This window comes from Megalobrama amblycephala, linkage group LG23, assembly GCF_018812025.1.
Source record: "Megalobrama amblycephala isolate DHTTF-2021 linkage group LG23, ASM1881202v1, whole genome shotgun sequence".
NCBI lineage: Eukaryota > Metazoa > Chordata > Actinopteri > Cypriniformes > Xenocyprididae > Megalobrama > Megalobrama amblycephala.
Genome location: NC_063066.1, coordinates 2,871,269 through 2,943,357, shown reverse-complemented (window position 1 = coordinate 2,943,357; position 72,089 = coordinate 2,871,269). Strand labels below are relative to the sequence as shown.

Sequence of the window (72,089 nt, the reverse complement as noted above, 5' to 3'; positions counted from 1 at the left end):
TTGATATTTTTTCTTTTGTCAAATCAACTTAGATAATGTTGTTCAGATAACTTAATCATTTGAGTTTCTGCTGATTAAATCAATCGCCTTAATTGTATTAACTCAAATTTGTAATTTTAATGAACGCAAAATTAAGGTTACTTACTTTTTAAGTTCAATTAAGCTCTACAATTCTATTTTTACAGTGCATTTTTAATCTTTATTGATCACATGATGTAATTTTGTATCAAAATATGTGTATTTGCAGACATGAGATAATGCAATATATGATATTCTTTCCATCTGTCTTTGACATTTGACCAGTCACGCAGACCTATAGCCCTTACACATTGATAAATCTGTTTGACCTTTTCTTAATAGACCAAAATATAAGTTTAAGAGGATATAAGTTTCCTGCTTATATATTTGCATCAACAGCATACAAAATAATGCGCATTAAACAAACAGATTCAGGTATATTCATAAATTAATTGATCAAAAATAGCATAAGGTGTGAGTTAAACGACAGTGAATGGCACCAGCTCAGTGATTAGATATCTCGCTCGAGTCTGATCCGTGTTAGTGCGCGCTCACGTGCACGTGCAGCGGTCTTAGAGCAGTGACGCGCGCTTTATTATGGGGACAGAGAAACACACACAGTCACAGGTTGTGCATTTGCAATTGGTTAAACTTCACAGCAGAGCAAAGCAGTGTGTTTTGGGATGGTATGCTTTATGTTGGCGAAGAAACTTGCACTACGTTGGATTGAACATAGCAGTTTGTTGCATGTCAATATAAGGCTTGGGGCTGTAACTATACAAGGTAGGCTAAATACTTAGAAAACATTGATTTGTGACTAATATGCCATACTTACTGTTTTTTAATATAGTGGTTGTTTAGTTACAGTATGCCTCTAGTAGGCTAAATGTACACACTCTTAAAAAACTGGGTTAAAAACAACCCAAGTTGGGTTGAAAATGGACAAACCCAGTGGTTGGGTTAAATGTTTGGGTTAGGTTTTATTTAACCCAATTTTGTTATGTCTGGCTTAAAATGAACCCAAAATATGTTGGAAATTAAAAATCAGACACATAATTACTAGAGGCAACAATAATAATCAAAAGGTGAACATTTATTAATAAGCAATTTAATAAATGTTTATTGTTTAATTATTATTCATTAAACATATTAATGTTAATTTCCAACATACTTTGGGATCATTTTAAGCAAGCAATACAGTCATTTTTAAACAATATTTAAAACTATCCATCCAGCAGGTTAGGCAAACATTTAACCCAATCGCTGGGTTTGTCCATTTTCAACCCAACATTATAAATGTCTTTACTCTCACTTTTGATCGATTTAATGTGTCCTTGCTGAATAAAAGTATTAATATCTTTAAAAAAAAAAAAACATTAAAAAGTTGGAGGACATGTCAAAGAGGTTTTTTTTTTGTTGTTATTTAATGCATACTATATGAATATTATTGCATTAAATGTCCAAATGCATTTTGGCGCCACTGACTGTAGTTTTGTCTCTAAATCCTGGGATTTTTCCATTAAATAGGATGAAAAGGGGACGATCAAAGTGTGAGAGCTTCACCCCCTCAGAGGACAGAAACAAGAGGCACAGGAATGTCATGCCGACGTTCGTCCAAACCTCACAGACACCCACTGAGGAGATGTGGGGCAATCTTCCGCACCACGTGGTCCTGCACATATTCCAGTACCTGTCTCTGGTGGACCGGGCTCGAGCGTCTTCTGTGTGCCGCCGGTGGAACGACGTCTTTCACATCCCAGATCTTTGGAGGAAATTTGAATTTGAGCTGAACCAGCCAGCTACGTCTTACCTGAGGTCCACACACCCAGATCTCATCCAGCAGATCATCAAAAGACATGCTCAGCACCTGCAGTACGTCAGCTTCAAGGTAGGTCATCGTTCATGGAAATGTGTTGAACAGAATGACCATGTGCATTTACTAGCGTTCAAAAGTATAAATATTATTACAATTTAAAACAGTTGTTTTCTATGTGAATAGGTAGTAAAATGTAATTTATTCCTGTGATCAAAGCTGAATTTTGAGTATCATTATTATCATGTGAAATAAAGAAAAATACACTCTAAAAAAACACTGGGTTAAAAACAACCCAATTTGGGTTGTTTTCAACCCAAGGGCTGGTAAATATAGGACAGAACACATGTTGGGTTAATTTTATCCAGCAAATTGTTTATTTAACCTAGCATAATGTTTTGATTCATTTTTTCAATACTAGCTTCTTTTTTTACTTCAAACATGAATTAATGTTTACGGATTAACTTAAATCCTCTAAACTTTTTTTTTAAATACTCCACACAATCACTGGTTTGCATTATATTTCCTTTATTTCCGATTGTATTTAACAGTATAGCATATTTATATCGATTTTTTTAATACACATTGTCTACATTTAAGCTTGTGTAACAAATATTAGAAGTAAAAATTAAACATTTAGAAGTAATTTAAGTGTAATCGACCAGCTCTCATTCAGTTGGTCACATCTGAGGTACATCGGACAGACCGACGAATAGGAATCTCACTAGAGAGGCCAAACTGCTTAGAGTGTAACTAAAACAAGCCAATGCACATTGGCATGCAATCATATGCAGCAGCTGCTCTGCCACGCAGCGCGGGTATTTAACGAGCAGCAGGTGCGTTGCATCTTCAGGTTTTTGCTGTGGAGCCGAGTAGGTGAGACGGCAGCATCAGCGGGGTACACCGACTGTGGCGACGGGATGTACGTCTCCGCTCCCTCCTTCAGGGAACGAGGGTTACCTAACACAAGTTTACCTTACAAAAAAACTACCCAAACACTGGGTTGTTACGTCTGACCCAGGATCTGGTAAAACAAAAAACACTGGGTTGTTACGTCCGACCCAGGATCTGGTAACACAAAAAACACTGGGTTGTTACGTCCGACCCAGGATCTGGTAACACAAAAACTACCCAAACGCTGGGCTGTTACGTCTGACCCAGGATCTGGTAACACACAAACTACCCAAACACTGGGCTGTTACGTCTGACCCAGGATCTGGTAAAACAAAAAACACTGGGTTGTTACGTCCGACCCAGGATCTGGTAACACAAAAAACACTGGGTTGTTACGTCCGACCCAGGATCTGGTAACACAAAAAACACTGGGTTGTTACGTCCGACCCAGGATCTGGTAACACAAAAACTACCCAAATGCTGGGTTGTTACGTCTGACCCAGGATCTGGTAACACACAAACTACCCAAACACTGGGCTGTTACGTCTGACCCAGGATCTGGTAAAACAAAAAACACTGGGTTGTTACGTCCGACCCAGGATCTGGTAACACAAAAAACACTGGGTTGTTACGTCCGACCCAGGATCTGGTAACACAAAAAACACTGGGTTGTTACGTCCGACCCAGGATCTGGTAACACAAAAACACTGGGTTGTTACGTCCGACCCAGGATCTGGTAACACAAAAAACACTGGGTTGTTACGTCTGACCCAGGATCTGGTAACACAAAAACTACCCAAATGCTGGGTTGTTACGTCTGACCCAGGATCTGGTAACACACAAACTACCCAAACACTGGGCTGTTACGTCTGACCCAGGATCTGGTAAAACAAAAAACACTGGGTTGTTACGTCCGACCCAGGATCTGGTAACACAAAAAACACTGGGTTGTTACGTCCGACCCAGGATCTGGTAACACAAAAAACACTGGGTTGTTACGTCCGACCCAGGATCTGCTAACACAAAAAACACTGGGTTGTTACGTCCGACCCAGGATCTGGTAACACAAAAACTACCCAAACGCTGGGTTGTTACGTCCGACCCAGGATCTGGTAACACAAAAACTACCCAAACGCTGGGCTGTTACGTCTGACCCAGGATCTGGTAACACAAAAACTACCCAAATGCTGGGTTGTTACGTCTGACCCAGGATCTGGTAACACACAAACTACCCAAACACTGGGCTGTTACGTCTGACCCAGGATCTGGTAACACAAAAACTACCCAAATGCTGGGTTGTTACGTCTGACCCAGGATCTGGTAACACAAAAACTACCCAAACGCTGGGCTGTTACGTCTGACCCAGGAGCTGGGTAACACAAAAACCACCCAAACACTGGGTTGTTACGTCTGACCCAGGATCTGGTAACACAAAAACCACCCAAACACCGGGTTGTTACGTCTGACCCAGGATCTGGTAACACAAAAACTACCCAAACACTGGGTTGTTACGTCCGACCCAGGAGCTGGGTAACACAAAAACCACCCAAACACTGGGTTGTTACGTCCGACCCAGGAGCTGGGTAACACAAAAACTACCCAAACGCTGGGTTGTTACGTCTGACCCAGGATCTGGTAACACAAAAACTACCCAAACGCTGGGTTGTTACGTCCGACCCAGGAGCTGGGTAACACAAAAACTACCCAAACGCTGGGTTGTTACGTCTGACCCAGGATCTGGTAACACAAAAACTACCCAAACGCTGGGTTGTTACGTCCGACCCAGGAGCTGGGTAACACAAAAACTACCCAAACGCCGGGTTGTTACGTCTGACCCAGGATCTGGTAACACAAAAACTACCCAAACGCCGGGTTGTTACGTCTGACCCAGGATCTGGGTAACACAAAAACCACCCAAACACTGGGTTGTTACGTCCGACCCAGGAGCTGGGTAACACAAAAACCACCCAAACACCGGGTTGTTACGTCCGACCCAGGAGCTGGGTAACACAAAAACTACCCAAACGCCGGGTTGTTACGTCTGACCCATGATCTGGTAACACAAAAACGACCCAAACGCTGGGTTGTTACGTCTGACCCAGGATCTGGTAACACAAAAACGACCCAAACGCCGGGTTGTTACGTCTAACCCAGAATCTGCGTAACACAAAAACTACCCAAACGCTGGGCTGTTATGTCTGACCCAGGATCTGGTAACACAAAAACTACCCAAACGCTGTGTTGTTACGTCCGACCCAGGAGCTGGGTAACACAAAAACCACCCAAACACTGGGTTGTTACGTCCGACCCAGGAGCTGGGTAACACAAAAACTACCCAAACGCCGGGTTGTTACGTCCGACCCAGGATCTGGTAACACAAAAACTACCCAAACGCCGGGCTGTTACGTCTGACCCAGGATCTGGTAACACAAAAACTACCCAAACGCTGGGTTGTTACGTCCGACCCAGGAGCTGGGTAACACAAAAACCACCCAAACACTGGGTTGTTACGTCCGACCCAGGAGCTGGGTAACACAAAAACTACCCAAACGCCGGGTTGTTTCGTCCGACCCAAGATCTGGTAACACAAAAACTACCCAAACGCTGGGTTGTTACGTCCGACCCAGGAGCTGGGTAACACAAAAACTACCCAAACGCTGGGTTGTTACGTCTGACCCAGGATCTGGGTAACACAAAAACTACCCAAACGCTGGGTTGTTACGTCCGACCCAGGAGCTGGGTAACACAAAAACTACCCAAACGCCGGGTTGTTACGTCTGACCCAGGATCTGGTAACACAAAAACTACCCAAACACTGGGCTGTTACGTCTGACCCAGGATCTGGGTAACACAAAAACCACCCAAACACTGGGTTGTTACGTCCGACCCAGGAGCTGGGTAACACAAAAACCACCCAAACACCGGGTTGTTACGTCCGACCCAGGAGCTGGGTAACACAAAAACCACCCAAACACCGGGTTGTTACGTCTGACCCATGATCTGGTAACACAAAAACGACCCAAACGCCGGGTTGTTACGTCTGACCCAGGATCTGGTAACACAAAAACGACCCAAACGCTGGGCTGTTATGTCTGACCCAGGATCTGGTAACACAAAAACTACCCAAACGCTGGGTTGTTACGTCCGACCCAGGAGCTGGGTAACACAAAAACCACCCAAACACCGGGTTGTTACGTCCGACCCAGGAGCTGGGTAACACAAAAACCACCCAAACACCGGGTTGTTACGTCCGACCCAGGAGCTGGGTAACACAAAAACTACCCAAACGCCGGGTTGTTACGTCTGACCCATGATCTGGTAACACAAAAACGACCCAAACGCCGGGTTGTTACGTCTGACCCAGGATCTGGTAACACAGAAACGACCCAAACACTGGGCTGTTATGTCTGACCCAGGATCTGGTAACACAAAAACCACCCAAACACTGGGTTGTTACGTCCGACCCAGGAGCTGGGTAACACAAAAACTACCCAAACGCCGGGTTGTTACGTCCGACCCAGGATCTGGTAACACAAAAACTACCCAAACGCTGGGTTGTTACGTCCGACCCAGGAGCTGGGTAACACAAAAACTACCCAAACGCCGGGTTGTTACGTCCGACCCAGGATCTGGTAACACAAAAACTACCCAAACGCTGGGTTGTTACGTCTGACCCAGGATCTGGTAACACAAAAACTACCTAAACGCTGGGTTGTTACGTCCGACCCAGGAGCTGGGTAACACAAAAACTACCCAAACGCCGGGTTGTTACGTCTGACCCAGGATCTGGGTAACACAAAAACCACCCAAACACTGGGTTGTTACGTCCGACCCAGGAGCTGGGTAACACAAAAACTACCCAAACGCCGGGTTGTTACGTCTGACCCAGGATCTGGGTAACACAAAAACCACCCAAACACTGGGTTGTTACGTCCGACCCAGGAGCTGGGTAACACAAAAACCACCCAAACACTGGGTTGTTACGTCCGACCCAGGAGCTGGGTAACACAAAAACTACCCAAACGCCGGGTTGTTACGTCTGACCCATGATCTGGTAACACAAAAACGACCCAAACGCCGGGTTGTTACGTCTGACCCATGATCTGGGAACACAAAAACGACCCAAACGCCAGGTTGTTACGTCTAACCCAGAATCTGCGTAACACAAAAACTACCCAAACACTGGAAAAATAACCCCAAAAAATGACCCAAAAGCCTCAACCCAGGACTTAAAAAAAAAAAATAACCCAAGATTTTTCAGAGTGTATCAAAATAGTAATTTTAAAAATGACAAAAAATAAACAAAAAAATATAATAAACATGTTTTTGCAGGTTGACAGCTGCACAGAGTCTGCGGAAGCGGCCTGCGACATCCTCTCACAGCTGGTGAACTGCACCATTAAGACATTGGGTCTGATTTCCACAGCTCGACCCAGCTTCATGAATGTGTCTCAGGTATAACAGAATCCCGTTCACCCTTGCCATACGACATCAGCTGAACATGACATCAAACATCTGCTCTAAAACATGTCGCTAGTTTAAACTACTAGAATGTCACAGCTGTCAAATGTGTAATTTCACCCTCCACAAAATCCTGACAGTTTGAAACACTGCAGTGTAACCAGTATTGAAAGTGACAAGTTGAGGCTCGTTGTGGCTTTACTTAGTCACAAAAGATTTAAAAACAAAGGAGGCTGTACTTCTTTATTTAACAGTACCAGATTGACAGGATTAATCACACATCAATGTGACGGCTTCCAGATGGCTCTGTTGTTTGCGTCCGTATTTGTATTTGCTGCCGTCACAGTATACAACCTCCAGAAAGATCTGGATGAGTCAGTGCCCTCACCTGGAGGCTGGATTATCCTTCAGTCGTCATTTCACTCTGTCTGGTGTCCTCTGTTAAGGTCAGGGCCATTTTCTCTAAGGAGGTGCTTCTGATGAGGAAATATTCAACAACACAAAAACAGAGCGCAACATTTAGGTTCCATAAGTAAAAACCCAATTAATTTTCTCCATAGGGAAACCATTACTTATAAATCATTAAAGACAGACTTCATGTGAGCTCAGAGGTTGTTAATCAATGGTGTTGAAGCCATCCGTTTGCATTATTTCTACTTGTTTTTTTAAATAGTTGCATTTAACAGCTACATTTGTGGTGAAAAAACTACATTTCCCATGATGCTGTACAGAACACTCAACCAATCAGAAAGTTGTGACTATATTTCTTGCTTAAAATGAACCCAAAATATGTTGGAAATTAAAAATCAGACACATAATTACTAGAGGCAACAATAATAATCAAAAGGTGAACATTTTTAATAAGCAATTCAATAAATGTTTGTTGTTTAATTATTATTCATTAAAATTTTTAATACATGTTCATTTATTAAACATAATGTTAATTTCCAACATATTTTGGGTTCATTTTAAGCAAGCAATACAGTAATTTTTAAACAATAGTTGAGTTAAATAAAACTACCCAGCACACTCTAAAAAATGCTGGGTTAAAAACAACCCAAGTTGGGTTGAAAATGGACAAACCCAGCGATTGGGTTGTTTTAACCCAGCGCTTGGGTTAAATGTTTACCCAACCTGCTGGGTAGTTTTATTTAAACCAACTATTGTTTAAAAATTGCTATATGGCTAGCTTAAAATGAACCCAAAATAGTTGGGAAATTAAAAACCAGATGCAATTAGAGGCAACAATAATAGACAAAAGGTGAATGTTTATTAATAAGCTTTAACATTTTATTAATATAAATTTAATAGTTTAATAGTTTATTAATATACATTTATTAATAAGCAATTTAATAAATGTTTATTGTTTAATAATTATTCATTGAACATTAATAAATGTTCATTTCCAACATACTTTGGGTTAATTTTAATTAAGCAATACAGTAATTTTTAAACAATAGTTGAGTTAAATAAAACTACCCAGCAGGTTGGGCAAACATTTAACCCTAACGCTGGGTTTGTCCATTTTCAACCCAACTTGGGTTGTTTTTAACCCAGCATTTTTTAGAGTGCTTAATATACATTAATTCTTTCTTCTGCTGGACACATATTTTGAAGAATGTCAGCTGATGGACCCCATTGACTTCCATAGTAGTTTTTTTCCATACTATGGAATGGGATCCACCAACCGTTTGGTTACTCATATTCTTCAGTTTTGTGTTCAGCAGAAAAAACAAATCAACTTGAGGGGGAGTAAATGATTTTTGGGTGAACCATCCCTTTAAAGGCTCTAACCTTACAGAGGATTTGATAATGCATACTCAGAAAAATAACAAAATCAACAAATGCTTCACTGTACTGTATTATTGTAGTTATTATTATTGAAGCAATGTAAATGTTTTAACGAATGGCATGTTTATGTATTATAAGTGTGTAGTTTTATGTTTATAGTTACAAAAAATGAACTAGCATCCCTACAAAACAAATAGCACAAAGGGGGTGACCTCATGAAATAATGAAATAACGCTTCATGTAAAGGGCACGAGTAGCCGGCGGCGCTGACTTTGTCTGTCTTGTCTGGTCTGTTCTCAGTCACACTTTGTCTCAGCCCTGACGGTGGTGTTTGTGAATTCCAAGTCCCTATCCTCTATAAAAATTGATGACACACCGGTTGATGACCCTTCCCTGAAGGTACTGGTCGCCAACAACAGTGACACGCTCAAGCTGCTGAAGATGAGTAGCTGTCCTCATGTATCTCCGGCAGGTCAGTGCGTCACCATCTGAGTCATGGCAGATCTAATAGGTTAGGATTTAGACTGAATATGAACTTGGTTTCAGGTCAACAAGAACTCCAGATTGACCCGTTTACTTTTTTAATACACGTTGCTGGTCTGTGTGTGTGAGTTTATTCATAATTCACATGTCATTGACAAGGTACATACTTTAAACTCACACTTGAATATTTTTTTAATACATTATTATCATCATCCAAATGATTGTATAAATTATTCCACCAAAGCTTGCAAAATCCTATTAACTAAGCCTATTAATTTTAGCAACAGTACTTGCTGCTTATGAAATAAACAGTTATGGAAATGTAGAAATTAAAGTTAAAGCTCCAATCTCCTCCCGAAAATCCCGAAAAAGGTCCGTTGGTGCCTCAATGACTACTTCGCTCAGAGAAGCTGTCAATCACAGCTGTCAATCATGACGTCACACCCCCATTTTTATAGCATCAAATAACTAAAAACAAACTTATTTAAAAAAACGAACATTTTAATTTACATCAGCGTGATTAAAAACTGACTGAAAATGAGTGAATCCATCTTTGGAAAAAATTATTTGAAGTGTAATTTGATTGTTTAGTTTGTCTCATGTCCCATTAGATTACATGGAGAGGGCGGGGTTTATGACCTATACTGCATCCAGCCACCTGGGGGCGATTGAGGCGCTTTGGCTTCACTTTTCGGCACTCTTGATACAAACCGCTTAACATTTTCACACCAATCTCACTCACCGCAGACGGATTCATAATAGTTTCTAACTTTTTCGAATATGTCTGATAAGAAGAGCCTTCGATGTTTGCCCTCTTGACTACATTGTTTGCTTGCTTTTAACGCTGCACAATTAATCGAAATTAAACCGAATACGATTTGGCAAAGGCAAAACATTTTTTAATGCGCAGCTTCTCAGTGAAGCACGGCTCTGTGTAGGAAATGCTGCTCCATCTGAAAGCCAGAGGGCGCTCTCGTACAAAAACACACGACTATGACAATATATCCTTTATCTGAGTTCTTCAAGCTTTCTTGGGTATTTTCGTGTTAATAAAGTATATTTATAATGCAATGCTAATTGACATAGCCTTTATCACTGTATAGAATACTATGAAACTGATGTTATGAAGTGAGTTTGGAGTAAAAACATGTTATTAAATGTTGTCTTTTGTTGGTTCATAAATGCTTCTCATGTTTGGAAAGATGTTTGACGCGTGTTGCTTTTTCAAATGTACATTATAAGCGACTCAAACTTGCAGTGCTTTCAGATGGATTAGCATCAGGATCAGCCTTTGTGATTTCATAATCGCACAAAGCCAGAACGGTTTAAGCTCGATTTTGGAGTTAATTTCAATTAATTGTGCAGCTCTACTTGCTTTTGTCATTTTCATTTTTCTTCTTGTGCATTGGTTCGCTCTAAGCTGAACAGCCAATCAGAGTGATCTCAACTAATTTCAACCTATGTTTGGTTCATTTTAAGTCAGCAATATAGTCATTTTTAAACAATAGTTGAGTTAAATATAACTGCCCAGCATGTTGGTCAAACATTTAACCCAACAACTGGGTTAAAACAACCCAATCGCTGTTTTTGTCCATTTTCAACCCAACTTGGGTTGTTTTTAACCCAGCATTTTTTAGAGTGTGGGCTCCGACACTGATTCAACATGCTCAATTGGCCAAAAAAAACACAGACATGAGTCCAACTAGTGTCAAAGGTGCAGAACACACTACGAAAACTAAGCTGTGCCTTTACAATGGTGATCGCCATTGTTTGAGACCATAAATTTGTAATATTATAAAGGCCAGTCATGAATGCCGACTTCTTCACCGTCAGGCCAAACCGTTATTATTGACTTTTTCCGTGTTTAAGTGCTATAATCAAGTCCCCGGTGCATCGACCAACCAAGAAAACGTGAAAAAGGACAACTCAGTACCTTTGACACAAAAGTTGATTCTCAAAGATGGATCGATACCAACTGTTGATGATCCAATTTCATATTTTGTGATGTTTGCAAATTATCTTTCTGAATGCGTTTTGTTAGCACGTTGCTAATGCACTGTTAAATGTGGCCATTGTTTCTTACTGTATTCACAGAGATCAGAGTCATGTCGTTATTTCATTTTTAACACGAAAACGCTTGCAGTCTGTATAATTCATGAACGCATCTTCATTCTTATCGAGTCTCTCCAACAGTGTGTAGCTTTAGCCACGTTAGCCGTGCAGCACGCTATCAAACTCATCAGAATCGGATGTTAGCAAACATCCACAAAATACATGATCTGATATGCTGCATCACAAACAGTTTGTAATGATCCATTTTGAGAGTTATATTTGCTGTGTGAGCTTCTCCTGTATTGTTTATGCCTCAGTGTATTGGGCAGGGAGCACGAACATTTGCATTTAAAGGTACACACACCAAATAATTTTTTCTGCCACCCATGTATAGGCAGTTAAAACATGGTATAATTAAAAATCCACAGGGTATTTTGAGCTGAAACTTCACAGACACATTCTGGAGACACCAGAGACTTAATAGGTCACCTTTAAAAATGGCAAACAGGAAACCCTGCGTACTTATGGATTTTACTGACAGGGCCATAATGAAAGTTACTGTATACTATACCCTTATTCAAGGATTAGTTCATTGTCATTTAAGATGTTCATGTCTTTCTTTCTTCAGTCGAAAAGAAATGAAGGTTTTTGATGAAAACATTCCAGGATTTTTCTCCATATAGTGGACTTCACTGGGGTTCAACGGGTTGAAGGTCCAAATGTCAGTTTCAGTGCAGCTTCAAAGAGCTCTACATGATCCCAGACGAGGAATAAGAGTCTTATCTAGAGAAACCATTGGACACTTTCTAAAAAAATTTTTTAAATTATAAACGTTTTAACCATAAATGCTCATCTTGAACTAGTTCTCTTCTTCTTCTCTATTGAAATTCTGGCAGTGTAGACACTGCTGAGTGTATTACTGCCCTCTACAGGTCAAAGTTTGAACTAATTGTTATATACTTGCACTAGCATATTGCATATGACAATTTAGTTCAAACTTTCAAACAATGACATGTTTTCCTCAAAAACCTTCATTTCTTTTCACCTAAAGAAAGAAAGACATGAACATCTTGGGGTGAATAAATAATCAGGAAATTGTAATTTGAAAGTGAACTAATCCTTTAACCTCATTGCCTCCTGCTCATCCAGGCATCCTGTGTGTAGCCGATCAGTGTCACGGCCTGCGCGAACTGGCTCTGAACTACCACCTGCTGAGCGACGAGCTTCTGCTGGCCCTGTCCTCCGAGAAGCACGTCCACCTGGAGCACCTGCGCATCGACGTGGTGAGCGAGAACCCGGGCCAAACCCAGTTCCACAGCATCAAGAAGAGCAGCTGGGACGCCCTCATCCGCCACTCGCCCCAGGTCAACATCGTCATGAACTTTTTCCTGAACGAGGAGGAGTTCGAGCCCTTCTTCCGCGAGGAGACGCCCGTCACGCATCTGTACTTCGGTCGGGTGGTCAGTAAAGACATGCTGGGCCGCATCGGCCTGAACTGCCCGCGCCTCGTGGAGCTGGTGGTGTGCGCCAATGGGCTCGAGCCGCTGGACGAAGAGCTGATCCGTATCGCCGAGCGCTGCAGGAGCCTGACGGCCATCGGCCTGGGCGAGTGTGAGGTCACCTGCAGCGGCTTAATGGAGTTCGTGAAGATATGCGGCGGCCGCTTGAGCCAGCTGTCCATCATGGAGGAGGTGCTCATCCCTGACAACACGTACAACATCGAGCAGATCCACAGCGAGGTCTCCAAACATTTGGGCCGGATTTGGTTTCCTGATATGATGCCCACATGGTAGATGCATCAAAGCACTTAGAAATCCACTCTAGTCTACCTATGTAAACAAGCGGTCTGCATTTGGCAGCCATTAGACAGAACCGGGTAATTAAAATTTAGCATTGGGAAACAGAACATCTGGATCATTAGTGTGGAAGAGCTGCTGTAGTAGAAACATGACTTGCTATTGGATCTCAGAGATGGGATTTGAATGTAAAGTGTTTACAGTTCCACACAAGTGCGCACACGTGAAACCAGTTCTTTATGTAAAATTCACTGGGCCTCAGGGACTTGCTAACCTTTCTTCTATAGCCTAACCAGAATACAGCTTCTAGCTGTAGAAAAAAGAGAAGAATTTTCTCAGTGACAGATCTTAACAAGTCATTTGGTAACACTACTTACTATAAGGTTTAATTTGTTAAAGGGATAATTCACCCAAAAATGAAAATTATCCCATGATTTACTCACCCTCAAACCATCCTAGGTGACTTTCTTCTCTCAGATGAACACAATCAAAGTTATGTTAAAAAATATTCTGGCTCTTCCAAGCTTTATAATGGGAGCTGAGATTTTGAAGCCCAAAAAAGTGCATCCATCCATCATAAAAGTAATCCATACGACTCCAGGGTTTAATAATAAAGGCCTTCTGAAGCAAAGCAATGCGTTTTTCTGAGAAAAATATCCATATTTAAAACTTTATAAACTGCAGCGTACACATTAAGTTACTTCCGTTTGCCGGAAGCTAGTTTTATCATTTATAAAGTTTTAAATATGGATATATTGTTTCTTACAAAAACACATCATTTCGCTTCAGAAGGCCTTTATTAAATGAGAAATTAAATGTTAACAAATGAGATCTTATTGTAAAGTGATACCAGAAATACTATAAACTGGTTAATTAAGTATATTTCACTAAACAATCATTCTCTGGCAATAGAATAACTTGTTTTATTTCTACACTATATTTATTAAAAATATTCCAACAGGCCTTTCCTACCAATTATTTTTGTACTTGACAATGCAAATATTTTAATAACTATTGTGTACAGAACATTCTGGCTCCTGAAAACACTGTGCCGTTATTTATTTTGAGATTTATAAACGTATAATATGCATTTGTCCTCGTATGTTAATCTGATCATTGAAATGATACTGTGTAAAGTGTTTCTTATCCAGATCGATTTGTAAGTGCAACTGATGTGTTATTCACTGTAATTCACAAAAAAATCTTTAGCTTTACTGGGAAGTGGGTTTTTTTAATGTTTGGTAGCATAAAGAATACTTAAAGATATTTACATTTCAAAGGAAGGTCAATATTAATAAAATGCCATTATTTGTTGTTTTTATTTACTGTTTTGTTTGTATGTCTCTTGAATTTATTTGTGCAGATCTCACTTTAAGGGGAGGTCCTACAGATAGGGTTGTTGTTCAAACTATTAAAAAAACATCCACAATTGAAATGAATAAAAATGTCATTTTTATAGTTTTATATTCCGTTCACCTATTACAGAATCAAATAGCATCATTTAAATGCCATTTTCATATTTTGTTCATGAATCATAATGTAAATCTCATATTTCATAATAGAAAGCCATACTTTTCAATATTGCTTCTTGAATTATATTAAAATGTTTCATTTACATTTCATTACAAATGTCATCACACAATCTCATTACAAACCACAGACTGTTAAAAAGAAATATGGACGACGCACCTCCACTCTCTTCCATTGAAAAGTGAAGCCGCCAATGTCCCAATATGGCGCCGACATCTTGTGCTGATTCGGGACCGATTCTGCGCAGTTGTGAGCATGAAGTAGAGCCGCGCGCGCTATCTAGGCCCCGCCCACTCTCCCGCGGAATCGCTTAGTACAGTTTACTGCATAACAACTTATGATGTCGGTGTGAAATAAACCGTTATGGAAATGTAGAAATTAAAGTTAAAGCTCCAATCTCCTGCCGAAAATCCTGAAAAAAGTCTGTTGGTGCCTCAGTGACATGGTCGCCATGTTTTCATAACAAAACCCACCCAATTGCTCCTCAAAACTAGCCCAATGGCATTTTAGGGGGGGTCCCACGGTAAAAAGGGGGTAAAATTCTCATTTTTGGTTTGGTAAAATTCTCATTCCAAATCTAAATATCACGTTATTTGGGTCGATTTAACCCGCGGACATGAAAAACAACCCACGGCAAGAGTGTAAAAGTAGCCCAATTCCGCTGGAAAATGACTACTTCATTCAGAAACGCTGTCAATCATGACGTCACACCCCCGTTTTTATAGCATCAAATAACCAAACATATTTTAAAAACGAACTCACATCAGCGTGATAAAAACTACATAAAATGACAGAAACCTTCTTTGTAAAAAAATTATTTGAAGTGTAAATTAATTGTTTAATTTGCCTCGCATCCTATTTGAATACATGGAGAGGGCGGGGTTTATGACTATACTGGGACCAACCACCCGGGGGCGATCGAGACGCTTTGGCTTCACTTTTCAGGACTTGTGCGCAGTGTTGCCAAGTCCACAGTTTTCCCGCGGAATTGGGCTACTTTTACACTGTTGTCGCGGTTTGTTTTTCATGTCCGCGGGTTGAATTGACCCCAAATAACGTGATATTTAGCCCCTGGAATGCAAATTTTACCAGGGGAGCCCCGGCAAAAATGCAGATTTTACCCCCCGGAACGCGTTTTTGACCGTGGGACCCCCCTGAAATGCCATTGGGCTAGTTTTGAGGAGCAATTGGGTGGGTTTTGTTGTGAAAACCTGGCAACCCTGTTTGTTACGAACATACATTTACATATTAAGGTGCGTTCACGCGGCCTCGTAATTCCTGTTGTTACGAGATTCTAGCTTGTAAAAAGCGTTCACATCCTCGTAGAGCTAGTAATTACAGCTTGTAAGCTGGGAGTTTTCTGAAAGCCCCCAGATGTACCACGTGGCCGCTGTACCACCTGACCGCTGTAGATTGATTTATTAGGCGTTGATAGTGGTGCCATGGAAACGCATAATTCCCAGTCCTAGGACCAAAGGACGTGAACAGCTCCGAATATAACGTCACGTGTTGTCATTTCAAGATTCCGGTAAATTCGAGGTGACGTGAATGCAGCTTTTCATACAGGTGTTTTATTAAATAATATTTTAAATGTCCTTTTTCACAAACAAAAAAAGTTTGTTTGGGGACCTATATCACTTAATAAAAAATACAAATGTGTGCATATTAAATAATAATATAATACCGAATTTGTATATATTAAAAGTTAAAAAAATCACAATATAAAAATAAATTTAGCAGTTTAATTCGGATTATACCTATTCACCCGTAGAAATCTTTCAGTAAGTGGACTGAAACACTGTCACGTGGCTTTCATAAATGAATGATGTGTTTGCAGTTCATCAATCTGCCACCAGAGAGCAGAAGCGGCCCGTCAGAAACAAGTCTGACATCATTACATAAAACCGCCGTGGGTTCTGCAAATAGAAGCAGCGATGGACACTTTTTTTCCTCGTACTGAGCCTTGACTGTGGTGTATGTTACACACATGCTGGAAGGATGGGGAAGAGAGACACGCTCGCGCGGCTATGATCTGTCTGCGCGTGAGGTCATCACTGACCCCATCATGAGTGAAGAACGTCAGCCAGACGTCAGCAGTGCAATTAAATATTCAAATGTCGGTGTGATCACATGCATACGTACACAGACATCATCAACACGCCTTTAGGAGCCAATAAATTTATTAGGAATTAAGAAGAAGATCCAGCCTCCTTAATCGCACTGTGGTGCTTGTATTTCTGTCAGCATGCACAACAAGCTCTGAATATATGAACCAAGATATTATGTAACATCTGCAAACCTCAATTATTGCATGAGCAGCTCAAAGCGCAAATGCATACAAATGTGGTCCACATGACAACAGGAAGAGAAAAGGCTCAGCTGCATCCTCCACCCAACAGATTACATTCATTCACGCCACGCATGTATTGATCAAGTGTGAACTGAGCCGCGCAGAAACATGTGAAGTTCATGCAAATGGTTTGAGCACATTCAAAATAGAAAAGCACAGCTTCATTCCTTGGAGTGCATATGCGCATCCGTGTGTGCAAAACATAAATATCGGGTTTGAAAAATTCAAGCTTTGCGGCATTGTCGTTCTCTGTACATGTGCCGGACTGTGTACTTTATGCACTGGGGCAGGCAGAGGAGCTGTGTTCCTGGGATCTGAGGGAAGGAGGAATACACGTGTCTCGGAGACCACGCCACTCTCTGATCCGCTGCTCCCGATAGGAGGGGGGGAGCCGCTCTAGCTGCCGCGCGCGGAGGTGAGGGGAGGGTGCCAGCGATCCCCTTAGGACATGCAAGGTGTACCTGAAAAAAAAAAAAAAAACAGTGGTAAAGACACAAAAAGGGAGAATATTGCATTTGAAATACTGTGTATACACTTTAGGGGTGTAATCTGATACATCGATCGATGCATCAATCAAATGTAATATGCTTTGCGTAAAGGTGAGCTATTATGCCCCTTAGTTTAGGTTTAAAATACCCTGTGGTTTCTTTTATTATACCATGTTTTAACTGCCTGTTTTTGTGTGGGAGAAAAAATGTGTAACTTTAAATGCAAATGAGGTCATGCTCCGCCCACAATCTCGCGATTCCAATACACTGAGACATAAACAATACAGGAGAAGCTCACACAGCAAATATAACTCTCAAAATGGGTCCTTACAAACTGTTTGTGATGCAGCATATATCAGATCATGTATTTTCTGTATGTTTGCTAACATCCGATTCTGATGAGTTTGATAGCATTAATATGTTAATTTTATGTTTGCATTTGAGCGCTAATTAGGCTATGTATTATATATATATATATATATATATATATATATATATATATATATATATATATATAGGCAAAAAAAAAAAAAAAAAAACTGAAGTCTATTGTTTGTTGTGGATGTCCCAGTTCGGATTCAGGATTTATAGTTTTCAGAGAGTTTAATTTAATGTTCATGTTATATTTTGGTTGCATTTGTGCGTTTATAAAAATGTAACTGGTTGTATAAGATAATATCTTAAAGTTGGCATGAAATGGAAGTCTCTATTGTGCCGTATATCCGAGTGAAACTGCTTCTCAAACAAGAGCAAATGTTGGGCGGGGCTTGATTTTGTCTGTGGGGAATTGATTGGATGGTTGTGGTTTGCTATTGGTGGATCTCATGTGAGTGACAGGTTGCCCCGCCCTCATCATCAGAGAAGAGAAGAGATGCTGCAAGAGGGAGAAGATATTCTGATTCAAGATTATGTGGAACATGAATTTAAAACAATAATGATGATGTGCACCGATAATTCATTTATAATAAACACTGCAATATTCCATTAAAAAAAACAATAAGAATTGTCGATTTTGGATTTCATGGTGACTTTAATACAGATAGATCAGTCGTGGGCCCCTGAATTTTATCAAATATTAATCGTATCGAGGCAAGTTTTGAGTTTTTGCAAATATTGTATTGCTAGCTAAGATAATCGATGTCAGATCATATTGTTATATCCGATTTACACCCTTAATGTTCATGTATGACATCTAAACAACGTCACTGATTGGATGCTATTATACACACATAATGGTAATGCTAAACTTTGGATACCTTGGCAATAAAGCAACAACAGTTGTTAAAATGCAGACGAGGTAAAACATGGGATCGGCCATTTGTTTGTGCATGATCCAGTAGGGGTCGGAGGGAGGGTTGCAGCTGACACAGATGGCGCTGTAGGCCAGAGTCACGATGAAGTACACCAGCACACTGCCGACCATGATCACCCAATGCACCGCCGTCTGCAAGACCAACAAACACGGCTCATTTCATGAAAAATACATTTTCATGTCACAAAATGCCTCTTCTGGCCCACCCAGTCAAAGTAACATAGAAAGAAAGAAGTAGCTTAGATAGGATTACTGTTAAACACTAATTTTATTCTGTTCGTTTACACTATTATTCATGTGTTTGGGGTCGGTAAGATTTTTTAATGTTTTTGAAATAAGTATCTTTTGTATGGAAGAGGATTAGGATCAAGCAATTATAAATAAATAAAACCATCTTGAAATTAAAGTAATTACAATGTGAGATTAAAGTCATTACATTTTGAGAAAAAAAGTCTAAATAAAATGTCAACAATTTACTCACTACATTTTGAGAATAAAGTCAGTTTCGAGAAAAAACTAGTTAAATTGAGAAAAAAGTCAAAATAAAATGTCGACAATAAACTTGCTAAATTTCCAGAATAAAATTGTTTTGAGAAAAAACTTGTTAAATTTCTGAAAAAAAAAGTCAAAATAAAATGTTGAAATTAATCTGGCTAAATTTAGAGAATAAATTTGTTGTGTTTCGAGAAAAAAATTGTTAAATTTCGAGAAAAGTCACAATAAAATGTTGACAATAAACTCGCTACATTTTGAGAATAAAATTGTGTTTCGAGAAAAAACTTGTTAAATTTCTGAAAAAAAAGTCTAAATAAAATGTTGAAATTAAACTTGCTAAATTTAGAGAATAAATTTGTTTTGTTTCCAGAAAAAAAATGTTACATTTCGAGAAAAGTCACAATAAAATGTTGACAATAAACTCACTACATTTTGAGAATAAAATTGTGTTTTGAGAAAAAACTTGAAAAAGTTGAAAAAATGTTGAGAATAAACACGCATTCATAACAAAGAAATAATGACAAAAAATACAGCCTTAGCTAATAATAACCGAATAAAAAGTAGCAAACGAACTTTTAATTTGCAAGCGGCTGGGTCTTTTTTAGAAGAAAAAACAGTAAAATTTACGCAATGTACTTGCAAGAAAACGGGACGTTCTAAAATGCTTAAAGTGAAAAACTCTTATTTAAAAACATCAAATTCTGTACACACCTTATTAATAAACCATCCTATGTGCAGATAAGCATAATGACTTCACCCTAGGCTGGACGAGTGTGTATAGACATTTAGTTTATTAATTTAACAAGTTTTTTCTCGGAACGCAATGACTTTATTCTCAAAATTTAATGAATTTATTCTCAATATTTTATTTAGACTTTTTTTCTCTAAATTTAACGAGTTTTTTCTCGAAACATGACTTTATTTTCAAAATTTAATGAGTTTATTCTCAATATTTTATTTCAACTTTTTTCTCGAAATTTAAGGAGTTTTTTCTCAAAACTCAATGACTTCATTCTCAAAAATTTAATGAGTTTATTCTCAACATTTTATTTCGACTTTTTTTCTCTACATTTAACGAGTTTTTTCTTGAAACTCAATGACTTTATTCTCAAAATGTAATGATTTTATTCTCAACATTTTATTTTGACTTTTTTTTCTCTAAATTTAAGGAGTTTTTTCTCGAAACTCAATGACTTTATTTTCAAAATTTAATGAGTTTATTCTCAACCTTTTATTTTGACTTTTTTCTCTACATTTAACGAGTTTTTTCTCAAAACATGACTTTCTTTTCAAAATTTAATGAGTTTATTCTCAACATTTTATTTCGATTTTTTTCTCTACATTTAACGAGTTTTTTCTCGAAACACGACTTTCTTTTCAAAATTTAATGAGTTTATTCTCAAAATTTTATTTTGACTTTTTTCCTCTAAATTTAACAAGTTTTTTCTCGAAACACGACTTTATTCTCAAAATTTAATGAATTTATTCTCAACATTTTATTTAGACTTTTTTCTCGAAACTTAACAAGTTTTTTCTCAAAACTCAATGACTTTATTCTCAAAATTTTATGAATTTATTCTCAACATTTTATTTCGACTTTTTTTCTCTAAATTTAATGAGTTTTTTTCTTGAAACACGACTTTGTTTTCAAAATTTAATGAATTTATTCTCAACATTTTATTTTGACTTTTCTCGAAATTCAACACGTTTTTTTCTCAAAACTCAATGACTTTATTCTCAAAATTTAATGAGTTTATTCTCAACATTTTATTTTGACTTCTTTCCTCTAAATTTAACAAGTTTTTTCTCGAAACACAACTTTATTTTCAAAATTTAATGAATTTATTTTCAACATTTTATTTCAACTTTTTTTTTCTCGAAATTTAACGAGTTTTTTCTCAAAACACGACTTTATTCTCAAAATTTTATGAATTTATTTGACGAGTTTATTCTAAACATTTTTTTTAGACTTTTTTTTAGAAAATGACTTTATTCTTATATTTTAATGTTTTTATTCTCAACATTGTATTTTAACTTTTTTTCTAGAAATTTAACGAGTTTAATCGCGCATTATAATGACTTTAATCTCGAGACTGTTTTATTTTTTTATTATTACTTGGTCCTAATCATCTTCCATACTTTTCCTCACCAAGCCTGCATATATTAAAAAACAATAATATTGTGACATTTTATTATAATTCAAAATAACAGTTCAGTTTTCTATATTAACATATTTTGAAATGTAATTTCAAAGCTGAATTTTCAGCATCATTACTCTAGTCACATATTAGAATGATGATTTGCTGCTCACGAAACATTTCTGATTATTATATTTTAAAATAAATCTTATTAACCCTAATCTTTTGAATAGTAGTGTAAATGCTCTTGCTTATTTAAGTGTGAAAAGGCTAGCCATTCATAATACACTGTTTACATAGTCTTAAAGGTACAGTAGCAAAATCAATCCGAGACTCATGCAAGAAACCTTGAGTAACATTATAAGTGGGCACCAGGGAACAAAACAAAAGTGTTTTAAAAACATGTTTTATTAAAGTGTTATCGTTCACAATCATTCTTCTTTTAGAATATATTTTCAGTGTTAAAGAAAATGTTGCACTAATAGAGCTTAGTCAGGTTAGATTTAACACATTTTACTTCCATTTACAGAATTTGAAGATCACATACTTTTCTCTACTCATAACAAGCTGTTTTATGGAGTTTTTGTTTACTAAAAGTTTTTTTTCACCCCCTGGTAAGACGTTTCATCGGCTGAACATCGGATTGTTGTTAAACAACAGTACAATCCACTGTCTTTTATCCCTCACAGCCTCGTTTTCATTCCTGTCAAAGATTAAATATGGCGCTGCCCTGACCACAGTCTATACAAAGTGAATGTGAGATGATAGATGCCGTGTGATTGTGTTCTGCAGTGATGAAGTGGAGCGTAAACTCACCCAGCTCTTGATCTCAATGGCCAGATGCAGGATGATGGTGAACAGAGAGACCGTGTTCATGGGAGTGCCGAACGAGAATATGCCGATGTCTGAACCGTTGTATGTCTTGAGAAAGTACAAGCAGTGATTAGATAACACATTACTCCAAAACACATGATACAGAAACAGACAAGAGACTGAACAGATGTTCTTACCCAGTATGGAATAAAGAAGCACACTAGACTCTGATAGAAAGCATCTAGAATTGCAATCCAAAACGTTGAACGTCTGTAGCCCTGAAATCAAACGTTTAAATGTGTTACAAGACAGGGCCTGACATTTACAACCCCTATTTTGGTGTGAGCAAAAACACGTTGTGTCCCTTTAAATGCAAATGAACTGCTGCTCCCGCCCCCTTTCCAGAAGAGGGCGGAGCTTTAACAGCTCAACAACAACAAAGCTGAAGAATCTCACGCAGTCAAAATGACGAAAGTGTTCAGCCTTACATTGTTCAAACTGATGGAGAGACTCAGGAAGAAGTTACAACTTTTAGATGTTTCTGAATGGTTAGAGGATAAATTTATGTAGTTGCTGTGGAGTTGATTCAACTCATCCACTAGCATGTGTCGTCATGTTCATCTTTTGTGCAAAACCCATATGGACGCCCACTATACATAGCAGAGCCATACACACCAGGATAACGTTTATGATTGCTATCAAATGCTGTGAATGGCCCACATTAGTTATGCTGTAGAAGTATTGTTCATTCTTAGTTCATGTGTTCAACTAGTGAAACCTTATTGTAAAGTTTTACCATTAATACAGCAGTAGAGTAATGATAAATTGTGATACGTGACAGTGCGATTCCTCACCTCCGAGTGCTGTCCTCTCTTATAGAGCTCAGGCAGGCTCAGTAAAGTGGAGTCTGACACCTCTTTGTCCATTATCCCAAACATGATGGGAGGAGCCGAGGTGAAGATCAGGTTGAAAAATATCATGAGCCAGTAGTCGATCATGGCCGTGGCAGAGAAGCCGCAGAAGAACTGATACCAGAACAGCAGATTCACATATGCCTGAGTGAGAAGACACAGGTTAGTTAGTGAGGGTTGGTGCTGATTATTCATATTTCATAAGTGAGTTTAAGGATGTTATAATAACTGATGGAACAGATGAATGTGATTAGAGTTTGCGATGATTGTGATGTACAGTACCATTCAAAAGTTTGGGGTCTGTAAGATTATTTTTTAATGTTTTTGAAACCAAGGCTGCATTTATTTGATCAAATATAGAGTAAAAACTGTAATAATGTGAAATATTATTACAATATAAAATAACTGTTTTCTATTTGAATATATTTTAAAGGAGTCGTCTTTGTATAATTAAAACATCCTGCAAGTTTCAGAGCTTAAAACGTCCAAAGCATTTATTTAATCAAGCTCCAAAAACAGCTCGTTTTGATATTTGGTGACCTGTGATGTCACACAGGCAAATATATTTGCATATGCCCACCTCCATAGTTATACATCATCACATCATAGGCTCCGCCCACTAGCGTTCAGTCGCTTATAGTTGCTTAATCACTCAAATCAAGCGCCATTTAGTTCTTAAAGGGGACTTATTATGTAAAATTCATTTTTACATGGTGTTTGAACACGTGTTGGCAGTGTGTGAACACAACCACCCTATAATGATAAAAATCCACACACTCCTTTTTAATTCCCCATAAAACCTCAACAGTCTCATAGAACAAGCCATTTTCATTTTCTGTACAAAGTGACGTCATACTGCTCAGGCCCCGCCCACAACTGCTGACGGACTCTGGCCTATTAGTTTAGCTCCTCCCCTGGGTGAGTTGAACACATTATCTCGAAGCTGGAGCAGCTGCAGAGGCAGGAGCTGTATAGGCTCCGCCCTCTTCTGGAAAGGGGGCTCATTTGCATTTAAAGATACATGCACGAAAACAGCATGTTTTTCCTTCCACTCAAAAATGGGCATTTAAAACATGCTATAATAAATGATCTGTGGGGTATTTTGAGCTGAAACTTCACAGACACATTCTGGGGACGCCAGAGACTTATATTACATCTTGTGAAAAGGACCATAATAGGTCCCCTTTAAGAATTTATATTAAATGTAGATATGGTGATAATTACCACATTCTTGTAGAAGAAATAGATGACCATGTTGGCCAGCCTTGAGTAGCACCAGTGTCCGTGAACCAGCAACAGTCTTTGCAGGTGTTTAAAGCGTGTGATGGCAAAATCACTGGCCATGACGGCCTGTAAGACACAAACACAGAACTTAAAGTCACCATGAAATCTTAACTGGCTTTTCTTTTTTATGGAATGTTTTAAAAAATCATTTTCACAAAACTTGCCCTGAGAATATTTAGTTGTATGAGTATTTAAAAATGCAATATTAACACTTGAATGTGGGTAAGTTTCATAAAAGAGCAACATTTTCATCAAAAAGCTGATAAAATCGCATTTTTTCAAAGACTATAACGTGCATAAACAACACTTCTATCACTTGTTTCTGCTTCTTTTTCGCCTGTGTTTTGATTTGGAGATTCTGTAATCTTTCAGAAGATGTGTAATAGCGCCCCCTAATGTATAACAGTGAAAACACAGAAAGCCGGAAAATTTGGTCAATGGCGGGGAAAGAATTTAAAAAAACAAAACATATAGGTAATCTTTAATTAAAAACATTAACGTGCCCCTCCCTCAATTCCCGATGGATAAAAATCTTTTTTTTTTTCTTCAGGAAGCCGTTTCACTCAGATATTCGTCACAATATGGAAGAAACAAGATCACAATGACGACTTAAAACAGACATGATCCAGTGAATCAGAAAATTCACAAGGGAGTGGGTTACAAAACACAAAAATACAAACCTGCATTCCCTCCTGTCCAGAAACGCCAATGCCAACGTCTGCAGCTTGAATCATGTTCACATCATTGGCGCCGTCACCTAAATCGACACAGATCATAATGAATCACAACAGAAAACCAATGTGCTTCTAAGTAATCTCATAAATGATTTCAGAAACCCTTCCACCTCAAATCAGAGGTTTCATTACCTACAGCGAGGGTCATGACCCTCAGTTTCTGCCGTATGAGTTTGACCACACTGCTCTTCTGCAGCGGCGTCACTCTACAGCAAAGCACCGCCCGACAGTGTTTGCAAAGCTCCACAAACTGCTCCACCAGGTCGTCTGACATGGCCATGCTCAGAGTCGGTCCATCGATCACCAGCTGAATATAACCCCTGGACTGGGCTTCCGCTCCGGATGAGCGGGAACTCCGTCGCACCTCGCCCAGTGTGTCTTCTATCCTCATTTTACACACAGACTGCAAAATAACAAGGATTGTGTTTTACTTTAACTACAAAAACAAAAACTACATTTACATTATTGCAGATGTGTTGAACAGGTAATTCAGTGTACACTGTTTATAAAATTATTATAAAACAGCTGTTTTCTATGGTCATATATAATAAAATATTTATTCCTGTGATCAAAGCTGAATTTTCAGCATCATTACTCCAGTCTTCAGTGTCACATGATCCTTCAGAAATCATTCTAATATGAAAAATAAAAATTTCTGATTATTATCAATGTTGAAAACAGTTGTGCTGCACTCAAAATAAAAAATTAATCCTGTATAGTTTAGTTTATTTGATTCATAATCATAATTTTTTTTTTAAATTAAAATTAAAATGTTAAAATTTATGAATACGAATCACATAAACTAAACAGAAACATTCCTTTGTTCCATGAAAATATATACAAAATGTTTTATTAAGCTCTAGTTTTTCATTTATTATTCTTAATTCATTATATGAATAATATGTAAGGATTATTAAATTCATTTTAATTAAATTTTACTATTATTTGAAATGCGAAAATCTTGAAAAAAGGCTTAAATTTGTTTTTTGGGTTTTTTTTGAGTCTGCTAAATATTTTAGTGAAAATCGTGATTTTTTTGCAGGATTCTCTGATGAATAGAACAGCATTTATTTAAAATAGAAATATTTTGTAACATAAATGTGTTTACTGCCACTTTTGATCAATTTAATGCATCTTTATTGAATAAAAATATTAATTTAATTTAATATTAATTATTATAAAAATCATACTGACCCAAAACTTTTGAATGGTAGGATACTATATCACTATTTTATTGTATTCTTTTTACATTCATTTTTATTTTAAATTATATAAGAATTAAAGGGGATCTATAATGCCCCTTTCACAAGATGTAATATAAGTCAGAATGTTTCAGCTCAAAATCCCCCACAGATCATTTATTATAGCTTGTCAAATTTGCCCCTATTTGGGTGTGAGCAAAAACACGCCGTTTTTGTGTGTGTCCCTTTAAATGCAAATTAGCTGCTGCTCCCCGCCCCCTTTCCAGAAGAGGGCGGAGCTTTAACAGCTCAACAACAACAAAGCTGGAGAATCTCACGCAGCCAAAATGACAAAAGTGTTCAGCCTTACATTGTTCAAACCGGAGTCGACACTGATGGAGAGACTCAGGAAGAAGTTACAACTTTTAGACGTTTCTGAATGGTTAGTGGATAAAATTACGGCCCTTGCAGCCATTTGTTGTAGTCCTTAAACAGAGAAAATATCTCTCTTTGCACTGAACTTTGAGCGTCGTAACTTTGCAGATGTTGTTTATGCTCAAACAGCAACATTACACACTAACTAAAGCTAAAAAAAGTGAAATCATAATCAACCACACTTTTAACACACTACATTTTAGACAAGCCAAAAATATGACAGATGTTCTAAGCCAATGAAGCTGTGATGTTAGTAAGTCATTTCCCATCATGCCTTCAGTATGTGGTGAAGATCAACTGCAGCATCTGGCTCTGAAAACTGCAGCTGTTTCGTTATCGCAGGAGTGCTGTGGAACACATTAGCATGACGTCACATCAACTACAGCAGCGTTTCAAATCTTATCTTGAACGAGATTACGTGAATAGACAGGTTATCTTGCAATGACAGCATGACCTAATTAATATTCATGAGTTGTGACATCATACTTCACTGCTGGTTTGAGAATATATCTAGGTTAAGGTTACATCCAAATTAAATTTCAGTTGTTGCCCATTTCACTACGTTACATAAATGGCTTATGAGTCTCGCATTTTCCACACAGATTTCTATTTTGGGAATAAACTAAGATATAAGATGATGACAAATAATCTTGTACCTTAAAAAATACTACTAGGACAACAGAAAGAGAGATGCATAAGATGAGGCATTTCATAAAATGTGTGTAAAACAATATGTGGAAGTCTTCAGTAAGGGATTTAATGTTGAAATGAAAGTAGAACGGTTTCCTGCCCTCCTCAGAAGTGTGAAAATGGGATTACAGAGCAGCAATATGAGCCATTCAGAATGGTGAATGCACTTTTTCTCAGCTCTCTTAAACACAGACTCAGGCAGACATGAAATGAAAAACAGCATATCTGACAAATTGATACAAGCACATTTGTATGTTTGAACGCTATGTAGAAGTTCACTCTTGAGAGGATGAAACCGCGTAACACTGAAGCCTCTGTTGTCCCAGATAAACCATTAACCCTTTTTTTGTTTTCTGCGGGTTCAGTGTTTTAAATCCCAAACAACATGTGCAACTCATGAAAAACATGCTCATATTCGGATATCTGATATGGTTGATTCTGTTTAAAGCCCCTATTTAATTTTTCTGATGAAGCTGGTTGACTAATTAAGGTCAAATCGGGGCTCGACGTTAACGCTTGTCTGGGACGAGTGGATTTTCTGAAGGGGCAAGTGAAAGAGAATTTTACTTGCCCAACCGGACAAGCAGCCTGATTAAAACATCAATAACAACTAAATAACTAGAGAATCACCAAAACGCGACAATGATTCTGATTTCATTTAGTGTAAGTGGCGACTGATAGTGGATAATAATGTATAATGTACTGACGGTAACAAGGTTGCACTGTTGAGGCTTGCACAGCCTCATCTCGAGGAAAAATCGAACCAAATGAATGCAGCACACTCGAAACTCAATAAACAAGTAGTTAAAATTAAGTCACTTACATTTTAGACGTAATATTAGCTGTTTCAGCAGCAAAAATAGTTCCAAACAAAGATCACAGCAGAACCATAGCGCAACTCACAGAATCACTCAATACTGAATTATTCAGCATTTTGAACAAATTGGTTGAGTCGAAGATTCAATGACTCATTCATAAACAACTGTCTCTTTCTTGAATGAATCAGCCATTTGAACGAATCGTTTGAATGAATGACTCAGTGACTCACTCATTAAGATGGTCACCTGCCGCCACCTACTGGTGCTTTAGTTTCATGTTTAAAAGTATCGTTCTTTCCAACATTGCTAATTTGATTTGATTCTTCTTCTTCCACACAAAACTTTGGCGTGTAACTCGTCCAGCACTATTTGTTAACAACATGCTAATCATGTTAGCATCATGCTAACAACATGTTAATTGTGTTATCATCATGTTAGGATCATGCTAACAACATGCTAATCATGTTAACGTAATGATAACAACATGCTAAGTGTGTTAACATAATGCTAAAATATGATAATTGTATTAACATCATGTTAACATGCTAATCGTGTTAGCATAATGTCAAAAATATGTTAATCGTGTTAGCATCTTGTTAAAAACATGCTTGCAACAAGCTAATCGTGATAGCATTGTGCTATCAACATGCTAATTGTGTTAGCATAATGTTAAGATCATGCTAACAACATGCTAATCATGTTAACATAATGGTAACAACATGCTAAGTGTGTTAACATGTTAAAACATGCGTTAACATCTTGCTAAAAACATGCTAGCACCATGCTAATTGTGATATCATCATGCTAGCAACAAATGCTAATCATGTAAGCATCATGCTACCAACATGCTAATCATGTTAGCATTGTGTTAGGATCATGTAAACAACATGCTAATCGTGTTAACATAATGGTAACAACATGCTAAGTGTGTTAACATAATGTTAAAACATGTTAATCATGTTAGCATCTTGTTAAAAACATGCTAGCAACAAGCTAATCATGATAGCATCATGCTATCAACATGCTAATTGTGTTAACATAATGTTAACAACAAATGCTAATTGTGTTAGCATAATGCTAACAAAATGCTAATTGTGTTAGCATCAATGCTTACAACATGCTAATCATGTTAACATAATGGTAACAACATGCTAAGTGTGTTAGCATCATGCTAACAACATGTTAACATCTTGCTAAAAACATGCTAAAAGAGTATGGGGCAGTGTAGTTGCGCACAGCAAGCACCACTCAAATTTTCTTCAGGAAATGTACATTCTAGTTGAATTTATTGATCAAATTTAAGAATTTAAAATGAAAGATGAAGCACACATTTAATAAAATCTACATCACAAATATGCAGATTTAAATATGTGAAAGCTGATAGAAGACTGAGAATATTGCTTTAGAACACACACACACACACACAAAAAAAAATCACACTCGGACAGGCCCATGACTTAATGTCGAGCCCTGTCAAATCACTGGAAGAGTGTCTGGTCTGCCCAGTTATAAAAACATTAGTTAGAGCCTGGCACAATTACCTTCCTGTTTGTGCTGAAGATGAACACCAGGTCTTCATGGTCCAGCAGCTTGCAGGAGTATGCGATGTTGATGGCCGTCTCGGGTTTGTCCCCTGTCAGCACCCACACCTGCATGCCAGCCCGTCTCAGAGCCTGGATGGTTTCTGGGACATTTTCTTGGAGACGGTCCTCAATGCCAGTGGCCCCTGTGGACGAGTTAATGTCACAAAACTGTGAATACTTCAGCATGTTTTCAATAACACTATGACTTTGGATGTCTTTGGAAGATGAGGATGACAATCATTAGCAGTGCGCGACTGTACCCAGCAGAGTGAAGTTGTTCTCGATGTAGGTTGCAGTGTCCATGAGACGCTCTTCTTTCTCATCGATGGCTGCCAGCGCCTCCTGTCTGATAGCAAACCAGGCCTTGAACTCATTTTCACTGATAACCTTTAGAGAAAAACACAGAGCTTTAATGAGCAACACTGTTAAACTGTTTTCAGATCTTACTGCGTCGATTCTGCAAAACTTCTACCTTTTTGGCAAAGCACAGCGTCCGTAATCCATCCCTGGCGTACATGTCGAGGTCTTTTTGAGTTCTTACAGCAATTTGCTTCGCCACACTATCCACCTGTGACATATCTGTGGAAAACAAACAACATGCATTACTGGCAGCTGCCAAGCCACTCCCTAGCAGCCAAACAGAGTACCCTAGCAACCGTTTAGTAAAAGGACATCATATAGAAATGGGGGTTGGCTCTTTTGACTCATGCTAGCAAACTGGACTTCCAACATGCTTCACATGCTACCAGTGAATAGCTACATGCTTAGGGTTAAAACATGATAAAAACAAGTCAAAATGTGTTAGCATAATGCTAAAAACATGCTAATTGTGTTAACATCTTGCTATAAACATGTTAACAAAATGTTAATCATGTTAGAATCATGCTAACAACATGCTAATTGTTCTACCGTCTTGCTACAAACATGTTAGCAAAATGCTAATCGTGTTAAAATCATGTTAACAACAAGCTAATTGTATTACCGCCTTGTTAAAAACATGTTAACAAAATGCTAATCATGTTAGCATCATGGTAATTATGTTAACGTCTTACTACAAACATTTTAACAACATGCTAATCATGCTATCATATTAACAATATGCTAATTGTGTTAACATCATGATACCTACATGCTAATTGAGTTAACGTCTTGCTACAAACATGTAACATGTTAATCATGTTAACATCATGCTAGCAAATTGCTAATTGTGTTAACATGCTAACAACACAATAATCATGTTAACATAATGCTAACATCATGTTAACAATATGCTAATTGTGTTAACGTCTTGCTACAAACATGTTAACGACATGCTAATCATGTTAGCATAATGCTAGGAAAATGTTAATTGTGTTAACGTCTTGCTACAAACATGTTAACAACAAGCTAATCATGTTAGCATCATGCAATCAACATGTTAATTGTGTTAACATCATGGTAACAGCATGTTAATCATGCAGCATAATGTTAACATCATGTTAACAATATGCTAATTGTGTTAGTGTTTTGCTACAAACATGTTAACAAAATGCTAATCATGTTAGCATCATGGTAGCAGCATACTAATTGTGCTAACAATGCTAACATCATGTTAATCAATAGCATCATGTTAACATCATGTTAACATTACATTAATTGTGTTAGCATGCTAGCTACATGCTAATAGTGTTAGCATTTTGCTAAAAACATGCTAGCAACATGCTAATCGTGTTAACATCATGTTAATGAAACAAGCCTTAATGTTGCATTCATAAACAACTGCCTCATTCTTGAATGAATCAGCCATTTGAGTGAATCGTTTGAATGAATGACTCACTCATAAGACGATCACCTGCCGCCGCCTACTGGCGGTTTAGTGTCATGTTTAAAAGTATCATTCTTTCCAACATTTCTTATTTTTATATTAAAAAAAATATTTAAAACAATCTCATAACTTTATTTAACGCAGTTGTAATTTTTCAGTGTAAATTATTTAATTTGATTGGTAACAGCACAATAGTGTCTTATTATTCTAATTGAATTTATTTATCAAATTTAAGAATTTAAAATGAAAGATGAGGCATACATACAAGATTAGGGGGGAAATGCCCTTTATAAAAGGTAAAAAAGCCCTCAGGGTAAATATCACTAATATTTCATGGATAAAATTTGAGCCTGTACTCCAATATCAGCATATCATATGATGGGCAGAAGACTTTTGATTACATTAGTTTGAATGGTGAACGTTGGTTCATGTTTTTGATCAGGAATTGTCTGATAACACTTCCTGTCTTTCATTCTCACCTGAAAACACATTCCCCAGTCTCTCCATGATGGCTGAATCAGCTCCTTTAGTATACATGATGATTTCATTGGTGTGTGGATGTCGTACTATTATGGACATCCTCCTCCGCGTCGAGTCGAAGGTCAGGACGTCCAGCACCTCAAACTTCAGCAGCGAATCATCAGGCAGCTTGACAGTGACGTAATGAGGAGTGCGTTCCACCATGGTGAACCCATAAGCCTTTGCTGCATGTATCAGAGCGGCCTCATCTGGGCTGTGGGCTTCAAAACACACCTCCTCCGACCTGAGTTTAAACTCGCTCTCACTTGAAATGACCTTCTGCCCTGTGGTTGAGTAGGAGACGTCCGAGCTGTGAAACATGTCGGGCTCGTCTTCATCTTTGGCGAACGGATCTGCGAGCGTGTCCCCGCCTCTCCTGAAGAACTTCATGGAGCTGAAGACTTTCCGCAGAGAACCCTTTCTGAACCATTGTCCCATGTTATGAAATGAACCACCTGAGTATGCAGAGGTACGGCGCCCTTTGACCTGGAAAAGAACACATGTTTATTTGCTTGACAGATGCTGTATGGAAAAGAGCATTATTACATTTTGTTTTTTTAAAAAAAGCATGTGAGACCGTGCCAAGTTGCGTGCTAATTAAGTGAGTAGAGTTATCACTTCTGAAATGAATATGGCTATTTTTATTGTGAGTGTGATTAATGAAATCTTTTTATAAAGTCCTTGTTGGCAGTCTGAAGGTTTGTGATGAGTAATTTTTTTTTTTAAATAAATAACTACTTTTATTGAGCGAAGATGCATTAAATTGATCAAAAGTGACATTTATAATGTTACAAAAAAATTCTATTTTAAATATTAGAATGATTTCTGAAGGATCATGTGACACTGAAGACCGGAGTAATGATACTGAAAATTCAGCTTTGATCACAGAAATAAATTACATTTTAAAATATATTAACATAGAAAAGTTATTTTAAATTGTAATAATATTTTGAAATATTACTGTTTTCGCTCTACTTTTGATCAAATAAATGGAGACAAAAATCATACCAACCCCAAACCTTTGAATGGTTGTGTATATATTGGCTATTTGTAAAATTACAAATCAAAAATCTGTAAATATAAGTCTTGTTTACTTTAAATCAATGAAAAAAAAAAGGAAAAAAAAAAGGGAGTCACACTTGTGATGTTTGCGGTCAAAAGTGACCAAACACCTGAAAATGTATTATTTTTTTATTTTCAGTAAAATAAATGTCACATATTTTGTTCAATAATATTTTTTTCGTTCTTATTTAATATTTTGAGACAATTTTATGTCACTAATTAATATTTATGCAATAATTATTTCCCATTGAAAAAATACAAAAAAATATTTTTCTAATAGTTTTTATTATTTTTCAATTAAAGCTGTATTTCATGTTAAAATAGACACATATCATACACCCGGCGCAATGTGACACCAGGCGCGACGTTTTTAGCTAGTTTCAGTTTTCATTTTCACGTCCTGTTGTTTAAAAAGCAAACGCACTCGTGCCCATCTGTTCGCCAATGCATGCGCTGGTCTGAAAACGAAGTGTGTTCAGGTGCATTGTAGGCGTGTTGCTATTTTGAGGAAACATGACAAAGAAAGTGCCATTGACCAACAAAAATCTGCTCTAAAGTCAATGGTGCAGTATTTCTTTTTTTGTTATTTAAAGAGTGCGTTATATAATATAATATATAATATAATATGAGCCTATAGGCTGGTGCACAACGTGCCTGTTACACACACACACAGGGACGCTCAGTAGCAAACAAACATGCCAAATATTAAAAATAAAAGGATTCCTCTCTGGAGAAGCATTCAGCCTTTCTGCTTGAAAATTGCAAAGAGAATGGGAGAGGACACTCTGATTGGTTTATTACACGTTACACCCAAAACACACCGATGACTCATTAAGAGACTAGGCACAACCCTTTTAGACCATTTTTTTCCGTCGTTAAACTAGCAATTTGAATTTGGACACGCCCCAAGTGCACCTGACCATGTGCTTAGATCATTAAGTAGGGCCCAATGCCTTTAAAGTCTGATTTTTGAAGGCAGATTAGTGCCATCTAGTGGAAGTAAAAAAAGTAAAACTTATGTAATGCCATGGTGTAACCACTAGATCCCTATACAGCAGTTTTTAGACATTTATTAGGTTGTGGATTTGTGTATTTATTTAGGTGTTCTCAAAGACTACTTTTTGTCAAGGTTTAGATGTTTTTTGTTTAAAATGTTGATTTGAAATGTCAGTTTTTGCATATATTTTACTACAGTCAAACTTCCATATAACATCAAAATGTAATAAAAATGTAACAAATTGAACAGGAATTCTTTATCAGAGCTCAATCAATCTGGGTCTGATCTGATTTCAACCTCTTATTTGAGTCTTCTGTATCAGTTTTGCCATATTGTTACAGCCACACCAGTTCATTAGTGTGTATATAATAGTGTGGTTGTGTCTGTTTGTACTCGTGTAACCTCTTCCTTGCTTTTCCTTGTCTATTTTGCACTTTTGATATTTTTTGTGTGTCACCCCTTCATTGCATCACGGCTGATTTGTAGGTTATACCCACCAAAAATTGCTCTCTTTTTTCATATTTTTCATTCATTTCCTATGGCGGTCACAACACAAGTTTTTGTATGCGCATTTAGCTTTTTCAATTTTTTCGTTTTTTTGTGGTCTTATAGAGTTTCGTACCATTCCAATGAAATAATGATTTTAAAAATATCTTCTTTTTTTTTGGTCTATAATGACCGAACAACACCAGAGGGTTAAATCAGATTTTCTGTATTAACTGTGTGTCCTAATAAAAATGAAACATTGCAAATATTGAAAGCGAGCCCACGCTCTAATAATCTCGTTCTTCAGGTGCTGTGGATCTGCACACATTGTGACTGCCTCTTAGGTTGTGATGGACCCAGGGTGATACAATCATGCTCCATTGGTAATCAACTTAATTAATGTTGACCCAATGTCTTTGAATGTCTCAGTGCTACAGGTCTGAGGCCAAATATAATTTCTACCCTGGACAAAGTGCTTTGCTCGGGGTCCTCAAGTGCAATTTGGGAAATTAGCACTGACCAGCAGTGAAGGATACTCAGCTACACTAAACTTCTCTCTCAGACTCAACTCATTACAGACATGTGGGGTGGACTTGGGGGACGCTGTCCGTCCGACTGATGAAAAATCTAATTGCCTCCACCAAGTGAGCCATTGGAGCTTGCTTGAGAATTAAAATGTAGTAATTACAATGCATACCACTGGGCTGCGAAGCACTAGCCAAAGAAGAATTAGTCATGCAGGGGCAGTAATAAAATACCTCTGGGCAACGAGTCTGCGGCCACAGGTACTCATTTACATAATTTACATGGTGGGCTATTATTGTTATTGTTTTGACACGAGGGCAGTTTTTGTGTTGTGAGTCAGAGTCCCCAACCCTCTCGGCTCCAGCAAGGTCAGTGCCGTCCACGCGCTCACCCTCTGTCTCTGGGCCGTCACTGTGGAAACCACCACTGTGTTGCAGATGGCCAAAGCCAAAAAAAAGTCCAGGTAGGGTCCCTTCTGGATGCTCGCCATCTGACGGTCCACCTCCAGCATCAGCTTCCTGTCTGGAACCACCACCGTTTCCTGTTTGAGGAAATACGAACGGTTAGGCGCGTACCCGTTTACATCATGCACAGCAAGACCATGTGGTATGTTTCCATAGGTGGAAAATGACACGATCATACAACAACAAAAGACGCAACATCATACGATGAGGCAGCGGGACGCGAGACAATCTGTACAGTATCAGTAGCCCATGTTTAATGCACCCCAGCAGCCCCATATGTCAACAGATCGAAACATAGCGGATCGGAGCCAGCATTGCTGTGCTCATAACTGACACCAAACTGCTCGGCCATCTGCAGGGCAGACCGTGAGCATGCAGGAGCATGGAAGGAAGATGGGTCAGGGACAAGACGTCAGAAATTATACACTTCAGCTCTATTCAAATCATTTAAACCACGATTACCATGGGGAAAATACGGCGGGATTTCCATTAACTGATCATTTTATCGACTGGGCGTCTGTGTGTACAAAATTAAACTAAATGGATTTCATTTTTTAGATTTCGAAGTCTCTTTTTTGTATGCACAAGAAACAGAGGTACTAGAAAAAGCAGCAAACATAGTATACCTTAAATAAATCCAAAAATGAAAAATATAAAAAATATGCACCTGCTCACTGTAATGCCAAATGGTGTCCAGCTCCCCCTCTATGGACGTAATGGGTGGAGCTTGACTTTGTTATGTTTAGGGACTCCTCCCCCCGCCCCCAGAGGAAAAAAAAGACAAAAACACTGTATGCAATGCGACTACAATTACTTTACCTCTGCTATATTTACAATGTTATCTCATATTTCGCTATTAATGGTATATTTGTAAACGCATTCTCTCTCTTTAACCAGAAATATTGTTATAATCACGATCGAAAACAAAAACAGCATTCAATCTTCATCCCTCAGCCCCTATATTTATATACACATATATTATGTAAACACAAACTTTTATGTTAGATGCGATTAATCGCGATTAACCAATTTGACAGCACTAGAACCGCCAGTAGGTGGCGGCAAATCATTGTCTTAACGAGTTAGTCATTGAATCATTCAAACAACTCGTTTAAAATGACTGATTCATTCAGGGACAAAGCAGAATTAATTGAGTGAGTCGTCGAGTCATTCATTATAATGATTCATTCAAAAACACGGATTCATTCACTAACGAAACTGAAACTGTGTTGCAAGGAGACGGCAATGGCTCTACTGTTTGGAACTATTTTCGTTGACAAAATAGAGGAAAAACAGACAATATTGGCAATATTGTGTCTAAAATGTAAGTCACTTAATAGCCTATTAACTTATTGTTTGAGTTTTTGTATAAAATCAATATCATATTTGCAAACGTGCTGATATTCGGGAAAACACCACTTCTTTTTTTTTTCTTTTTTTTTTGGTTTTTGGAAGCATTTTTATTAATTTTGGTGGCATTCTTGCCCAAAGCCCACGTTAATTTCTGACCCTGGTGTGTGCACTAGTGTTTTTCCAACTTCGATATGATACAATTAAAAAATATTGATGTTCGATACCATGGAAAAACCTGCCATACAGTTAATTTGTTATTATCTCATAATTTTTTTGGGGTAATTTTGTTGTAATTAATGTAATTAATGTAAAATAACACTGCATAGTCTTCATTGTAAAAATGTAATACAGATTTATGCTTACAATTAAAATTACAAAAGATATTCAGTCAAGAGCAGCGAGTTTATTAGGCTGCTGTCACTTTAAGAGCGTATGCACTGATCCAATATACTGTTACACAACATGCGTTTTCTCTCAACTATTTACGTTCCAAAATTGACTGTATTTACCTGGATTTTTAAAATTGCAGGGTTTTAAGTTAAGTTTTTGGTTGCTGTAATATTACTTTAGTCAAAAATAGCAGAAACCAAATGCGTGAGATGCCAGGTCTTTGCTTTGGTTACCATATTGTCAATCATCATCACAATTTTGCAAGTAAGTCTGTTTCATGCACACATAGAACAAGAATTTAAGGGATTTGATCCCATATTTAAATGTCGTTGTCATTCCTAAAACTGTGTGCACATGGCCAAAATGACTGCCGAGCAAAACGGGCTTCTCGTTTATCTACTAAATTCCCATTACCTCAAAACATCCAGCCAATTTTAGGAGAGCGTGAAAGAGAAGTTTCTTTCAAAACAAATCATCCTGAATTCCCAATCTCCAATCTGAAACACAGATATCAGCGTCTTCTGATCTATGATCTCACCAGAGGACTGCTGAAGGCCATGTCACTTTGGGCTCCCGCCGCCACTTTTGATCTGCGTCGATTGGCAGCTGTGACTTGAGTGTTGGCGTGATTTCTGTCTCCCGTGTGGCAGTCCTGTATTTCTTCCAGAGGGAAGAGAGGAGGAAGCTTTGTCTGTTGGAAGATAGTGACCTCCTCCTCATTTGCTCCATTGACAACCGCCAAGCGAGCAGCTGAGGAATGCCAAAAATAAAACCTGTCCTTATTATACTTTAAGATAATTATAATAATCAACAGAACAAAACATACAAACAGCAAAATGGTCATAAAAAAACTAAATCAAACTAGAAAAGATAAATATTGTGGAACAATTTACGGTATCTAAAAACAGAGATAAACACACCGTTCTCATCGTGACAGTATTCAGTCCCCATGATGGTGCAGCGCCTGAATACCATCTTGTTTTCTGTAAGCGTCCCTGTCTTATCTGAGAAGACGTACTGGATTTGTCCCAAGTCCTCTGTGATGTTCAGAGCACGACACTGGACCCGACTGTCCAGCTCCTCATCGTAAAGCTCCACGTCCTGAGTGATGAAGTAGATCTGCCCCATCTTCACCAGCTCAATCGACACATACAATGACACAGGAATCATCACCTAGAGAGAAAGTCCTGGACAAATGAGTGTCAGGAGCGAGATAAACACCTGCAATCTCAATCTTTTGCCACTTTTCGTGAATGGGGTATAATATAAAGGTTAATAAAAATTGTATTAGCAGAAGGAAAATGCTTAACCTTCACGAAACACTGTACTGATTGTCAAACTCAAAAGGTGAAACTAAATGTTATATGAGATATTTTATTTTATATTTATTTTATATTTATTTTATATGAGGTTGACAACATAATTAGCAAAATTGGTACATCTAAATACAGTTTAAAATCATAAATGTAAATATAAATGAAAATAAATTGCAGCAATAAACATCTTTTTTTTTGCACCAATACATCTGCAAAATGTTGCAGAAATGGTCTAAATGATGTTACTTGGATGTCAAAATTTTAAGTAATGTTAAATGTTTGTGATGCGGAAAAACATGCGGTATGAATTTGCACAAAATATGGAACATAGTGTTTTGGTAATTAAAATGAGTTGATAATTAAAAATTAAGCTTTACAATGACTATCAAAGTCAAAATGATGACATTGTTGTATGTTTTTTTTTGTTTTTGTTTTTTTTGGGACAGACCAAAATCACCATTTTAGGAATGGTGAAAAAGATATTTGATGTATTTAAAATGTATGCAACACTTAAAAATAAAGGTTCCAAATGGAGTTTTCGCATAGAAGAACCATTTATGGTTCCCAAAAGAATCTTTCAGTGATCAGATCTTAAACGGGTCATGAAATGCATTGCTTATAATGCTTTTTACATCAAAAAATAATATCATAATAACATCATAATGTCATAATATACAAATAAAAGGCATTTTTTCTACTCTGATTTTAGCCTCTGATTTGAACGCTCTGTTTTAAGGGGCGTGTCTGCTGTGAGATTCAGTGTAAACGGCCACTGCTGTGATTGGCTGACATCTTTGCATATGAAATAGCTAAGTATTACACTCTTGAAAACTTTTAGCACGTTTTTACTATTACAGCTCTCAAGGTTATCTAATCGTGTAAAGTGTTGCATTACATTTAGATCTATGACATTATATTTAGATCGTGGCATGAAAGGTTGCAGTGATGAACATGTAGGCGATCACAGACGATCTCGTCATTGAAACTCGATTTCTGCACACTAACGAATGCTTTCATCATTACTAACAGTGGAAACACGATGTAACTAATAGATTCGAGTCCAGAACTCAGTCACTGATAAACTCACGCTGTTTGATTGACAGCTCCAGCGATTGTAAAGGGAGCGTTCTTTGATCGTTTTCTATATATGATGTAATCACAGTTTAAATAACAGATTATTTTCATCGTACTAAGAGAATCAAGGTGAAGTTGAGCGTTTAGTCACTGGTTTGATTTACTGACACACAGACAAAGATCATCTGACTGTACATGAATCATTAATATCAGATCAGGCATTAGAATGAACACAGTTACTGACATGTTGTTGCATTACTCTCGAATCCATTTCGTAAAAGTCTGTTTGCACCAAAATGTGATTGATTTACCAAAGAATCCACACCTATCTGGTGTCAATAAAAGCTTTTATTGGACTAACAAGGAAGTTTTCAGCTCTGAAACTTACAGGATATTCTTATAGTACGATGACCTCTTATGTATCAAAAGATGTTAGTGTACCCTATTGGTGGAAAGTGGTCATTACTTTCACTAAATGTCCTATGCAGTGTAAGTGACAGATTGTGTACCTGCAGTAAGATGATCATTGTGAAGAACATGTAAAATCCTGCTAACACTGAAGGGGTGTAATTTCCATTACTGTCAGGGACGATGTATGAGGGCATAGTGGTAAAAGTTTCCAACCAGATAGAATGGCCTGAGAGACAGAGACATTTACATTCATTAATGACATTGCTTCTGACAGTACTGTATTTCAATACAGATATTCCAATAAAGCATCATTGAACCACAGAGAAAGAGAGCGAGAGTAATTATTGCTTTCATAAGAGTCCGGTGTGTGAGTGAGCTATTCTGGGCATCTGTAGTGTCCTTCTTTGGCTCATGCCTTACAGAAGGAAAAGGGTTGAGTGAGGTCGTAAAAGCACTTTACTCTTTATCTCTGTAGACCGCAGTGAGATCAGCCGCATGCTGAAGCGGCTCACACTGAACACAGCCTCATTTTTCGGCGTTTAGAATCAAAGTGTCATTTCGGAGCTTGTATGTTGAAGTAATGCGTTTTCTGCAGCGTGTAGTGTGCGTTTGAAATATCGAGGGGGATGCTCCCCGTACTGTACCCAGGGCTCCGATGAGACACATGAAAAATAGAAGAACCACACAGAAGAGAACATCCGTATTCATCTTCCTCTCGATCTTGCTGCGTTTGTACCTGGGTCCGCTGTTGTTTAACATGGATTTGGTCTCCTGTCCTGCAATGAATAAATTATGATGTAAAAACAAGAACATTTGTAAAATAGCAACACCCATTTACAAGCCATACCATGTGTATAAATGATCAAGAGAGGCATAGTGGGCTATAGAAAATGCCAGTACACTGCGACAGAATGAACTATAATGTCGCCATTATAATCAACTAAGCTGATGCACGTGTTTGCATTATAGACGGCTTCATTGATTATAATGGGAGAATGTGTTCTAGTTTGTTGCGTCACTGCCAGTGTAAATGGGATGTTAAAGACTTAAAAGAGTCTGGCAGTATAGCATGGGTTTATTGCACTATTAGATGTCACAGTTTATTAGGCTTTATCATTATGAATGATGATGAATGGAAATGTACAACGTGATTTATAAAAACAAAAACAGCTTACAGATGGGGAAACTAAAGAAAAGGATGTGGAAGTAATTCAAGGTCGGGGTTGTTTTTGAAGGAAGTCTCTTCTGCTCACCAAAGCTGCATTTATTTGATTAAAAATACAGTAAAAACTGTAAAATTGTGAAATATTATTATTATTTAAAACAGCTGTTTTCTATGTGAATATATAGTAAAGTGGAATTTATTCCTGTGATCAAAGCTGGATTTTCAGCATCATTCCTCCAGTCTTCAGTGTCACATGATCCTTCAGAAATCATTCTAATATGATGATTTGCTGCTCAAGAAACATTTATGATTATTATCAATGTTGAAATCAGTTGTGCTGCTTAATATTTTTGTGGAAACCATGATATATATATATATTAGTTTTTTAAAAATAAAACAAAATAATAAAGTGTGATAATACTAATATATTTTAAAATAAAAAAATTAGTATTAAATAAAAATACAATTATTTTATAATACACTTAAAAATACCTTGCTATTATTTACATTTTTATATTTTTATTTATTTTTTTATTTTTATTTTATATATGAATTTTCAACTTTCAAAACTAAAATCAGCAAGCTTTTATTTTGGGATATTTTAAAAATTTTAATAAAATGAAATCTAAAAGACTTTTAAATCACATGAGCCAATATTTTATTCACAATAGAACATAGATAACATAAATGATTAAAGGGAGAAATTTTACAATTTTATGCACAAAATAATCTCATTTCAAATTTGATCCCTGATACAGGTCTCAAAATAGTTGGGACAGGGGCAACAAATTCAGCTGGGAGAACATCTAAGTTAATTGATATCAGGTCTGTCACATGGTTAGCTATAAAAGGATATCTTAGATAAAGTAAAGATGGGCAGAGCTGTGACAGAGTGCGTAAAAAGATTGTGGAATACTTTAAAAACAATGTTCCTCAGCGTCAAATTGCAAAAGCTTTGCAAATCTCGTCATCTACAGTGCATAACATCATCAAAAGATTCAGAGAAACTGGAGAAATCTCTGTGCGTAAGGGACAAGGCCGAAGACCTTTATTGGATGCCCGTGGTCTTCAGGCCCTCAGACGACACTGATTGTGTCAATGACATTACTAAATGGGCCCAGGAATACTTCAAAAAAACAACTGTCAGTAAACGCAATCCGCCGTGCCATCTGCAGATGCCAACTAAAGCTCGATCATGCAAAAAGGAAGCCATATGTGAACATGGTTCAGAAGCGGCATCATGTCCTGTGGACTGTTTCAAACTGGAAAAGTGATCAGACGAGTCCAAATTTAACATTCTTGTTGGAAATCATGGACGCCGTGTCCTCCGGGCTAAAGAGGAGGGAGACCTTCCAGCGTGTTACCTTTAGCAGGCATCAAATTTGAAATGAGCTCATTTTGTGCATAAAATTGTAAAATTTCTCCGTTTAAACATTTGTTATGTTATCTATGTTCTATTGTGAATAAAATATTGGCTCATGTGATTTGAAAGTCTTTTAGTTTTCATTTTATTCAAATTTAAAACGCATCCCAACTTTTCCAGAATTCAGGTTGTATATTCTCTTTAATGTAATTACGTGTTAAATTAAGTGTTAAATGTTCAAATACTTAAGTTAAATTAATTATGTTAAATTATTCACTTAGTATGCTAGGCGATTTATTAATTACCAGTTAATCAAGAGTCAGAAATTACTTTTAATTGATTTTATTATGAACCAATGTGTTTTACGTATGCATTATATAGTAAGCTATGCGTATTTTAAATTAATATCATTTTTATATACTTAGGATAATCATTAACTGACCCGATTTGTCAAGACACCAGTTTGCAAATAAATGTACAATAGTAATACCAAGGTTTTTGGGACATTTCTTATCACAAAATAAAAATCCAGAAAGTACCATGGTGATCATTCAGCACCATGACTAATATCAAGGTATGCTGGTATGGTACATCCACAGTCCTTTTTAAAGGGATTTTACTTTACATTACTTTATTAAAAACAATAAATATGCCTCTCCACAAAATAATTGTGTATGTGGCCAAGTATATATTTTAGTGTATCCCATGTGAACACACAGTACTGTGGAGGGTAGTGTGAAATGTGATGATGAAATGTACCTGCGTACACCACTATTCCAGCTGCGTCATCAGTATTTCTCACTGTGCACCCGCGCAGCAGAAGACTATCGATGCCGAAGCCCGTTCTCCTCTTATCAGGCCTCTCCCTGTGACATCAAACACAGCATCTTCCTTATTCACCCAGACTAATTACCTCGGCGTGTGCCACGTGAGTAATGGGGCCGTCTTTGAATGGAAGAGCAGGATAAGAGCTTTATAATGCTTGGGAACATCAGAATCATCTCTCAGCGTGATAACCCAGTTAATATGGCTGCAGCGGGACCAGAAAAGGCCCAAGTCTGTTTGTCAGCCTACTTTATGCTCTGGCTGTGTGGGGGAAACTTTGCAACGGTAGTTTAACCCTCTGATGTTGGTGTACATCCACGACCTTTGACCCTAACCCATTTTTGTAGATGAATGTCCTCTTTATATGTTCTATTTATTATTTATAACAATATGAATTCAACATGGCAAGTACTGATGCATCAACCTCTGAAATATACTGCAGTGGGCTATTGGTAAATCATAATTATGAGATTACAAAGTCAAAATTATGACATACTAAATCATAACTGATATCACTAAATAAAAATTATAACTCAAAATCATATCTATGTGATTATAGTCATAATTATGAGATAAGTATTACATACTAATAATTTTAACATTTTATGTCATAATTATGAGATAGTTGAAATTATGAGATAGTTGAAATTATGACATACTAAATCATAACTGATATCACAAAATAAAAATTATAACTCAAAATCATATCTATGTGATTATAGTCATAATTATGAGATAATTATGAGATAAGTATTACATACTAATAATTTTAACATTTTATGTCATAATTATGAGATAGTTGAAATTATGAGATAGTTGAAATTATGACATGCTAAATCATAATTATGAGATTAAAAAGTCAAAATTATGACAAAATTGAAATTATGAGATAATGTCAAAATTATGACATACTAAGTCATAACTGAGATTACAAAATAGAAATTATGACATACAAAATCATATTTATGAGATTATAGTCATAATTATGAGATAAAGTCAAAATTATTACATACTAAATAATCATTTTATGTCAGTCAAAATTATGAGATAAAGTCAAAATTATTACATACTAAGTCATATTTATAAGATTGTCAAATCATAAAAAGTCAAAATTATGACATACTAAATCATAACTGATATCAAAAAATAAAAATTATGACACAAAATCATATCTATGTGATTATAGTCATAATTATGAGATAAAAAGTCAAAATTATTACATACTAAAAATTTTAACATTTTGTCATAATTACGACATAAAATGTTGAAATTATGAGATAGTTGAAATTATGACACTAAGTCATAACTGAGATTACAAAATAGAAATTATGAAATACAAAATCATATTTATGAGATTATAGTCATAATTATGAGATAAAGTCAAAATTATCACATACTAAATCATCATTTTATGTCAATCAAAATTATGAGATAAAGTCAAAATTATGACAAAGTTATAATTATGAGATTAAAAGGGCAAAATTATTAAATAAAAAAATCGAAATTATTACATACTAAGTCATGTTTATAAGACTGTCAAATCATATTTATGAGATTAAAAAGTCAAAATTATAAAACGATTGCAATTGAGATAAAGTCAAAATTATGGCATACTAAGTCATAATTATGAGATTACAAAATCAAAATTATGACATACAAAATCATATTTATGAGATTAGTCATAATTATGATAAAAAGTCAAAATTATTACATACTAAATTATGATTGTAACATTTTATGTCATAATTATGACATAAAAAGTTGAAATTATGACAGTCATAATTCACAATTTTTATGTCATATTTATGACATAAATCTAAATTATAAGATAAAGTTGAAATTATGATATGAGTAATAATTAGATTTAAAAAATTGAAATTATGACATACTAAGACATACTTTGAACATTTTGTCATAATTATGAGAAAAAAGGTGAAATTATGAGAAAATTGAAATTATGACAAAATCATAATTATGAGATTATAAAGTTGAAATTATGACAAAGTTAAAAATTATGAAATAGTCATAATTATGAGATTAAAAAGCCAAAATGATGACATACTGTCATACTTTTTTTATTGTCATATTATGAGATAAAAAGTTGAAATGATGACAGAAAGTTGAAATTATTATTACTATGTCATAATTTTCACATTTTATGTAATAATTATGACACAAAAAGTTGAATTTATGATATAAAGTTGAAATCATGACATACTAAGTCATAACCATGATTATAAAGCTGAATTTAAGATAAAAAGCCAAAAATTATGACATCTTTTTGTGTCATAATTTTGACTTTTTTTTTATCCCATAATTATGATTTAGGATTTTTATGTCATAATTATGATTTACAAAAGCATTTTTTCCCTCATGTAGCAGAAATTGGATTAGTGGACAGATGTGCACCTCTCACAAGAAAACTAGTAATGGTTAGGTGTTTTTAATTTTAAAAAGAGAGACATGAACACGTTTTCCTCTGTGACGCATCAGAGGGTTGAAGCAGTTTCCCTCATTAGGAAATGACAAAAGTGAAGGCCAAACAAACACTGCTCATTGGTGTGGATCTGACAAAAGAGGCAGTCACGATGGAGTCGTGATGTAGTTAATCGTGCATGAAATTGAGTGAAATTGATTTCAGATACTCACACATAACCTTTGAACAGGTTGAGGTTGTTGTTGGGGTTTTCACACACTACAGTACTGTCAAATGTTTGAGGTTGAAATGGTTCACCCTGAAACACAAGAGAGAGGTCATGCATGATTTCCTCCTTCTATATCCTCATTTTTTAAATTATATTGTAATTTGAACTGACTAACGAGGGCTGTCCAACAAGTCCTACTGTCTGACAGAGAAAGCACACGTGGCAAACTGAGCAGTCGTGATGAACACATGACCAAAATAAACATCAACAAGTCACACCTGAACATGTTCAGTGACAGAGAGCGGTGTTTAGTGTGTCACTCAGAAATATGACAGCTATGGCAGGTATGTGTGTGTTTGGGAGTTGTTAGTTATCTTTTACACAATCACACTCTTTATTTTACTGCTCTCAGTGACATCTGGCTGACTCATAATGAAGAGTGACGTTTTATAAACCTTGTGACCTGTAGACATGTGTAACGAAACTTCAGAAGCTGTCAAAAACTGAAGTATGAAGACATAAAAGGACAGTGATTTAAAAAATAAAAATAAATAAATATTAATTAACGTACTATAACATTTTACTGTATTACAAAAAATAATACTATATATTTTTTCACATTACAGTAGATTTTTTTGCATTGTGAGATTATTTTTTATGACAATAATTAAATAAATAAATAATAAATAAATATTAATGCAATATAATTTTTTACTGTATTACAAAAAAGAATAATATATAATATATTTTTTCACATTACAGTAATGAGATTAGTTTGCATTGTGACATTATCAATTAAGCACAATTAAGGAGATTAGATTCATATTAATGTAATATAGTATTAAAGAAAATAATAATATAAATTTTTTTCACATTACAGTCGATTTTTTTGCATTTGCATTGACAATTATTATTAAATAAAATAAATAAATATTAATGTAATATAATTTTTTTTACTGTATTACAAAAAAGAATAATATATAATATATTTCTTCAAATTACAGTAGTTTTTTTTGCATTGTGAGATTATTTTTATAACAATTATTATTAAATAAAATAAATAAATATTAATGTAATATACAATTTTTACTGTATTACAAAAAAGAATAATATATAATATATTTTTTCACATTACAGTAGTTTTTTTGCATTGTGAGATTATTTTTATAACAATTATTATTAAATAAAATAAATAAATATTAATGTAATATAAATTTTTACTGTATTACAAAAAGAATAATATATAATATATATTTTTCACATTACAGTAGGTTTTTTTTTGCATTGTGAGATTATTTTTTATACAATTATTAATAAAATAAATAAATATTAATGTAATATAAAATTTTTACTGTATTACAAAAAAGAATAATATATAATATATTTTTTCACATTACAGTAGTTTTTTTTGCATTGTGAGATTATTTTTATAACAATTATTATTAAATAAAATAAATAAATATTAATGTAATATAATTTTTTACTTTATTACAAAAAGAATAATATATAATATATTTTTTCACATTACAGTAGTTTTTTTGCATTGTGAGATTATTTTTTATAACAATTATTATTAAATAAAATAAATAAATATTAATGTAATATAAATTTTTACTGTATTACAAAAAGAATAATATATAATATATTTTTTTCACATTACAGTAGGTTTTTTTTGCATTGTGAGATTATTTTTTATAACAATTATTAATAAAATAAATAAATATTAATGTAATATAAAATTTTTACTGTATTACAAAAAAGAATAATATATAACATTTTTCCACATTACAGTAGGTTTTTTTTGCATTGTGAGATTATTTTTTATAACTATTATTAAATAAATAAATAAATAAATAATGATATACACTATACTGTTTAAATGTTTGGGGTCAGTAAGATTTTATTTTAATTTTTAGAAATGAATACTTTTATTTAGAAAGGATGCATTAAATTGATCAAAAGTGACAATAAAGACATTTATAATGTTAAAAAAGATTTTTATTTCAAATAAATGCTGTTCTTTTGAACTTTCTGTTTATCAAATAGTCCTGAAAAAAAGCATTATGGTTTCCACAAAAAAAAAAAAAAATTGTTTTATTAACATTATTTTAACATCTGGAAGAATTAATTTAGCTAATTTATCAGTTTCTGTTAATAATATTTTATAGTTATAGTTTATAGTTTATATATTATAGTAATATTCCACTTGATTTAATACTTTATCAATGACATTTATGAATATTTGTGAATACCAGTTTCCACCTGGTTGATCGGATCACAAGTAGATGAGGGAAACACATTCCCGTTTACTCCTGCTGTTTTAATCCGTCTCTTTTGTCCACTATCAAACACTTCTGTCCTGATTTCTGGATCTATGGGCGGGTAAATGTATGGTTTTTTTCAGATCTTTCGATCTAATGGATGAAATAAGCTCATGCATTTACATATGAAACACACAGAGAGCACGTTTTTCATCTTCAAACCAAACTTGGATCTTCAGCCGTCAAAGTTTAAATCCCGTCTGGCTAGAGCACTTCCCATAATGTTTACATGTTAGGTTAGTAGATGGAGAGTAGCCAGTCTTTAGTGGCTGTTCGACCACATGAGCGTTTACACTACGAAAGTGGACAAGCTCGATACGTTTTACACCCCGTTTACACCTGTATTTAGCATCATCCACTTGTGATCCGATCGACCAATACCAGGTGTAAACAGGGCCTAAGTGTCCTAACGGCTCACAGCTGTACGCTTTAGATTCTCCCACAGGTGTTTTATGATAGCCACTTACCAGAGTAGAAAAGCCTGGCACCACCCTCCTCTGTTTGAGGTTGGTCTCTCCATCCAGATTGGCTGTTTCCATATGGCACACTCCATTAGGGTCAGACGTGTGCAGGAGCAGGATGTCAGCTGGGATGATCTGGTTAGAGAGCACTCTCACAAAATCCCCCACCCGAACATCCTTCCACCTCCTCTCCACGAAGCACATCTGTTTCCTGTGAGGAGACAAGAGTTAATACCTCACACGGACTCTTCTGATGCTTTGTGGGGTTTCATATCAATGCACAGACACACTCGGACACTATTAATATGGGTATGAATACACGGATGCTGTATAGTGCATGTATGAAAAATTCATGATGAGATGGGAAGCAATACAGGACATATTTATTGCTAATTTGAGCATATCTATGTGTACAGGCAATTTTTTTTTTTGACTAAGCTCATCCTGAATCAATAAAACGAGATGAGTTGCATCTTCTAGTAAGTGTCAATGTCAGCCGTCATCAAAGAGCACACGGGTCACGCTGTGAATGTCAGGTATGCTGTTCTACACGCACAACCGGGTTGGGTGGTTCTTTACTGTCTGACGGAAACATCATGGTCACACCTCACACTCAGCAGAAGAGCATCTTAAACATAACTCCAGGGTGGAGCTCACGTCTTCCCTTCTGTCAGGTTACATGGAAGCAGTTTCATAACACATTTAATGTTTTTCAAGCATAAAAGTAAGGGTGAATTTCACCACTACCAAAAAAAAAAAAAAAAAAAAAAAAAAAAAAAAAATCTCCAGTTTATTTTTTTTTTTTTTTTTTTAAATGAACTGGAGATTTAAAAAAAAGTTTTTATTTTTTTGGTAGTGATGAAATTTACCCTTACTTTTAAGGGTGAAAAAAAGATTTTATATCATTATTTTTTGATTATATATATATATATTATTTTCCAATATAAAATAATCTCATATTACTTTTAATGTGAAAAAATACATACAGTATATATATATATATATATATATATATATATATATTTTTTTTTTTTTTCACATTAAAAGTAATATGAGATTATTTTATATTGGGACAGTTTTTATAACAATTAAACACATATAAGGACATTACTATTAATGTAATATGGTATTTTTTACTGTATTACAAAAAATAAAATGAAATATTTTTTTCACATTATAGTAATATGAGTTTTTTTGCTTTATGAAATTATTTTTTATAACAAATAAGTACAATTAAGGACATTGGATTCATATTCATGTAATATAAAATGTATTACAAAAAAAGAATTTTATATATATATATATATAGAGAGAGAGAGAGAGAGAGAGAGTATTAATTTACATATATACAATTATATTTATATATTTATATTTCACATTAAAGTAATATGACATTATTGTTTTTATAAAAACTAAGCACAATTAAGGACATTATTACCATTAATGTAATATAGTATTTTTACTGTATTACAAAAAGAATAATCTAAAATATTTTTTCTCACATTACATTAATATGAGTTTCTTTGCATTGTGAGATTATTTTGCATTGTAACGTTGTCAATTAAGTACAATTAAGTATATTAGATTCACATAAATGCAATATATTTTTACTGTATTGCAAATAATATTTTTTTCACATATGCAATTTTTTGCATTGTGACAGTTTTTATATCATATCATATATATATATATATATATATATATATATATATATATATATATATATATATATATATATATATATATATATATATAAGAGCAATAAAAAAAAATATTTATTTATTTATTTATTTATTTTTTTGCATTGTGAGATTATTTTTATAACAATTAAGCCCAAATAATGATATAAGATTCACATTAATGCAATATAGTATTTTTAACTGCATTACATAAAATAATTATTATAATTTTTGCATTACAATAATGAGCAAGAGTGGGGGAAATTATACTTATTTGTCTTGGAAAATAATGGCACAATTAATTTTCCTTAAGAAAAATTCTTGTTTTGAATTTGAGGTACTTGCTGCTGTCAAATTATGGATAAATGTACAGTTCATTCCCATTGCCAGGAAAATATTGCCTTCAAAACAACTCCTTTTCCTTCATGCAAACCTGAATCCATTTCAATTACACCACTAAGTGAAGAAAATGAATTAATTATGTTTTTACTAATAAAATGGCTGACAAAAGAATATTAGTTAGGCAGGACTGCTGCTGTTTTGTGCCAAGCAAGCATTTCTCTGAATGAAGTGGCTGATGTCTGTTTGAGATAGTGGCGTGAGATAAATCTTGCGAGGAGCGCTCCAGAAGAACTCACTGTTTGCAGTCTGTGATTAGCGAGACGTCTATTTCTGGCATTTAACTGTCAGTCAAAATGTGTGAGTGTGAAGAAATGATGATGTGTGAGACAAACACCTGCTCTTGAATACGCTATCTTTGAACGAGAGACAACACCTTATACCATTTCACAGCATTCAACCGCACGCTGAATTTTAACTCATTTTGTGACGTTCGCACACTGTCTTTAATGTGAAAAACTACAGTGGCTGAAGATAAAATATGATCATGCTTGGCTGGCAATTCCATCATAATCATTATCATTTCATCATAATCAATCATAATCACCGGTTACTCTCTATCAGAAAGTCCTCATCCTATCATCTGAGATGCGTTTTGAAGTGTCTCTGATGGTAACTATGAACTAGTAGGTGCAACCAGCATTTCAAAGCATGCTTTTTAAATCTAATCTACCAATATATCTGCATTCCTCTCAGTTAAATGGCAGGGGAGAGACCAAAGTTTCTTAGTTTCACATGACAGGCATCAGACCAAAGAAATGAGCAAGGTTGCATACAACACGGTAGGTCATGTTTGCTCTAGCAGAAGCGTAACGACCCATACGGTATGTGGGAAAGGTGCATGCATGAACATTTGTACAAGATCAGCGTGACTCATCAGGATGGGAGGCATTACTTACACTGCATCCTACTCACATTTTTATGATACAAAGGCATGCCATGTCAAATGTCAAAGCTCATGCATGCTAATTTAAGTCAGCCAGCCTGGCAACTGTTTGTTAAAGTTTGCCATTGTTTGCAGCAGATGTATTTCTTAATGAAAGTTTGGGGGCAGTATGTTCTATCACAAGGAAAGCGATCTATAAATAACTACCTGCCTCACTCCTGACAATTCCTCCTGCATCCCTCCTCCACACCAACTGCCCCTCTCCTCTCCACATATGTCCAGGAGCCTGATTATAAACTGCAAGCCCAAACCTGCCTTTTGTAGGTATTAGAGGTGTTTGGTAAAGCATGCATCACTATTATTGTTGGGAGCAAGAGCCCCTCTGAAGTTTTCAGCCAAATGGATTTTGACAAAAAAATACTTATTTTTAAATATAAAATGAATGGCGCCCCAAACTCACCTTTTTTTTTTTGTTGAATTTCACCGTTTTGAAACCAAAATATTTAATTTAGTGATTTGTGCAGAACCAAGGAGATTTTCAGTGATAATACTTTTTGTGCACCAAAAATAACAAAAAAATGACTTTATCTACTGATGGGCGATTTCAAAACACTGCTTCATGAAGCTTTACGAATCTTTTGTTTCGAATCAGTGATTCAGCGCGTGTATCAAACTGACAAAGTCACGTGAACCTTTGAAGTTTCAAAACACTTATGACGTAACGAAGCCTCGTTTACTGAAATCATGTGACTTTCACACTCTGAACCACTGATTTGAAACAAATGATTCTTAAAGCTTCGAAGCTTCATGAAGCAGTGTTTTGAAATCGGCCATCACTAGATATAGAGGAAGATCCATTTAGATCTGTTCTTATGGATAGATCCGTTTAGATCCACTCTGATGGACAACAACAACAACAACAACAACAACAACAAAAAACTCCCTGAAACTTCCTAGCTCTTCCATCTTTACTGTTATTTTTATTCCTTATGTTCTATTTTTATTCTTCTTCTTTATGTAAAGCACTTTGAATTACCATTGTGTATGAGATGTGCTATACAAATAAAATTGCCTTGCCTTGCCTATATATTGTGGAATAAAGTCGCTATTTTGTTATTTTTGGTGCATATATATATATATATATATATATATATATATATATATATATATATATATATATATATATATATATATAAGAAGTTATATATTATATACTTATATATATATATATATATATAAGAAGTTTCGTCTGCTCACCAAGGCTACATTTATTTAATTAAAAATACAGTAAAACAGTAATATTGTGAAATATTATTACAATTTAAAATAACTGTTTTCTATTTGAATATATTTCACAAAGTAATTTATTCCTGTGATGCAAAGCTGAATTTTCAGCATCATTACTCCAGTCTTCAGTGTCACATGATCCTTCAGAAATCATTCTAATATCCTGATCTGCTGCTCAAGAAACATTTAATGTGTACAATTGTACAAAATATTTTTGTACAATATTTTTTTTCAGGATTATTTGATGAATAGAAAGTTCAAAAGAACAGTGTTTATCTGAAATCTAATCTTTTGTAACATTATAAATGTCTTTACTGCCACTTTTGATTGATTTAATGCATCCTTGCTGAATAAAAGTATTCATTTCTTTCATTTCTTTTCAAAAAAATAAAAATAAAAATTCTTACTGACCCCAAACTTTTGAACGGTAGTGTATAATGCTACAGAAGCTTTGTATTTCAGATAAATGCTGTTCTTTTGAACTTTCTATTCATCAAGGAATCCTGAAAAAAAAAAGTACACAACTGTTTTCAACATTGAAAATAATCATAAATGTTTCTTGAGCAGCATATCATCATATTAGAATGATTTCTGAAGGATCATGTGACACTGAAGACTGGAGTAACGATGCTGAAAATTCAGCTTTGCATCACAGGAATAAATTACTTTGTCAAATATATTTAAATAGTACACAGTTATTTTAAATTGTAATAATATTTCACAATATTACTGTTTTTTACTGTATTTTTAATTAAATAAATGTAGCCTTGGTGAGCAGACGAAACTTCTTTTAAAAACATTAAAAATCTTAGTGGTTCCAAACTTTTGGACTGTACTGTATATATATATATATAAACAATCTTTGATGTTAGATGCCAATAATCACGATTAATCAATTTTACAGCCCTACTGAGTAATATTAATTATATATTATGAAAATAAAAGTTTACACTTTGCGTAAGATGTCCTTGTTACAGTATAATTATACATTTAAGTACTGAGTAATAGGGCTATAAAATCGATTAATCGTGATTAATCGTGATTAATCGCAATTAATCACATATAACATAAAAGTTTGTGTTTATATAATATACGTGTGTGTGTGTGTGTGTGTGTGTGTGTGTGTGTATACATATATAAATATATAAACTTTTATGTTAGATGTGATTAATCGCGATTAATCGATTTGATTTTACAGCCCTACTGAGTAATATTAATTAACTGCATGTAATTACTATATGGTTAAGATTAGAATTAGGGCTATTTGCTTGCAATTATACATAATTAATAGTTATTACTATAGTAACTATATCTAATGTGTAACAAGGACACTGTAAAATAAAGTGTTACCTTTAATGAAGTATGTATGTTCTCACTTCGGTTCATAATTCAGAAGTATACAGCGAAAGCTGAAGGTAAGTTTTATTATAAATAATATTAGTTGTTTTATTTGGGGTTGGGTTTCCCCATAAAACAGAAGCAGTGTTATCAAAAAGTAAATTCTGATGTGTTCCATAAAGTTCACTCCATCAGTTCAGTCAGCCAAGTTCAAATTTCGTTAGTGCATTATAGAAATTTATATTATTTTAGGATTTGACTCCAGCCCTTGTATACTACAAAATGACATCACTAGACTATCATGCCAGAAATATCCATATTGACCCCTCAAAAAAATATTATTGATTAAAAATGAGATTATTGCTCATACTTACTTAGTATTAAGGATTTGAACAAACCACTCTAAGTAGGCCTGTTACACTTTATTGAGTAACCTATCCCATATCTAGCAACGCCCAAGCAACTACCCAGAACATCTTAGCAACACCCTAGTGACCATCCACAACACCGGTGGTCAGTTTTGCATGTATAAGCACGACTCGCATTTTCTTCAGAAAGTTCAAAAATCCTGTTTACTAAACGAACATGAGGACTAGCTGCTTATTTTCTTAAATATTCAACAGCAGTAAAAATTCACAGCAGGAGAGAATTAAACAGCCAAGACGGAATAAGCATCACTTTGTCTGCCCTGAGCTGTTTTAATGAAAGTGGGTTCGACTATGTGTGTGAACAATATTATAAAACTCTCTCCCTTTGGGGCAGAATAGGAACTAATCAATCATAACCGCTGGAGGAAAGCACCATGGTTCATTCAGTTCGAATATGGGAGGGAAACGTGCACATTACAAGCATTAGTAACACTGTACAGTGTAAAACCGTGTGAAGTATTAGATTAGCGTAATGATTTTGTTGCTTTCAGACAGACGGTTCCCTTGTGGAGCCAGTGGAACGAGGGATTGTCTGACTGCTGGGAACCGTTTGAAATTGAATTGTTTACTTATGGGTATGAAACTCCAGCATGATAAAACAATGTCATAAAGGGAAAGCAGCCCTTGCCAAGAAACTGAATGAAATCATCACTACTGGTTGTCGTGCATCATGGTGCCTAAGCACAATAGATGTTGCCTGTAAATTTATTCTCTTGAAATCACATGGAAGACTAAACAATGCTTTTAACTTACAAAATGTGGCATATTTAAGCAATATCACATTATTGTGTGTATAATATTGCTTTTATATCATTACAATTCAATAAACAAGAACTTAATATTGAGCTACTTCCATTTAAGACACTATATTGCCAGTTACTTTGACTGTTTTTCTCTAGCCAACGAAAACACTTCAAAGCAAAGCCACAGCAAAATCAACTGTAGTACTGGTATTTCATTCCTGAATTAAATAGCAAATGAAAGAGTTGAGTAAATGATTCAATGACTCAATCATATGAATCAGAGTTTTTGAATAGGTTATATTAATGATTCAATGACTCACTCGTATGAATCAGAGTTTTTGAATAGGTTATATTAATGATTCAATGGCTCACTCGTATGAATCAGAGTTTTTGAATAGGTTATATTAATGATTCAATGACTCACTCGTATGAATCAGAGTTTTTGAATAGGTTATATTAATGATTCAATGACTCACTCGTATGAATCAGAGTTTATGAATAGGTTATATTAATGATTCAATGACTCACTCGTATGAATCAGAGTTTTTGAATAGGTTATATTAATGATTCAATGAATCACTCAAATGAATTAGAGTTTTTGAATAGGTTATATTAATGATTCAATGACTCACTCGTATGAATCAGAGTTTTTGAATAGGTTATATTAATGATTCAATGACTCACTCGTATGAATCAGAGTTTTTGAATAGGTTATATTAATGATTCAATGAATCACTCGTATGAACCAGAGTTTATGAATAGGTTATATTAATGATTCAATGACTCACTCGTATGAATCAGAGTTTTTGAATAGGTTATATTAATGATTCAATGACTCACTCGTATGAATCAGAGTTTTTGAATAGGTTATATTAATGATTCAATGAATCACTCGTATGAACCAGAGTTTTTGAATAGGTTATATTAATGATTCAATGACTCACTCGTATGAATCAGAGTTTTTGAATAGGTTATATTAATGATTCAATGACTCACTCGTATGAATCAGAGTTTTTGAATAGGTTATATTAATGATTCAATGACTCACTCGTATGAACCAGAGTTTTTGAATAGGTTATATTAATGATTCAATGAATCACTCGTATGAACCAGAGTTTTTGAATAGGTTATATTAATGATTCAATGACTCACTCGTATGAATCAGAGTTTTTGAATAGGTTATATTAATGATTCAATGACTCACTCGTATGAATCAGAGTTTTTGAATAGGTTATATTAATGATTCAATGACTCACTCGTATGAATCAGAGTTTTTGAATAGGTTATATTAATGATTCAATGACTCACTCGTATGAATCAGAGTTTTTGAATAGGTTATATTAATGATTCAATGACTCACTCGTATGAATCAGAGTTTTTGAATAGGTTATATTAATGATTCAATGACTCACTCGTATGAATCAGAGTTTATGAATAGGTTATATTAATGATTCAATGACTCACTCGTATGAATCAGAGTTTTTGAATAGGTTATATTAATGATTCAATGACTCACTCGTATGAATCAGAGTTTTTGAATAGGTTATATTAATGATTCAATGACTCACTCGTATGAATCAGAGTTTTTGAATAGGTTATATTAATGATTCAATGACTCACTCGTATGAATCAGAGTTTTTGAATAGGTTATATTAATGATTCAATGACTCACTCGTATGAATCAGAGTTTTTGAATAGGTTATATTAATGATTCAATGACTCACTCATATGAATCAGAGTTTTTGAATAGGTTATATTAATAATTCAATGACTCACTCATAAAGACTTGTTGTCACCTACTGGCATAATGTTAAAAGTTACTGAAAATCATGAAAACGCAAACTGGTGTTTGTTATAATATTAGTTTAATTATCAATAAATATTAGTTATCATAATAACAGCTTTGTTTTATGGTTTACTACACTTGTTATTCTTCTAGTTATTTAGTGTGTTTAGGTTTGGGTGGCTTTAACCTAGTGGTTGGGTTAAAAACAACCCAAGTTGGGTTGAAAACGGACAAACCAAGCGATTGGGTTGTTTTAACCGAGTGGTTGGGTTAAATGTTTGCCCAACATGCTGGGTAGTTTTATTTAACTCAACTAATGTTTAAAAGTTACTGTATTGTTTGCTTAAAATGAACCCAAAGCATGTGGGAAATTAACACTTATTAATATGTTTAATAAATTAACCTTTATTAATAAGTTTAATGAATAATAATTAAACTATATTGCTAAATTGAATTAAATAGCTTATTAATAAATGTTCACCTTTTGATTATTATTGTTGCCTCTAGTAATTATGTGTCTGATTTTTAATTTCCAACATATTTTGGCTTCATTTTAATCCAGACATATAGTCATTTTTAAACAATAGTTGAGTTAAATAACAAACCTGGGTTTGTCCATTTTCAACCCAACTTGGGTTGTTTTTAACCCAGCATTTTTTAGTATGTACTTATAGCTAATGATGGGAGAAACAAAGCTTTTCAAAACTCAGAATTAATTAAACCAAATCGCTTCGCAGAATGACTCACTGTTTCGAAGCACTCAAAACACCAGATGCTGACGCCCTGCTGGTCAAAACAGTGTAAATACTATGATAACTCAACCCAGACATGCGTACATCTTTTACAAACCAATTACAAATGTTTTCTTGAAAGTATAATCTATTAAATATAATCTACAAAATCATTAAATATCTTTAAATATGAAGTGTCTGTATACATAAATTAGTTCTTTTATTAATTTGTCGGTCTTGTTTTGTGTGTTTTATTGAGGGCTTAGCTAATCAGGCCAATGAGAGACAATTAATTACTACTCTTGCTTTGTTTTTTCTTACACAAAAACACCATTAAAAATGTGCGTTCCAAAGTACAAAGCTTCACAAAGCAGTGTTTCGAAAGCACCCATCTCTACCTATAGCGGCTAATGAATCCGAAGGAAAATAGCTTACTTTCACGTTTAAAAATAAGGTGAAAAATTCCAAATTCTAAACCAGAAGAAACTGCTATCCAGGCATTCTCTGTCCCTCATGTAGCATTTAATACAATCACGCCAACTAAATGCTACACTGGTTGATCTGATCACAGATAGAGTTGCAGGAATGAGGTCTCATCTCTAACTGAATGGTGCTGTGCTAACAACCTTGTGCTGAAACGAACTTACATCATCAAAAAAACTCACCAAAGGCTCTTCTTCCCACGACAGCTCAAAAGTTTTGAGGTATCAAAGACCGAAAGGCTTCAGCTCTATAGAGCAGCGATAGAAAGCATATTAACTTTTTCAATCACACTGTGGTATGGAAACTCCACAGATCAGCAGAGGAAGTTGGAATACGGTATTGTGCTCCCTGCCTCAAAAAGTATTGACTACGATCTCAAAGTAAGGCCTGAAAATTCAGGAATCTACACACAATAATACCTTCCACAACATCACCTACTGTAAGAGACTGTCCAAAATCCTAATTCCTCCACTTACACTGTAAAAAGTGGTAACCTACACTCTAAAAATGCTGGGTAAAAACAACCCAAGTTGGGTTGAAAATGGACAAAGTCAGCAATTGGGCTGATTTAACCCAGTGATTGGGTTAAATGTTTGGTCAACATGCTGGGTAGCTTTATTTAACCCATATTGTTTAAAAATTACTATGACTTAAAATGAACCCAAAATATGCTGGAAATTAAAAATCAGACACATAATTACTAGAGGCAACAATACACTCTAAAAAATGCTGGATTAAAAATAACCCAAGTTGGGTTAAATATGGACAAACCCAGTGGTTGGGTTAAATGTTTCACCTAACCTACTAGATAATTTTATTTAACTCAACTATTGTTTAAAAATTACTATATGGCTTGCTTAAAATTAACCTAAAATAGGTTGGAAACGAACATGTATTAATATGTTTAATAAATGAACATGTATTAATAAGTTTAATAAATAATAATTAAATAATAAACATGTATTAAATTGCTTATTAATAAATGATCACCTTTTGATTATTACTGTTGCCTCTAGTAATTATGTGTCTGATTTTTAATTTCCAACCTATTTTGGGTTCATTTTAAGCCATCCATATAGTAATTTTTAATCAAAAGTTGAGTTAAATAAAACTACCCAGCATGTTGGTCAAACATTTAACCCAACTGCGGGGTCAAAACAACCCAGTCGCTGGGTTTGTCCATTTTCAACCCAACTTGGGTTGTTTTTAACACAGCATTTTTAGAGTGTAATAATCAAAAGCTGAACATTTATTAATAAGCAATTTAATAAATGTTTATTGTTTAATTATTATTCATTAAACTTATTAATAAATGTTCATTTCCAACATATTCTGGGTTCATTTTAAGCGAGAAATACAGTCATTTTTAAACAATAGTTGAGTTAAATAAAACTACCCAGCAGGTTGAGCAAACATTTAACCCAACCACTGGGTCAAAACAACCCAATCGCTGGGTTTGTAGATTTTAGATAAACTAGATAAACTAGCTTGTTTGGTATAAATAATGCATTTAGGTTGATTCAGTTATGTTAAATAATATTTTGACTTGAACAAAAGCATTTAATTCAGATTCTACCATTTTAGGCTACTACTTTTTCCCCCAGTGTGCGAATCTGGATGTATTTTATGTATCTGCATCTGTATAATTACAACTTATAAGACAAACAGTCTTCTTTGAAATAACATGCACTGATGTAATATAAGACCAGAAACAAGTTAATAAATTAATATTTTGCCTGTTACATCTCTGAATATAATATAACCCAGCTGTCCAAAACTGAGACATGGTTAAAACAACAGGAAAGCACATATTGTGAATAATAAAAATGGCAAAAGAGGTAGTTTTTCTAACACCCCCTTTGGGCATGGCAGGCACGTCAGGACAGTTTTCGACTGACCCGAGCCAGTTCCTGCCCCGGTGCTGCTGGGACACCTGGGCTCTCCCTTATGGAAACACTTTGGGAATCACAAAATGGAGCAGCGGCTTAGCTCAAAATAAAATGAAAGAGACTAAGTAACCATGGCAATAAGTGATGGATTTGGAATCTCTTTTGGAAGTAAGAATATATCTCAGGGTGTACCTGTGACTGCTGTGAAATCTCTCTCTCTCTCTCTCTAACCCCTAGTCTCTCAGTCCTTCCACCTCTCAAGTGTGGTAAATTACTCATTTTTTCCCACCAGCTATTCAGTCATTTTAAAATAGATCTAAACGATGCCTCTCTGTCTACCCCTCTGATGCAACACAATGTTGAGGATCTCGTCAAAATGCACACAATGCGTTGGATGCAAGACATTGTGCAGCTCTTCAAAAGAAGGAAAAAAAATCTCCCACACAAATTTTATTTCTAGGTCAAAAATTCCCATGGGGTTTCGAAACACAGATGAAGTGAAACACAAATTCAAGCGAGCCTGCACCACGACAGCTCACAGAAAGATGGGGGGGGGGGGGGGGGAGAGAGAGAGAGAGAGAGAGGGATGTAGAGAGGCAAGAAAGAGTGCAGAGAGACATTTGATGGAGTCACTGTATATAGACCCCGGCAACTTCAATTTATTTATTTTTATATATTTTATGAGAAACTATACACATTTTCCTAACAATGGATGCACAACGCGTTCTGTAAGGATTTAGGGGCTGTTTCATCCATCTGCACTACAGTATTTATTAATAATGTTCAAAATACTCAATTGTTTTGAGTAGGATGAACTTAAATTGAAGAAATTAGTTCAGTTAAATTAACTGTTATGAGTATTTAGCACTTTCTTTTTCTTTTGAGTTCACAGCAATACATATTTCAAGTAAACTTAAATGTTTTATTGTTTTGAGTTGTATGAACTCATTTCTTTTAATTTAGACGAACTTATGTTTAACCGAAACTGGAGTGGGATTTCTATTTCCCAGCATGTTTTGCCCATGGCACTCAAAAGGGAGAGTAAATGCTCAAATTAAGTGTTATATAATGTTTTTTGTGCGAGAATAATGGTAAGGGAGATTTAGTAGTGATTAATGTTTTGTTATGCTAATTTAGAAGAGTTTCTGTTAATGTGGGTTTTCAGAGTTACCATCACGGTGACAAGTGGTGCATGTGGCTTGGTTTGAGAGCAGGTAAGTTACATGTTTTAAGTTGCTGTCCCCATTCAGTATGTGTTATACCATGCTATTGTTAACATGTTAGCAAATTAGTAGTTGGCATTTTGCTTATTAGGGTTTACAGTGAAGTAAACAACTCATTTGATTTGGATGAACTCAAAATAAAAGATGAATTAACTAAATATTTTATGTTAATTGATATGTTAAGTGTATGAGTTAGCTAACTCAGTACTTTAAGTTAGGAGGAATTAACATGCATGAGTACTACAAACTCAAAACTTGATAGTTAGCCCAACTTATTTGGGTTTACAATGCATGTAAATACTAATACTAAATCCTAAACAGCCACATTTTTAAGGCCTATAGTGAAAAGATGATTAACTTATTAAAATGTGTCTTGCAATTGACTCTTCGCAAAGCAGAGTTACGTTTGGTATGAAACAGTCTCAGCTTTTTGTCATTTTTTAAAGAAATTCCAATAAAAATTGTTTTGTGGCTCTTTAATGTGTCATGACAGATCGCTGTAGCGCCTCAGTTCAAGCGGCACATAAACCGATCATCTCTTCCTAGTTATAGCATGAAATAAACATGAATGAACACCAGAGGGAATGTTGTTTCAACCACGGAAAGACGTCAATACAAAGCATTTTTCAAGTCTGAGTCTACCGATCGTTAATCTCCTACTGACTCTTCTGTCCGGTTGGTTTTTTAGACAAAATGGCGGATACGGCGTTATGATCGCCTCTCAATCAAACTTGAATTCTGTTTGTTATTTTTTTAAGAGGTCATGATATACTGATACAGTATACAGATGTGCGTTCAGTTTCTGAAGTCATTATAATCACTGACGCTGTCTACACTACGGTGGCCCAGTAGTGCACAACACAACGAAATTAAAAAAGCAAACATAAGTTCACAACACAACGAAATGAAGCCACTACGCAACGGAATAAAGCCACAAAAACAACGAAATAAAGCCACAACACAACGGAAATGCTCCCGACCACTAGGGGGCTCTCAGAGCTCGGTAATATTAGTATTCCTTGCCACTGTTCTATAAAGTCGACAGTCTTACAAAAATATCAACACCATGGTTAGTTTTAAGTATGTAAACAATGTAGGGTGAATTGCCCTAAAGTGGGACACTGCCTAATGTGGGACACCTAAGGTTTAGTGTTTGTAGGTCCCGCATAAATACATGAATGTCAGTGAAACTATAGGTTATCTGAAGCTGTGGTGCCATGTGATCAAAATCACATAGCCTCTCAAATGTCCAGTCATATATGAGACTGTAGCAATCATCAAAAAGGAAGGACCTTGTGTGAAAGCCACCCAAAGGTCAATGACATAGAGTTTTGACAAACTTGACATTAAGGAGTATAAATTAATTTTAAACAAAAAAATCATGATATCTTTTGGCCTAATGTGCTTATGGAATGTATGTCCATCAAAAAATACTATAACATTGTATGTGTAAACTATATATTTTATATTTTTATCAAATTTCTTTAGGAAATGTGGTTTCAAAAAGTGGGACAGTATGATTGCCTAATGTGGGACAGTACTTTAGTCAGTCAAAAATGTGTATTGGGGCATGGTTTGTGGGACAAAAATGGTTATTTACAGTGTTTTAGTGTTGTTGTGCAATAATAGAATGATTGTGTGTGTTTGTTGTTTAGTGAAATAGAAAACATTATGCCAAATAAACATTTATGCAGTTCGCAGCATTTTTATGAATTTTGACTCAATGTTAAATCTAGCCTAAAGTTTGTTCAAGGTTTTTTTTAATTTATTTTTTGCAGGTTGCAAGATTTTATATTTTGCCTTCAAATAAGCCTAGGCTATATGTTGAAGAGAACAGTGAAGAATTCTGACTGTGCATTTAATTATTTTCTATATATTACATAACATAGCCTATGAAAATAGTTGCATAATGTCTTTACAATAAATGCATGAAAACTATCATATTGTATTATTTTTCTGATGATGTTCAATTATCAATCAATCCATCCATAACCAAGAGAATTACTAACTTAAGAAGATTTTTACTATTCTGCATGAATCAATTGATTTTGGCCTTTTATCGTAGACTTTGGCCTTTTCATAGACCTTTTATTATTATGATTATTATTATTATCATCATTATCATTATAATTATCATTATTCTTATTATTATCATCATAGATTTTGGCCTTTTATCATAGAATTTTCAGTGTCCCACATTAGGGATACAACTGTGTCCCACATTAGGAAACACCAGATAGTTTTAGACGACTTGCACTAAGAGCACTAATATGTCTATAATTTCTTTTATGAATGTGTTATCTCCATTTTATCTTTTGATTTGATTAGGAGACATCCTGGGGTTTTTAAAATGGTATTGTGTGTGAATTTAATGTTTTGGCTACAAATTGCAATATGTCACAGAAGTCTGAAATGCAAAAAATGTCCCACATTAGGGCAATTCACCCTATATCGACATGAAATATTAATTAAAAATCAACTACGTGCACAATAGCTTCATATTTATACTTGTGAATGATTTGACGCGATACAGCGCATGATGAAGGGAACATCCACCAATTCCACCAAGTGGTTAAAACGTATAATTTGTATTCATTACAATGACTTTGTTTAACCTTTAAAAACAGACATGTTCAAATTCCAAAGCTTGTTAGTTCCTGTTGGTAAGACTGACAAGCTTTGGAATTTGAATATGTCTGTTTTTAAATGTACTTTTAATGAATACAAATTATACGTTTTAACTACTTGGTGGAATTGACAGACGTTCCCTTCACAATGCACAGTGGTAGCGCGTCAAATCATTCACAGGTATAAATATGAAGCTATTTTCCACATTGGTGATTTTGAATTAATATTTTATGTCGATATACGGTGGTTACATACTGTTAAAACTAATTGTGGTATTGATATTACTGCCGACTCTAGAACATTGGCAAGGAAAACCGCTTCTTTCGGACGTGTCCGATTTGAGAACCGATGAACTGATGATACTGCGCATGCGTGATTCAGCGTGTGCTCTAAAGCTACAGAACAGTAACATCACAGCACCGGCTAACTAGGACAACTGATGCTATGAGAGGACTCGAATGAGGGGCCAATCTGGCGAAACGTAAGTTTATTTAATTACAAATAAATCGTAATGTAAGAGGATCATGGTTTCTGCTCTGATGAAGACTAATTTATTCACTTTATAACTGTAAAACTTTGTTTGCCCATCACTGCCTGTATGTGTCATGTGTTTGGATGCTTTAGATGCAAAACTAAATTGTAAGAAACGCTTCAGATTATAATGTTTTAGTCGACTGATGTTATGATTACTGACTTTATATATTTGAATGTGTTCATTTTTTCATCCCGGCCCGCGATAGACGACGTCATCGCGGATGACGTCATTACGTCGGAGCGTAAAAGAACCGGTGAACCGTTTTTTTCAACCGGTTTGGTTGGGAGCATTTCCGTTGTGTTGTGAACTTATCGGTGCGTTCCAAACGGGATATATCGCCCTCCGAAGGGCACTTCGGAGTGAAAATAATCATGGCCGCCATATTGAAGGGTCGTTCCAAACCGAAGTGCTCAAAACTGGCCACTTCAAAGGGCCCTTTGGAATGAAGGATTAGGAAGGGAACAACTGATGGACACTTCGGGCCCCCATGATCCTTTGCACAGGGAAGTTTGACGTCACAGAATGGGTAAAGGAGGCTAGGAGTTCGATTTTAACTATAAAGGTATGTATAATATTTTTATGTACTACTGTAATATTTATACGAGTTAGATTTGGTACATTATTATAATCAAAACGACATTGTACTTCAACAAAAAAACTTTACAGCTCCCTTTATCAGTCCATTCAAATGTTTAAAATACATATATACAATATAGGCCTAGCCTACATGCGATAAACCTAAAATAAATAAATAAATAAACTAACGTTAAATAAAGGGCGCAGCTTGCACAATCTACTCCTCCTTGATTGTCTCGTTAAGATGACGCAGAAGTGCGTTCCAAAAAAAGAGTTTTTTTGACCCCTACACCCTTCATCCCTTCGAAGCTCTCACTCCAGAGGGTAAACCCTTTGAAGGGATTAGGGCATAGGGATGAGCCCTTCCGAATGGAACGCAGGGTATGTTTGCGTTTTTATTTTCGTTGTGTTGTGCACTACTGGGCCACCGTACTACACTGATACAGTAGATGCAGTTTCTGACGTCTGCTGACAACAGGACAAAGAGTGAAAGAACGTTCGCATTGTATGATCGTTTTATATGGATAATGTTTTCAAAACTCTTACTCACATGCAATAGTGAGTGGGCGTTGATACCGTTTCCTATGCAATGACGTTAGCCAATCATAACAGTGGCCGTTTACTGACAAGCCTTAAAGGGGCAGCGCCTTAAAAAAGGATCATTACAGACATAGGGTCAGAATAAGGGATGAAAATAATCCTAATTCCTCAAATATATATATTGTGTGTGTTTGAGTGTGTGTGTAAAAACAATTAATACCATTACAAGTGTATATAATAATAAAAATATAATTGTTAAAAAATCCATGTCATGACCCCTTTAATGCAAATGTTGAATGGGTTGTGTAAATGAACCCTTAAAACATTGTATTAGCATTTAACATTCATTTTTAGCACCTTTAACGTGGCATGAATTACACATTTTATGTTATTTCAAAGCATAAATTGCTGTTTTTCAGAATTGATCCAATGGTGGAAAGTGCATTATACATGGATAATTGTTTCAAATAATTCATTTTAGTTAAACAAAACAAAGCATAGCTAATTTAATAAATTAATAAATTTTATTAACTACATTATGTCAATAAAAGTTTAAATATAAGCAGCTTTATCATAATTATAGCAGAAATAGGCCTGAAATGAATGGGCTTTGAATATTATGTTGTACCACAGAACCACTAAGCTTAACTAACATGTTCAACCCTATATTTTCATATTAATATTTTTTAATAATCAATCAATTATTTTCGCCTTACAGTTATCACACCAAAGATGTGTGAGCCGTTTACCTGCTGAATATGAAGCAAGGCATATTGTTGAGCTGCTGGTCACTCTGATACCTCCGGAAATCCTCCCAGCCATCCTTGACAGCGGTCAGTGCCAGGATGACACAAATGGGAATGAGAGCCACCTCCGGCTGGAACGCATTGACCACTGGGACGAAATTCAAGATGGCCAGGCCCACAAAATAAATGTTGGCCATACGGTGGAACTGCTCAAATAAGTTCATGGGGATGAAAGACCAAAGTCTGTATTTGTTTGTTTTGATCGCGTTGCCCTCATACTGGCGGTTCGGCTGGTCACGTTTCTTCAGATCTTCAAAGGGCAGGTTGGAGACCACCGTCCTGACGGGTCTGTCCCGGTCCCTGTGCCTCGCCCAGCCCTGCCGAAGAAGGGTCAGAGGGTTTGTCCAGGTCATGATGTCTCAGCCCAGCATGACACTTAGATCTGGAGCTTTAATGCGAATCCTGCAGTGACTCACATCACCTGTACGAGTGAGACTGAAAGAGAAGTGTGGTGAAACAGAAAGAGAGAGAGTGAAAGAAAATGTGGGCTGAGACTACACCTGTTAAACTCCCCTGACCGCTCTCTATGGGAACAAACACCTGTCTGAGGTGAAGGTATGCTGTCAGAGCACCGCATGCCACAGATACAGCGGCAGAATCAAAGCTGGAAATGAAGATTCAAAGACACAACGGCACCCCAGTGACCCAATTACATTAATCAAAGCTCTGAGCAGGATATACTCAAGCTCAAAGCAGTCATCCGCATAAATAATGGTGTATGTTCACTGCAGACACAGTGCTCACATTACCGGTCAAAAGCTGGGACATTTTGTTAATTAAGTTTAAAAATAATAAATAAAACGTTCTGTTCTGAAGATTTATGCTTAAATGCTTGAAATTAGATTTCTACAGTACACTCTCAGAAAAAAAAAGGTACAAAAGCTGTCACTGGGGTGGTATCTTTTCAAATGATACACCTTTTTTAACCCCTGAAGGGTGCAAATGAATGCCTTAAAGGTTGCTAATGCCTATAATAGTACATAAAGTGTACATTTTAGTACCTTTTAAAGTCCCCCTGAAATCAAAATTTCAGTTTTTTAGCTTTTAGTATGAATATAAAGTTATGAAAAAGCTAGTGTGTTCCAAAACAATGACAAAATTCACATTTAGGAGATATAAGCATTCAAAACTTAAGCTAAAATGGAAAACTTCTGTCCAATCAAATGCTCTCTAGAATCTGAAGTCCTGCCCCCTTCTACACTATTAAAGGGTTGTTCACCAAAAAATGAAAATAATGTCATTAATTACTCACCCTCATGTCGTTCCACATTCTTCATTCATCTTCAGAACACAAATTAAGATTTTTTTTTTATGAAATCCGATGGCTCAGTGAGGCCTGCATAGCCAGCAATGACATTTCCTCTCTCAAGATCCATTAATGTACTAAAAACATATTTAAATCAGTTCATGTGAGTACAGTGGTTCAATATTAATATTATAAAGCCACGAGAATATTTTTGGTGCGCCAAAAAACAAAAACAAAATAACGACTTATATAGTGATGGCCGATTTCAAAACATTCAGGAAGCTTCGGAGCGTTATGAATCTTTTGTGTCGAATCATGATTCGGATCGCGTGTCAAACCGCCAAACTGCTGAAATCACGTGACTTTGGCACTCCGAACAGCTGATTCGACACAAAAGATTCATAACGCTCCAAGCTTCATAAAGCAGTGTTTTGAAATCGCTATATAAGTTGTTATTTTGTTTTTTGTTTTTTGGCGCACCAAAAATATTCTCGTCTTTTTATAATACCACTATAAAGAACAACAACTGTCTCATAATTGTTTTTTTCAAACGCTCGAATCATGACAAAAAAACTATTTTTTTTTTAGGCTGGATCAAGCTAATGCGCGTCTCTTGTGCCTCATTTCTGAGGCGCGTGTCTGACTGTTTCTATCCACAAGTTTCCTACGCCCCATGAGGCTTTGCGTCAAACGTGGGAGTGTCTTCCGGTTCGAAGTAAACAAGCTGGATGTGACACTCATTCATTCAACAGTTGACAGTCATTCAAGATTTAACGATCCAAACTTGCGAACGTTTGTTTTTTGCTTATAGTTTTATGATTTCAGCATCAATATTTGAACAATGTTTTACAATAAAAAAAGTTAAAGTAATAGTAATTTATTAATTTATGTCGGGGTGCACATCAATCATGCTAAATCTAACTCATATTTATATTGACATGAAAAGAAAACACATGCCTATTCAATTGCTCCTGCTTCCATTTATTTACGATCACAAGAATGCACAAAACAACTCCACTAAGGCTTTTAAATTCAATTGGCTTAAACATTTAGAAATATATTGATAACATACCCTATGTTTACGTCACTTTTCTGAGCCTTTCTATTGATTTTCCTCTAAATTATGCGATGATTGCAATCCGAGGATGTTTGCGCGATCTCTCCGTCGATCTATCCTGATCCTTTCAGCCAGAGCAACAGAGGGAGCTCATGAGAAGACAACAGGAGTTATGAGTTTACGAGTTAATCGGAGTGTGTGAATCTGTGAAAGATACGCATTTGTCAGGAATCAACAGGCACAGGGAAGAGACAGATAAAACATTAAACCAAATAAATACACGATTATAATCATATAAGAATTGTCTTCGTTCCTAAAGCAGTCTCTGATATTTTCCATAAACGTGTGTATTTATTGCAATAGTTAACATAGGTAGCCTTTAGCATCGCAGTGACAGTGGAAACGCGACTGGCTCTTGCACGCAACAACACATTAGGAGTAAAATATAACATCATATGGCTTTGGTGCATCAGTGACAGGTGAAGAAAAGACAGCGGGTTGATCATGTATTGCAGGGTCAGGATGCTCTAGTCATGCAGCAGCACTTTTGTGGAAGGTCAGTAAAGTAAAGGGCAATTAGGGGCAGGAAAACTGTTTATTGTATTGTGATACTATTTACTAATAATGTAGTAAACTGAGATGTTGTCCCTGAGCGCCGTAACGACATCTCTCATAAAGATTTGCAACTTTGCAAAGTAAACAATGATCCAAAAAACACTTAGCCTCTTCGCTAATTAGCACACTAAATACCATTGTTATGCTACTTCCGCCGCCTCACCGGAAGTAGTGATGTGTCGTTCTTGAACGATTCGTTCATTTTGAACGAATCTTTAATGTGACTCGGGAAGAACGAGTCGTCTCGGGGGGTGATTCGTTCAGTCGCGCATGTGCAATATTCTACAGGTTCTGTACTGCTAGAAGTAGTTCACCTGATGATTCAATTGATTAGTTCATTTCATGAGTCTTTCGGGTTTTGAGTCGTTCCTTAATCACGTGACAGACCCATACGCTATGCATTCTGAGCCGGAAAGAGAATTGATTAGTTCTTTTTATGAGTCTTTCGGGTTTTTGAGTCGTTCCTTAATCACGTGACAGACCCATACGCTATGCATTCTGAGCCGGAAAGAGAATTGATTAGTTCTTTTTATGAGTCTTTCGGGTTTTTGAGTCGTTCCTTAATCACGTGACAGACCCATACGCTATGCATTCTGAGCCGGAAAGAGAATTGATTAGTTCTTTTTATGAGTCTTTCGGGTTTTGAGTCGTTCCTTAATCACGTGACAGACCCATACACTATGCTGTGTGACCCAAGCACATTATATTTATTAGTAAATAACGTTAACTCTCCAGTTTTGTTTGAGTTTGTGTTACAACTGTTAAAGCTGAAGTTATCATAACCTTGATGTTTTAAACTAACATTAATAATTCAAATTCAAAATGTTATTTGCTTTTAATTTATGTCATTATGTCCTTTTTGAGCAATCTTCTTATATTAGACCAATATGTCAAGTCTGCCTAGGAAAAGCAATTATTATAACAGCAAACTCAAAATTGGAGTAAAAATGAACAAACTAGGCTATAAATACTTTGTATTGTAGGCTTGGATTATTATATTATTATATAGCCTAGTGTTTATTTACAGATAGACAGTCAAAAAGATAAATTAATCAATATTTTATTTATAACAGAGCTTTATTTATTTATAATAACACACCACAGATCCTCAAGAAACAGTAACAAAAACAGTGACAGAAATGTCAGAAATAGCGTATGGGTATGTCACGTGATTAAGGAACGACTCAAAACCCGAAAGACTCATGAAGAGAACTAATCAATTCTCTTTCCGGCTCAGAATGCATTGGCTTAGTGTATGGGTCTGTCACGTGTTTAAGGAACGACTCAAAAACCCGAAAGACTCATGAAATGAACTAATCAATTCTCTTTGCGGCTCGGACTGCATTGGTTTAGCATGGGACTGCCTGTCACGTCATTAAGGAATGACTTAAACCCGAAGACTTGTCAGACAAGAGGTGAGGTGAGCTTAATCAGCTTGTCATAAACTGAAGACCCAGGTAATGAATTAATAATTTCTGAATCTTATAGCATTGTAGTTTTGTATTGTTTGTAGTGGGATCAACGTTTGCATAAGTAGTAGATGTGTTGCGGAAGTAACACGTAACATTTTAATTATATTTTGCTAAAATGAACTAAATGACTCGAAAAAAGATTCGTTCATTTTGTTGAACGAGACTCAAAAGTCCGAGTCAGTAAAATGATCCGAACTTCCCATCACTAACCGGAAGTTGTACCCACGTTCTCTTTTACAGTAGCGCCCCGCGGAAACAGGTGGATAGAAACCAGTGCTTCTAACGGCCGCTGCAGTGACGCGATGACTTTACCAGTCGGTGATTGGCTCTTATTTTGAAGGCGGGACTTATTCCGCGTTACACTTTCTCCCATTCAAAACAATACGAGTGACATGTCTTGTGTTATTCTATAGTCTTTGGTATGGATTTCTTTTCAAAACAATCATTTTTAATAATTATTTTTTTATTTGATGAATTAGAGCAGATAGTGA

General features: G+C 35.6%; 2 protein-coding genes across 4 annotated transcripts in view; one reads left to right on the top strand and one right to left on the bottom strand.

The window, feature by feature from the left end:
* Nucleotides 1-13,816, top strand: part of fbxl3l (F-box and leucine-rich repeat protein 3, like) — an 18,650-nt gene extending 4,834 nt beyond the window's left edge. Inside the window, exons 1-5 of one of the 2 annotated variants that reach the window (XM_048175707.1) lie at nucleotides 450-801; nucleotides 1,546-1,906; nucleotides 7,058-7,180; nucleotides 9,278-9,449; nucleotides 12,662-13,816. In XM_048175707.1, the coding sequence (XP_048031664.1) occupies nucleotides 1,547-1,906; nucleotides 7,058-7,180; nucleotides 9,278-9,449; nucleotides 12,662-13,305 (1,299 nt within the window). In that variant the 5' untranslated portion in view covers nucleotides 450-801; nucleotide 1,546 and the 3' untranslated portion in view covers nucleotides 13,306-13,816. Of the gene's footprint in view, nucleotides 1-449; nucleotides 802-1,545; nucleotides 1,907-7,057; nucleotides 7,181-9,277; nucleotides 9,450-12,661 lie in introns of those variants that run through there. The other variant, XM_048175706.1, reaches the window with a different exon arrangement.
* Nucleotides 13,817-17,000: 3,184 nt separating this feature from the next.
* atp10b (ATPase phospholipid transporting 10B) lies at nucleotides 17,001-68,505 on the bottom strand. 2 transcript variants are annotated; one of them, XM_048176931.1, is made up of 22 exons: nucleotides 68,461-68,505; nucleotides 67,152-67,643; nucleotides 49,258-49,462; nucleotides 46,474-46,559; nucleotides 43,759-43,865; nucleotides 41,116-41,247; nucleotides 40,570-40,697; nucleotides 38,591-38,843; nucleotides 38,209-38,420; nucleotides 35,855-36,004; nucleotides 32,354-32,879; nucleotides 30,543-30,649; nucleotides 30,331-30,457; nucleotides 30,029-30,213; nucleotides 25,496-25,766; nucleotides 25,310-25,386; nucleotides 24,570-24,695; nucleotides 23,289-23,489; nucleotides 22,632-22,712; nucleotides 22,438-22,542; nucleotides 18,933-19,120; nucleotides 17,001-17,649 (listed from the first exon to the last, which is right to left on the bottom strand). In XM_048176931.1, the coding sequence occupies exons 2-22, from the start codon at nucleotides 67,559-67,561 to the stop codon at nucleotides 17,463-17,465; spliced, it is 3,864 nt and encodes a 1,287-aa protein (XP_048032888.1). In that variant the 5' UTR covers nucleotides 67,562-67,643; nucleotides 68,461-68,505; the 3' UTR covers nucleotides 17,001-17,462. The 2 variants fall into 2 exon arrangements, with proteins under 2 accessions (XP_048032888.1, XP_048032889.1); XM_048176932.1 differs by lacking the exons at nucleotides 22,632-22,712; nucleotides 68,461-68,505 and having other exon boundaries at nucleotides 67,152-68,401.
* Nucleotides 68,506-72,089: the final 3,584 nt, after the last annotated feature.

Bases quoted from the DNA above. Each gene is read 5' to 3' on its own strand.
- atp10b (XM_048176931.1), bottom strand. From the start codon at position 67,561: ATGACCTGGACAAACCCTCTGACCCTTCTTCGGCAGGGCTGGGCGAGG. The intron at 46,560-49,257 runs GTAAGTGGCTAT...CTTGTGTTTCAG, and splicing joins TGCCAGGCTTTTCTACTCTG to GGTGAACCATTTCAACCTCA. The intron at 30,214-30,330 runs GTACAGTCGCGC...ACTCGTCCACAG, and splicing joins GAACAACTTCACTCTGCTGG to GGGCCACTGGCATTGAGGAC.